Source organism: Triticum aestivum, chromosome 4B (assembly GCF_018294505.1).
Source record: "Triticum aestivum cultivar Chinese Spring chromosome 4B, IWGSC CS RefSeq v2.1, whole genome shotgun sequence".
NCBI lineage: Eukaryota > Viridiplantae > Streptophyta > Magnoliopsida > Poales > Poaceae > Triticum > Triticum aestivum.
Window position 1 is genome coordinate 68,691,719 of NC_057804.1, and position 72,089 is coordinate 68,763,807.

The 72,089-nt window shown below is 47.2% G+C and overlaps 3 protein-coding genes, 1 long non-coding RNA gene and 1 pseudogene across 5 annotated transcripts; all 5 read right to left on the minus strand.

The window, feature by feature from the left end:
• Window positions 1-12,603: 12,603 nt before the first annotated feature.
• Window positions 12,604-16,494, minus strand: LOC123094445 (uncharacterized). Of its 2 annotated transcripts, XR_006445826.1 has the most exons (4): window positions 16,353-16,494; window positions 16,010-16,254; window positions 15,489-15,647; window positions 12,604-15,399 (listed from the first exon to the last, which is right to left on the minus strand). It is a non-coding gene; the product is annotated as an uncharacterized lncRNA (long non-coding RNA). The 2 variants fall into 2 exon arrangements; XR_006445825.1 differs by having other exon boundaries at window positions 15,489-16,254.
• A 1,219-nt stretch (window positions 16,495-17,713) lies between these two features.
• On the minus strand, window positions 17,714-19,075 carry LOC123089969 (probable CCR4-associated factor 1 homolog 11; annotated as a pseudogene).
• A 20,818-nt stretch (window positions 19,076-39,893) lies between these two features.
• On the minus strand, window positions 39,894-41,378 carry LOC123094446 (probable CCR4-associated factor 1 homolog 11). The gene has a single exon (XM_044516452.1). The coding sequence runs from the start codon at window positions 41,371-41,373 to the stop codon at window positions 40,468-40,470; it is 906 nt and encodes a 301-aa protein (XP_044372387.1). The 5' UTR covers window positions 41,374-41,378; the 3' UTR covers window positions 39,894-40,467.
• Window positions 41,379-56,402: 15,024 nt separating this feature from the next.
• On the minus strand, window positions 56,403-57,576 carry LOC123094447 (probable CCR4-associated factor 1 homolog 11). The gene has a single exon (XM_044516453.1). It carries the CDS (start codon window positions 57,537-57,539, stop codon window positions 56,628-56,630), a length of 912 nt encoding a protein of 303 aa, XP_044372388.1. The 5' UTR covers window positions 57,540-57,576; the 3' UTR covers window positions 56,403-56,627.
• A 4,420-nt stretch (window positions 57,577-61,996) lies between these two features.
• Window positions 61,997-63,112, minus strand: LOC123094448 (probable CCR4-associated factor 1 homolog 11). Its single transcript, XM_044516454.1, has one exon. The coding sequence runs from the start codon at window positions 63,078-63,080 to the stop codon at window positions 62,175-62,177; it is 906 nt and encodes a 301-aa protein (XP_044372389.1). The 5' UTR covers window positions 63,081-63,112; the 3' UTR covers window positions 61,997-62,174.
• Between the last annotated feature and the right edge of the window lie 8,977 nt (window positions 63,113-72,089).

Consider the following 72,089-nt stretch of genomic DNA (forward strand, 5'->3'; position numbering starts at 1 on the left):
GCTAAAAAGCTGCTCAAACTCTTTGTACTCCTTCTGTTCCTTTTACTTCGCACATTGTGAAAGTGCATACTTTTTGTATAAGATTGGTCAAAGTAGAGATACTTTGACTGCAGACAAAACTTGTATGCAGACTAGAAAGGACTGGAGGGAGTACATGTGAAACTGCTGCAAACGAGGTGATCACCCTAGGAATAATGCTAGTACGTATTGTTTTGCATGTTCATCCAATGCCAGTGATACAGGAATTCGAACTAATCAAAATAAACTCATTCATACATGGTGGGATTTCATATAAACATGCCGGATTTCATTACATTTCATACATTCTTCAACTAAAAAGGGGTGCGCTGGTGGTATAATTAATTAACCGAAGCTACCCACCTGTGTCCCGCTGAGCTGAACAGAAGCTTCAGTGACTTAACTGCAGGTGCAGTTGCGTAACTGACATGTGGCCTGTTGGGCCCATGTGTCAGTCAGCCAACTGCACCAGCAGTTAAGTAGAAGCATCGTTCTTCTCCAGCGCAGCTCTCCGGCTCCACGTCGCCACCAAGAAGCTAACCGGCCGTCAATGGTCAACCCGCCTAGCTTGGCTTCAACCGGAGGGTAGCAGCGGTGGCCTTACTTGGACCCGAGCGGTGGCGACCTACCGTGTTCTACTCTTCCTCATTTTCTGTGTGGCGCGGCCTTGTTGGCAGCGGGGCGGGGCCTCGACGGAGCCGGCGATGTCCTCTGTCTCGTTGCCGGCGGGTGGCGCCTCAGCGGAGCGGTGGAAATCCTCCCCCACGTTGCCGGCAGGGTGGGGCCTCGGCTGAGCCGGCGATGTCCTCTGCCTTGTTGTTGGCGGGGCGGGGCCTCAGCGGAGCCGACGGTGTCCTCTGCCTCATTGTTGGCGCCACGGGGCCTTGGCAGATCAGGGCCTCGTCGACGCCAGCGGAGCGGGGACTCATCGGAGCCGACATTGTCCTCTGCCCCGTCCTCGGTCTCGCCAAACAGCGCCTCGCCCGCTTCATCGCCCTCTTTCCTAGCCTCTTTGTAGGCGGCCGCAGCCTCCGCCACCCACATGCGGTACCGCCAGCGCTCAAGGCTTCCCTTGCGGGCGGAGCGGTATGAGCCGAGAAGCGCCTCCTGCTCCGCCCGCTCCGCGGCAATCTGCTCCTCCGCCTGCAAGTGCTCCTGGAGGAGATGGTGGTTGTAGGCGGCATCGGCCTGCGCCTCCCGAAATTGCTCCTCACGCATCTGCCTCACCGTGTCCATATATTGGGCACGGGCCTCGCCGATGGTCATGGTGCAATGCACTGGCGAGGATGGCGCGGAGGAGGGGGTTGGCGCCGGATCATCGACTACCATGTTCTCCATTGGGACGTCGTCCTCCTCCGGCTGCCTGCCGGCCAGCCGGTCGGCAGCAATGGCTGCCATCTCCTTGTGGTCCGTCGTCCGCCCATCCTAAAGAGCACTGGAGCACGAGGAAGCCATGGTGGGAAGTAGTGGTGTGGACAGGAGAAAGGGAACGGATGCAGATGACTGCGGCTATGGCCTGTGCAGCAGTTTATATAGCAATGGTGGGCGGGCGGAGGGACGGTCGTGTGGCGCCGGAGTAGCCGCCTCGACAACCGCATATCATTAATGTGGGTGGCAGATGGACGGACGGACATCACTTGTGTCGTTTGAAGGCGGATCAATCGCCTGCACCTGGAAGCGGGGCGGGCGGCGCAGACTGTTTCGGGCGGAAAGCGTGCGCGGGCGAGGAGATGACTTTACTTGGAGAGGATGACAATGGGGACCCACCAGGTCCATAGCCTCACGTACGCAAGTGCCTCCTTATTATATATATATATATATATATATATATATATATATATATGGTGGGTCTATTATGATAACACCCCTTAAGAGTATTATTCTGCACACCACTTTCTTATTCTGCTAACAGTATCCAACTGACCCGTAGCTACAAACTAACCACAAAAAGACCCCAGCGAACAGCTCACCTTATCTTCTCGTACCCCCCTAGCCCCTGAATCCTCTCTCTCTCTCTTCCCCACGACCTCCCACTTCCAGCGCCCACTCCCCACCCGTCCGCGCCGCCGACCCATCTGCCTACCTCGCGTCGCCGCCATCTGCCTAGCCCGCGCCGCCCCCTACCTCGCGCCGCCCACTCCCCCCCCCCCCCCCCCCCCCCCCCGCGCTGCCGCCCCACCTGCCTATGCCGCGCCGCCGAGCCGCCTCGTTCCCTGCGCCGCCGCCCCACCAGCTTCCCCCAACCCCGCCATCTTCCTCCGGCGAAGCCGACCGGGCCACTACCCCGCCACCACCCTCCTCCCTGGTTCTTCATTCCTCGCTGGATCAGCCCAGCACGACTCCCTCGCGGCTTCCCCTGCCACCGGATCCGATGCGCGCCAACGAGAAATCACTAGATCCCGTGCCCGTGAGCTGGATGAGCTGCCTCTCCCGCAGCTCCTTGAAGAAGTACGCACCCCAATCCCGGCAAGAAAGCAGATGGTGGCGCCATCGCGAGCTCTCGGGTGAAGGTGCAGGGTCGACCACAGGCTCCCTCCCTGCACCCACCTCTCGCATAGTCGCCCGACCTCTTGAGGCGATGCCTTGTCCCGCGCCTTCTCGAAGCTCAATCGCCATAGATCTGTGCTGCTGCAAGCTTTTGACGGCCGACCCAGCCCGAATTCCTCCCGTGCTGCTGGCCAGCCCTACCACAACGACACTCCCTTCCTGGGTGAAGGTGCATGCGTCCCCGAACATGCAGTTCGTGGGCACGCGATGTGGTTCGACGCGTGTGGCTGTGCAGTGCAGTTGACGCCCCGTGTGCAGCTCCCTGACGTGGTCTGATAAAAAAAATTCGGTTTTGTGTGGTTCTAGTGCAGTGCGCATCATCTAGTTCCACCTTTTCCTCACTTATCGTCGGCGAATATGACCCCAGGTGGTGCTTTCCATTGACCGTGAGGACACTGACTTCGCCCCTGTACTCCCCCTTTACCCCTCGCCGTGCACAGGGCACATGGCCCATCGCCGTCGACCCTCAGCTGTCCAATATAATCTTGCAGTGAAAATGTTTGTGTTCTTTTTTACAATGTACTAGGTGCAGTTCGTTGTAAATCTTTTCACTTTGTGAAAAAGAGAGAGAAAATAATTACATCGACATTGTAGTGTGATTTTGGTTGCGTGGCGGTGCATTTTCAGTGGTTATGCAGTGCGCACACATGCAGTCCGGTAAACATCACCTTTCTTGAGAACACACCTCAATTGTATGTCAGTGTGCCCCTTAGTGGTTCACTTTGTAAAAGAAAAGAAAAGAAATCTCAATGGTAGGTTCACTTCTTTTTCTGAATCAATTTGTTTTGTTTGTGGGACGATTAAAAAAGATAGTTCGCTACATTTGTGTAGCAGCTCATTACCCCTCTCTGTGAAGTGTAATTTGTTTTTGTGTGTCTCAATATTCAGTCGACTACATCAACACTTGCAGTGCGTTTGGTCTTTGAATGTCGTTCACTTTTGAGAGTGATGTCGTTCACTTGCGCCCAACATGATAAGTGTGAAAATTTTAGCGAAACAACAAGATAGTAATGTGGTTCACTTTGATATATGTCACGGTTCACTTGCGTCATCTCTGCGGTCCACCCTCGTTCATAAAAAATAGTTAGAAAAAAAGACAACAAAAACTTTTGCGAGAAAGTTTATGTCCGACAAAAAGAAATCATGAAATTCACTTGACTGCCTGCTGCAGTGCGGTTTTCCGTTTGAAGCAGTGCGTTCTTCTGTCGGATGAAAGGTTCACTCGCATGGTCAACGCGCGTAAAAAATTAATAAGTATGAAAAAATACAACAAAAACTCATGAGGTTCATTTTTGATAGTGTTGCGGTTCACTCTCGTTCATAAAAAAGTTGAAAAAAAAGACAACAAAAACTTGTGCGAGAAAGTTTACATTTGACAAAAAGAAATGATGCAGTGCACTTGACTGTTTGTTGCAGTGCGGTTTTCAGTTTGAAGCAGTGCGTTCTTCTGTTCCACGACGATTTTGGTGTAGCGAAAAAACAAAGTGTCCGCTTTTCACTAATTTTAAAACTGCTCTTAAACCGTAAACAATTAGAGAGTGTGTTCTACATGAAAAAGTTTTGTCTCATCGATATCTTTCCAATGGCATATCATTTGAATCATTTCGACAAGCGGTTTGTAAAAATTTCGCGAAAAACGGCCGCTGCCTCTCGAAGTCAGCCGCACGATTTTCAAAATTAACTAACAATCTAAGGAATCTCAAAACCATTTCAACATATGAAAGTTTCGCCTTATCCGTAGCTTTCCAACGGCGTATCATATGTCTCGTTTCGACAAACGGTTAGAAAACTGGAGCAAAAACAGTACCGAAAATTTCAAAAAATTTGAAAAACAGAGTTCCGCGATTTAGTAAATTTGAAACTGCTCTTAAACCATAATGAATTAGGGAAATATTTATATATGAAAAAGATGAGCCTCGACGATATTTATCCAACGACGTATCATTTGCTTCGTTCCGACAAGCGGTTTAGAAAAAAAGCGAAAAAACGCTCGCTGCCACTCGTCATCCGCCGCACTATTTTCAAAACTGCTCTTAAACCGTGTGGAATCTCGAAAAGTGTTCAACATGTCGAAGTTGCGCATAATCCATAGCTTTTCAATGGTATATTACACGCCTCATTCCGATAAACGGTTAAAAAATTAGAGCGAAAACAGTACCGAAAAAATAACGCGTGCAGTTTTTTCCGACGAGAAGTTCACTAGTCTCTATTGCAGTGCTCGTCGTCAAAATGATGCAGTGCGCTTCTGCTGAGCGTGCAGTACCGAAGTGGTGTGCAGAATAGTTATTCTGCTAATATTAGCAGAATTGATCGTCTGTATGACAAATGTTTCCTACAAGCAGTGGTAGTTACCACCACTTGCATTTTGTATGTTGTATGTAGTATCTGTCAAAACCGTGAGTATGTACGTGTAGTATGTAGTATGTTACGATTATTTGGTAGTATATATACTAATTTTTATGTAGTATGTATCATATTTTGAGTATGCTCTTTTTTACGTACAAATATGTACGTATTTCACAAATATAACAAATAGTATGGGCTCATATGCAATTTTTTTATATAACTTGCTTTGAAATATCTTAAATATAATATATAAATATATTTAAAATAATAAAATATTATATATAGTACCACATGGTAGTATATGACACATGTGGGGTAACTACCACCGGGTGATAGGATGGATTTTCCCTATATATATATATATATATATATATATATATATATATATATATATATATATATATATATATATATATATATATATTTGCTTCCTCCTGGTTTCCTGACATCATGGTCCCATAGCATTGTCAACCTATGTACTCCCTCCTTTCCAATTTATAGGGCTTATCTCAAAATTTTAGTTTTTCTATTTTATAAGGCTCAATTTGGTTGTTTTCCATCACATGTTCAGATTCCAAGGTGCATTAAATCATTGCATGCAAGTATTAAAAGAAAATTGACCAATGCATGTACTTTATGCATGCATGCATTGCAATCAATGCATTGATAAACATAATTTTTTGAGGATAATGAGAGAATTAATTAGGTGCTTTTGCAAAACTACAAAAAGTATTCCACCACTCGCCATCTACCTTTGGTGAGATTTTTGAATTGAGCACTATAAACTGGAAAGGAGGGAGTAGTCAATAAACGAGAGAATTGCACAAGAAGCGGCCGATAGCTGGGACCAAGCAGCTCGAGCAGTATTTGTGTTTTTGAGGTATGAGCACTGCAGAGTTTTTTGATGTTTAGCCCAGATATTAATTTTTCTCCTCTGAACAACAACGAAAACATCACTGCAGGTATTAACTGGGCGGGCTGTGGCCCGTCTAGCCCAGGCCAAATATCCTGCCCAGATATTAATTTTTTTCAAGCTGAAAATGGCTAGCCCAGCTATACTTTTTTTTAGGAATACCCAGGCAAGGTCAAGTTGTTATTCTCCGCCCCGCTGGGCTACAAATCTTTCCTAGGAAGGATGCATTAGGCTTAACAAGAAAATGGGCTTTAAGAAATAATAAATGAGATGTAATTATAAAAACTGGGCAGTAACTATAAAAAATGCACCAAACACGTGATTACTTTATAAAAAATTATTTTTGGATATTGAAAATTTTAATTTCATTAATTGTTGCAAGTGCAATGTTTCATTGGATTTTTACGTAATATAAATTTATATTGAAATTGTATTTAATCTGACTAGAAATTTCGGGATAAAAATATTTCGGATCCCATCAAAATGTGGGAAATTTTATTGAATTCTGTTTTGAATGGTTGGTTGAAATGGGTTGTACTTTTAACATACTGTAAATGGGCTGTAGTAAATTCCATTAGAATTCAAAAATGGGCTACACATTCTTACAAATCTCAAATGGGCTATAAGTTCTCTGCCACACACTTCTGGCTGTACTAAGTTGACGCGTCCCCTAAAAAACAGAGTTGACGCGTATGCAAGGCTTTGTCAACTTATAGTAAACACACGGTTCTATCAGCAGTGGCCGTTGGATGTCCATCCAACAGATGTCGTGCTTCTTCTTCAATCCCGGATATTCTAGCTTCACCTGCCCAAAAAATGATTCCTCCCTCTGACATTTGGGGCGCACCGTTTCGGAAGCTGACCTATGGGCCTACTAAGTTGACGTACCAAGGGTTTTATCAACTTAGTCAATATAAACAATTCTAACTGCAGTGACCGTACGATGTCCATCTAACGGCCGTCGTGCTTCTTCAACCTCTGGTCTTCTTGCTCCAGCCGTCCAAAGCAGCGCCGGTCGTGCCGCCTGCTCCTGCCTTCCATGGCCAGCTGTGCTACCGCGGAGGCCTCACCACCCCCTACTACTCCCACCGCTGGCCAGGCCATTCCTCCACTCACCCACACCCCATGTTATTCTACGGTGATGGTAGCGCAGCCGAACCAGTGAACCCTCGTACTCCTCTCCGCGTGTGCATCCACTGCCGCGTCTTTCCCGGCTCCGCGTCATCCCCTTCCTAGGCCTCGCCGTCGTCCACCGCCGTGGTGCTCTCGGCGCCGCATGGTCAACGTGGTCAAGGAACGACTTCCATTGGACATGAACTGTACGTGGAGAGGCTGACAGTTGGGTCCACGACAGCCGCAAGGAAGTGCCTCCTTATTACGCGCAAAATAATTATTCCTCCACCTAACAGTGGGGACCCACTGGACGGGCCACCGTATTTCGCGAAAAAAATGATTTGCCCCCTTACTGCTGGGACCCACGAGCAACATCTTTGCACGCAAGGAAGTGCATCCGAAAAAAAATGATTCGCCCCCCTGACTGCTAGGACCCACCAGCTACATCTTCGCACGCAAGGAAGTGCGTCTGAAAAAAAAACGATTCGCCCCCCGACTGCTGGGACCCATCAGCTACACCTTCGCACGCAAGGAAGTGCGTCCGGGCAAAAAAAATGATTCGCCCCCCTGACTGCTGGGATCCACCAGCTATACCTTCGCACGCAAGAAAGTGCATCCGGGCAAAAAAACACAAAATGATTCGCCCCCTGACTGCTGGGACCCACCAGCTACATCTTCGCACGCAAGGAAGTGCCTGACAGTCGGGACCCACCTGGTCCAAGCGTACGTAACATTGTCATTATGGTCGCGAATGTGTACGTACATATATACTGGTCAATGTAGAGGCGCGCACGTGTCGTAGTAGAGGCGCGCACATAGCATGTACACGTACGTACAACGGCCAGGGTGCAAGAAAGAAAATACGACTACGTACGTACATACGGGCAGGGTCTTGAATGCCTACTCACGCATACGTACGGCCAGGGCTCGTGTACATGGCTGGGTCGGAACGGAGAAACAACATCGTCGTCGTGTTCATGGGGAGCCAACCGACTGGCTCGGAATGGAATGCGTGGTCGTGTTCATCGGGAGGGCTTGGACGGAATAGGCGATGGAAACGAGGTCTGGCGTACCGCAGAACGGAGGAAACGACCTTGTGTTCGACCGGCCACGTTCGAAATGGGGATCCTGTTGATCGGGAGGGGTCTGGTGTACCACAAAATGGTGAAACAGACCTCCTACAGTCGAAACGGGGATCCTGTTGATCGGGAGGGGTGTGGCGTATCGCAAAACGGAGGAAACGGACCTCCTACGGTCGAAACGGGGGTCCTCTTGATCGGGAGGGGTGTAGCGTACCGCAAAACGGAAGAAACGGACCTCCTACGGTCGAAACGGGGGTCCTGTTGATCGGGAGGGGTGTGGCATACCGCAAAACGGACGGAACGGACTTGTGTTGGAGCGCTACGATCGAAATGGGGGTCCTGTTCATCGGGAGGGGTGTGTCGTACAGCAAAACAGGACTCGACGAGATACTGTTCATCTCCACCGTCGACCTCCCCCAGCCTCCACGGGCTACCGTCGACCTCCTCCAGCCTCCACGGGCTCCTGTTAATCCAGCCTCCACCGCGCGCTACTCCACCTGCTACTGTTCAACCACCCCTCCACGTGCACCCCTCCACCATCTACTGTTCATCCAGCCCTCCACACCATGGGGTCCTGTTCAACCACCCCTCCAAGGCACCCCTCCACCTTCTACTGTTCATCCAACCCTCCACACCACGGGGTCCTGTTCATCCAGAGGCAACGCCATCGCTCACTGTTCATCCACCCCCCCTGCGCAACACTCACTGTTCATCCAATCGGTCGGCTTCAATTAGCAGCAGTAGCGAAGGAATCGCTCGATCGGTTCAGTTAACAGTCATCGATCGATCGCTCGGGTTTAGTTAGAGCCCAACGCCTCGCTCGGGTTCAGTTAGAGGCAACGCCTCGCACACACGCGTGTACATGTACGAGAGAAATGCGCATCGCTCGGCCCCCGACCTCCCACCGTAATCGGAAACTCCTCGAAATTTTCCTCGCCCTCGGTTCTACCATGGTTTTTTCTGTCATGGACGGCCCAAAGAATGTCATGCAGCTGCGTCTCCGGCCCGCCCAGGATGAAAAGCCCATTTTTTGTCATGATTTTTTGTCATAGAAGTAGGAGCCCACCACATCTATGATGATACCGGGTTTTGTCACAATTATCGTCATAGAAGTGTCATATGTATGACAGAAAAAAAATTCGTTCGGCCCCATATGTCACGGATGTGTCTTTTTTTGTAGTGATAGGTATAACCCTTCATTCACCTATTATCATCGAGACTGACTATGCGTTCGTGGTGTCTTTCCTTCCAAATGAAAATTTTGACAAGTCCCCTCTAGTTGATATAAAAAGGGAAGCACTCAGCATCTCAAAAATGATGCAAAGGGTCAAGCTAGTAAAGATAAGTTGACGGGCTAATGAGGTGGCACACAAGATTGCTAAATTTAGTTTCCTTAATAAATCAGATGGTATTCTCTGCAATAGTGTTTCGCCTGGGGTGGCGATTGTTGTAATGAATGATCGTAAGAACCCTTTTATTAATTAATATATTGGAGTGCTGTTCAAAAAAACAAACTACCGCCGAGGACACCACGAGCATACAGGACGATGCCTTCATGAAGGGAAACGACGCCGAGGCGCCGTCGCCGTCCAATCTGCAAAACCGTACCTAGAGTTTCCCCTGATGCTCGAAGAGGGGCACAGAAAACGACCATGGTAGCGCCTTCAAGAAGGAAACGACACTTGCAGGTGTCGTTGCTGCCAGCATCGAAAGGTTGAGCAGGGATTTCTCACTGGGCAAGTCTGAGCAATCCCAAGCCATCAGAGCAATAGTCGGGGAGGAGGATGTCTGGTTGGAGGCCGGAACCGCCATCGCAGGAAGGGGAGCAACGCCTGCCGTTGAAGGAGGCATCGGGTGCTGCTGGAAGAACGAGCTAGCGAACATGTGGAAGGGCGGACGAAGCATGGAGGTGGGCGGGGTTGGGCAGCCAGGCGGAAAAACAAGTGGGAAGGGGTGTGACGGTGGCCGAAGACCCGAACGAGCCAAGATTCGGAGAGGAGTGCAGATCCGAGCCATCGGGACCGAAGCAGAGGGATGCCCGGCGAGCCGAAGGAGTTGGAAGGGGGTGCAGCTCCAGAGGCACGCTAGAGTCAAGCGCACCGGAGTGGATGTCGGCCAACCACGGATGCTTGCAGGGGGTGCTTGTGGAGCTGCCGAGACACCGACAAGCCGAATGAGTCGGAAGAAGACATAGTTCGGTCGCGGGGGGTGTCGGATCTGGAGTCGCTCCGGCCAACCATGAACTCCGAAAGAGGGCGCAGGTCCATGGCCGCTGGGGCCGGAGCCGCACCTGTAGGGAATGGGGAGCAAAGGGAGGTCGTAGGCATGCCACACACCCGGCCAACGCGCTGCAGGAGGCAGTCGCCTCCCACCCCGGAGCCATGGCCGCAGCCCGCTCGGGGGAAGGGGGAGGAGGGCGCCACCGCGGCATCCCTAGGGCCGATCGGCCCAACCAAGAAGCCCCAGTCCCGTCCTCTCGAGATTCGACGCCAGCAGCAGTAGGGGCGCTGGCGGCCGTCATGGATCTGGCGGGAAGGAGGGGGAGGGGGAGGACGCATCGGCGAGGACTAGGGGCAGCCAGAACCTGACAGGAAGGGGCGGGCGAGGGCGGCGGAGACACGCCGGCGTCGGTGAGCGGCGAACATCGACGGGAAAAAGGGAAAGGTCGCAGCCGAGGCGCCCCGCCGTCACCTTCCTGGGAGTCAGCGCGACTTCGCTGGCCGCTCCTCCGGTGGCGGCAAGGAGGTGGGGTGAGGTGGGGAGGGGGCCGTGGCGGCGCGACTAGGTTTCCCCCGCCACCACTGGGGGAGGCGACGCGGGGGTCGCGGGAGGGTTCGGGACCTGAAAGCAAAATCCAAACACGCTCTAATAAAATGAATAGTTACAGCAAGGATTTCTGTTGTAATAAACCATGGAGAACAAAACCGGCTGCTTATTAGAGAAAGGGCAAAGGAAAAACATGTGCATTTCATCCTCTATATTTCCACACCCGGAGCAATTTTCATTTATGTGTTTAGAGAATTTACTTGCTCTCTTACCCTTAGGAAGCGCTTTCCTGAAAAGCCTCCAAGCAAATATTTGTACCGTAGCGTCATGAGTTTGTCTTGCCAAACTTGGTTTATAAGAGCAATGGTTTGTGGATGAACCTCTTTCGGCCATTGTCTAGCCAACAACTCATGGTGGTTGAAACAATGCTGATATGTACTTTTGAAGGAGAATGTTATTAGTTTCCAAATCAAAGCATTTTCCCAGCAGCTGCAACTATAGGAATCTGAATAATATTATTGGCTATCTCAAGAGTGAACAGAGAGTAACTTAGATCAACATTTCAAGCTTTTTGATTTGGCTACCAAAGATCTTTAACAAGAATTTATTGCATTTTTTGGAATAGGATGATGTTTCCTTGCTCGACAGAGAAGATATAAGATAAGAATGTGTGCATAGCATCTTAATAATGTGTTTTTTTGCAAATGTCTTAGTTCCTTTCAAGAAGACTGAAAAAATCTTACTAGATAGTAAGGTTTATACTTGTGGTAGACTACAAATCCTTATAGTTCGATGAACATATTTATTCAGTGAAGAAAAAATGTGATATTTAATTATGTGCCATATATGCCCAGAATGGTATTCCTTAACTTCTTGGTTAATGGAGGTATATGGTTATATCCTGGAGTAAAACATATCCTTAAATGTTTGTGTCGCATGTTCTTATTGGCTTTGACAACAAAAAGATCATTTTATTAGCACCTAAATTTGTTTGTTGGAAGATTACATGTTTAATAATCAATACAAATTGTAAACTTCCTAGCAATGTTGGCCCCTAGTGTGTCGGGGCTTTGGGTGTTGCTAATGGGCCCACATGTAAGGGAGGGAATAAATGTTGTTGTGTTGTGTTTGGGGTGCACTCAAGTACGTTGATTTATGTATGAACTTAGCATCTTAGTTCATTTCACGCATCAAATTCCGCGTATGAGCGAAAAAACAACCCAATTTAGATGAAACATAAAACAAATCAACCAATTGTAGCAATCCGAATGAGTTTTTAACTCAGGATTGAAGGGCGGCGCGGCAAAGCGCGCGTCACCCTTAGTTACTACTAGCTTAGCCCGCGCGGCGACACGCCGCGCCTGTCATATGTCGCGACTATGTAGACCATGATTCAAACAATAGAACTATAGTAGTTATAAGTTGGTTAAAATATGTACAATAGCTTTATGTGTATCTTTTGCCATAATCAACTAAGAGAAGCACCAATATATATATACTACCTCTCTCTCAGTTTACAAGGCGTGCGCATACCCCTAAGTCATCAATTTGACCAACCTAATATAAGTAATATATTATAAAAAATATATCAATGTAAACTTCAGATGTTCTATTTTCAAAAGATATAATTTTTGTGTTATATAGTTTATATTAGGGTGATCAAATTGGCAACCTAGGTATACGCACGTAGGACTTGTAAACTAAGACGGAGGGAGTAAAAGTTGAAGATATTGAAGAAGTACATTTATTACAATCATGCACAATAGACACCGACAAACAATTGACATTGGCACACCTCTAATAAAAGCTACTTATTAAAACCATGTGTCGTGCACTCTACATAGGGCTGTGTATGGTCATACAACTGTACTACTACAAGAAGATGTCGCAAATATTTTTTACTGAATTAGATCACCCTGGTATAGCCTCCTGCAAGATTAATGTAATAAAGTGATATAAAGCATTTGCAAATTCTTGGACACGTCAGGTGGTTTTGCTCCTGTGTACACAATAATAGGATCTTCGTTGTGTGGATGCTGGGGGTACATCTGAAGTGGCAGCACATCGGAAAAACTGTTGCATATTTTTGCTAAAATCATTGTTTGCATTGTGAATTCTTTCAAAAATAATTACTTGACAACCCTGTTCTCATAAAAAGCACTGAAAGTCAAGAGTATGCACAATATTCCTCAAACAGGATTTTCTTGCTATGAAGATCAATTAATCACAGGAAAAAATGACACGGTGCAAACCTATATATAGAAGTACCTCATTTAGTATCATAAACCGGGAAGGCTCTGCCAATTAGAATGTACTTACATACATGGCTCCAAATTTCAAACGTGACATGAAGAAACTGCATGCACCCAAGACTGAAAACTATAGAAAAAACTTTGAAGAAGCCATGAAGAGACATTTTTCAAGTATGGAGTTTCCTCAAAGAAGAAACGAATGAAAGAATCATACCAAGAGAGAAGCTCCAATGAACATCATTTTGGTTTCTATAGAATGCATTATATATTATAGGGATAAGTATATTTTTCATCCCTCAACTTTTTTGATAGTATACAAATGGTCCTTCGACTGCAAAATCAGCAAATCTTAGTCCCTCAACATTCAAAACCAGATAAGTTTAGTCCCTCAACTTTTAAAACCGGATAAATTTAGTCCCTCATAGCTTCGGGTGGTTTTCTACCCAACGTGCAGTGGTTTTGATTCTGCGCGGTAGCTGTCCGCCATGACGCCATCCCTCCCGGCCGAGGTAGCGCCCAACTGACGGTCATTCTCCTGTACAAAGCTAGCCTCGTACTAGCTCGCTCGTGTATAAAGCAAGCTCTTCCTGAAGCGCTTCTGGCTGTTGAATCATTAGTTAGTCGGTTGATTTTTTCTTGTTTTCTTCCCATTCAGTTAGCAGGGCACGAGCTCACTATTTTGTGTGGAGACCGTGCGCGTCGAGTCCGGCAGCTGCATGCATGTCGCTGCAAGTGTCCAGCCGCGCGTCAAGTTGTTTGCTTGACATGCATCAGTGTGAGTTGAGAGCTAACACTGGCTGGTGCTTTTGTCCCGAGAGGAACCAGCTTAGATCAATTAACGTGCATACGTAAGCTAGTTGTCTACTTTGCTTTTGCTACGTACATGCATCGACATGTAATAGTATCAACTACGAGCGGACCACATCAAGCCAGCGCTGCAAGCTCACTCTCGCCGAAAAGTCGCGTTGCCGCCGTTGAGCAGGCTAGCACACGGACGATCTCGCCATCGGCACAGTCAGACAGGCATATGTCGCAGCCGGCACGGAAGGACGCACACTGCTGCTGCTCTGCTTGTGCGCTCATGAGGAGGCGGCGTAAGTGGCGACCGGGAGCGCGATGGGGGCCGGCAGCGCGCAACCTTCCCTGGCTCTAACAAATTTTTTTCTGTAGTGTATATCATAATACCACACCAAGTCGAAAGAAAACCATCTAAAATAGCATGAGGGACTAAACTTATCTGGTTTTAAAAGTAGAGGGACGAAGTTTTGCTGGTTTTGAAGTTAAGGGATCATTTCTCCACTTTCAAAAGAGTTGAGGGACGAAAAATATACTTTTCCCTATATTATATCACAGATTCAAAAAATAACTATAGAAGATGTAAAACATTGTAGCAGATTACTCCCCTTCCAACCATCCCTCTAGTATGCTCGCTCCTTTGCAGACACAAATACACGTGGGCATGAACAAAAAGTAGCGCATCCGCCGGGATTAGATTGATCAAGCTAATGCTGAAAAAATCAATCAAGCTAGCTCCATTAACAAAAAGTAGAACTTGTCCTCCATTCAATATATTTTGGTGTATAAATAAAATGCACAGAGAGCATCGGAGTTGGGCTGAGCATACAGACCTTGCCACCACTGAAGGCGATGGAGCTGAGCTGCTTTGTGATGCTTGCGCGTCCATTTGCTGCTAGAGCCCGAGAGTGAGAAGGGAGGATAGCACATCCAACAACTGGAGTAGGAAAAACTGATCACCAACAGATAATAAAATTCAGACACTAAAAAAGGTGTATGTATTTTGTGAAGAATGGTATTAGAGCTAGGCAAATACTGAACGACAACTATTCTAATTGGAAGTAAGAAATGGTACTGCACAACGGAAGTCGAACATGCAACTGTCTGCTCTTAGATTTCAACTCATTCTAAACTGCACTTACTCAGCAAAGCATGCAAATAATAGCCTGTACATATAGAGCAACACCACCTCTGTTCTATAACTTCAGTAATAAGGTTCTTCTTTATTCAGAGATGTACATGTGAACTTGTACAATCAACGAAAAAATACATGTGGTAGTAGGTAGAACTACTGCTCTAATAATCTCTCATAGCTATGTGCTCGTGCTATGAAATATATTCTCAGAAACTACTAATTGTCTCTCAAAGCAAGGATATACAACAGCTGGAACGTGCTATGTATAATGGCATGAACCCACTTGCATGCTACTACAGTAGATGTACTTTCTCTGAAATTAGATGCAGAGCACACTAAATTTCTCTCAAACTTCTAATTATCTCTATAAATAAGGATATGCAGCTCCCCGATGTCGATCATGAGCTTGTAGAAGAGCCTCCCATTTCTGTCCTGCAAACACATTAATGGAAAAATTAAATGATATGCATGCTAAATTTGCCTCAGAAGAAGATGCATGCATGGCTCGAGAGGGACCTGACCTGAAGACCCATGAGTATATAGCGTGCGATGCATTCTGCAGCAGCTGCTTCTTCTCACACTCTTGGGGAGGACGACCTGAAGCAGCAGGCCTGACAGAGCCCCGTATGGATTTTCTTTTGCTTTATCCATTGATCTGTTCGAAGATTCCATGGAGAATCCTGGAAAAGAAGTCATAGTAAGTTTAGCAGATGGTTCTACATGAACAATTGTGCCTAACAACCTTGATGCATTAAATATGCTTGTTGTGTAGAGCTCAATTGCCTCATCCATGAAGTTTATACCAAACAAGGGTTAAGGCACAGTCCATTTTACACTGCATCCTATTTCCTATGGAGGGCTTCTTGACAGTAAAGTTATCTTTCAACATATTTCCAAACTGCAATCATCAGTAGCAGGCCGAGCCTCATTGCATAAGCAGACATATCACAAAAGGTGCATGTAAAGAAAAATAATTGTGCTGGGGATGGAACACGCATATAACCTTTGACACGGTTTATGGATAGAACTGATTTTCTTTTACCTACAGCTGTCCAAACATAACGTCGAACACTTGTGGGCGTTGGAACAGTCGACTTGCAGGGTAGTGGGCAGCCGCGTCCAGAACGATGCGCGATGCATGGCGAGTCCCTCCACGTTGAGCTCCAGGGGCAGCAGAGAAAGCCACCGAAAGAGGTGGGAGAGGCATGGTGTCACGGGACTGGCCACCGTACTGTCGAGTCCCATGGCGAGCCGCCGCGCCGTGCAACCAAAGGTTCAACGTCATCTCTGTCGCGAGACCAGCATGGAGCACATCAGGAGAGGGGTGAAAGAGGTTAGGAGGAACATGGGAGGTTGGGGGATCCGCGGTCATGGCAGCTCCTCACCTTTGCACAGTCCAGCCAAGACGGCGTGAGGATCCTCGGGCCGTCAGGGCAGGCGACGCGTGGGGAGCATAGCGACGGCGCGTAGACTACCATGCATGGGTTTCAGGCGCTGCGTCCGAGCCCACGCGGAGAGGAGACGGGGGGGGGGGGGGGAGGAATTATATGAGACCAGGTCTCATATAAATCAGGTGAGACCCGCCCTGATGAATGACATGTGGCATTCACAAATCACAAAGCATCTAATCTCTTCCCCCCCTGATTTCAGGTGGAGGTGGGGTGGATGCTTTGTGATTTGTGGGTGCCACGTGTCATCCATCAGGATGGGTCTCACCTGCTAATTCGTGAGACCTGGTCTCATAGAATTTTTTTCCGGGGGGGGGGGAGGGGGGGGAGGAGCGGGGTTGGATGAAGGGAACAGGAGCTCGGATGTGGGGCGAGAAGAAAGGTGAGGCAGAGACCGCGAGGAAGGAGAAGCTATTTATATAGTCTTGTTCGGCGGTACAGCGGTGGCGACGAGGTCTCTCCCGAAGCGTCTAGGGCCAGCGATTTCAGCGGCGACCGACGAATGAAACAAACCAGTCGGTTGCAATCTAGTCAACAGCCAAAGTTTGACCATCTATCCCCAGCAAAATCGCCAAACGCACCCAGAAGCGCACTCTGCCAGCTCCCCCACAAATTAATGTGTCACTATCCTATTGGCCCGATTTTTACCGATAGGAAAAAGTCAAGAAAACCACATAAACTAAACCTGGCTAGGTTTAGTATATGTAAAATGAAGCTTTACTGGAAGAAAGAAAGTCTAATAATTGAACTTCAAAAGTGCAGTACTCCTACTAATTCTTGAGACTTCAAGAGCTTGATCAGAGCGACTAAAGGATGCAAGTCGGCACCAGTCTTCCTTGCACGAACTTTGAATTATCGACTCAGCATTGTTGGTGTCAGATCGACCAATAGTGGATGGCTTGAATAACACCTCGGTACCTCTCCACGTCACCGCCGAACCCTCAGTACTTCCTTCTATAGTACCTGTTACCTGAACTTTTTTGTTGTTGAGAAAGCTATGAAACTTTACTGAAACAGAAATTTGACTTTACCGAAATCTAGTGCTTGAACTCTTTTTAAAAACTACAGTATATACTACTCCCTCTGTTTCTAAATATTTGTCTTTCTATAGATTTCAACAAATGACTATATACGAAGCAAAATGAGTGAATCTACACTGTAAAATATGTCTACATACATCCGTATGTTGTAGTTCATTTGAAATGTCTAGAAAGACAATTATTTAGGAACGGAGGGGGTATAATACTAGGAGAACTGTAAAACTGTAGTACTCTCTTCGATCCATGTTAATTGCCGCTGGTTTAGTACTCTCTTCGATAGGAAGTACTGTTTTTTTTTTGACTTTTTTTGAAACGGAATCCTTCAGACTTCGGACTTCCAAGGACTTGATCAGATTTCCCATGGACTTGATGTCAGCATCAGTCTTCCTTGCACGAGCTTCGAATTCTCGGCTCAGCATTGTTGGTGTGAGATCGACCTAGCTAGTGCAGGCCTTTAAGAAGACCCCGGTATTTTCGCACGTCGCCGCCGAGCTCTCCGTACTTCAGCCGCATGAAGACCTGCAGCGCGCGCACGCCGGCGGCAGCTGCTAGGCGAGGGCTCCCCAGCGGCGGATGGAAGCTGAGGTAATCGGCGATGTGCTCCAACCCCAGTGGCATGGCCGGGCAGCCGGCCGCCATCGTGGCCACATCATAGACCTGGTCGCCGAGGTAACGCCGCACGGCGCCGTTGAACCCGGCCACGTCTCACGGCAGCGCGGCCCCGCCCGTGATGATCTTGAGCAGGTACGCGACGTGGTAGGCCCCGGCGTAGGTGATCCAACTCCGCGACCGCCCATGCCGGGGCCGAGCGCTGATCAGGCCGGATTCAAACAGCTTCCTGCTTAGCATGTCGGCGCTGACGCCGTGGTCGCGCAGCGCGCCGACGTCGAGGCCGCGGCCGGCGAGGTACGCGAGGGAGTTCTCGTCGTGCGGGTCGGCCTGGGGGCGGAAGTCGCAGAGGTTGAACTCCCAGGCGGCGAAGTGCCCGCCGTCGCTGTCGTAGAGGGCGATGCCGAGCTGGAGCGGCTTCAGGCCGTCTACGTTGGCCTTCACGAGAGCGTAGCGCTGCTCGGCGGTGAGGGCGTTGTGGTCCTGGCTGGGGTGGTGGACGACGCCCGGGTAGTGCACGGCGACGGCGACATACTGGGCTCTGCTGGCGACGTGGCGGAGGTTGGCCGATTCGTAATTGAAGTTGGACGCCCACACGGAACGCAGCGGGACCGCGGACTGTTAGGATTTACTTGAGTCGTGTAGGTCCAGGACTTAGCCTAGTTTTTCCTTCTGTTATTTCATGTACGTGACAGCCCTGCGTGGTGTCACAACATGGACGTAGTTTGCTTGGCGTAGAAGTATAGGGCCGGGTCGTGCGGTGAGCACAACGGGCTGGTAGCGATGTGCACGGCCTCGATCCGTTTGACGTGGGATGGCACGTTTATAGCGACGGGAGCGAGCTGTGCGGGCACGATCGTTACGCAAGAAATAAGAAGAGAAAACAGAAAAGGCCGCAAGCCAGTTCGCAGCGCAAAAACCACTTCGTGCCTCTCTGAACTCTAGCTGAATCTCATCACTAGATCGAGCGAGCGAGCGAGAGAGTTGCCCAGTGGCAACGACAATTGGCATCAGAGCCTCGTCAGAGATCCTGTCGACATGGCCGGCGGAAAGAAGCCGGTGCAGACTGAGAAGGGCGACAAATCAGGGTCGAGGTCACCATCGAGGTCACCAGCGCGCTGTTCGCGATCACTGTCTCGCTCCCGCGACGCGGACGGAGCCGCACGATCCGTTGCCGCAAGCTGGCGGCGCCGGTGGTGCAGAAGGTGATCCGTGAGTCTGGATCGGCAAACTGGCCGATGGTGACCAAGACCAACTACAACGACTGGTCGCTCCTGATGAAGGTGAAGCTGGAGGCGCGTGGCTATTGGGACGCCGTCAAGCACGGCGACATCGACTTCCACGAGGACCGTATGGCGCTGGAGGCCATCCTTGGAGCGGTGCCACCTGAGATGGTGGGCACGCTGGCTGTCAAGCCGTCGGCAAAGGCGGCGTGGGACGCGATCGCCACCATGCGCATCGGCGGCGACCGCGTGCGCGCAGCCAAGGCCCAGTCGCTAGCGCGGGACTTCGAGACCATTGAGTTCCGCGACAGGGAGACCGTGGATGATTTCGCGATGCGACTCGGCTCCATGGTCACCAACCTGAACATCCTTGGCGACAAGGTCACCGAGTAGAAGGCGGTAAGAAAGTTCTTGCATGTGGTGCCTCCACGGTACTCGCAGATCGCCCTGTCCATTGAAACACTTGTTGACCTCGATACGTTGAGCATTGAGGATCTAACAGGACGCGTCAAAGCGGCCGAGGAGAGGTTTGATCACGGCGGCTCAGGGCAGGCCGGTGGAAACCTGATGTTCACTGAGGAGCAGTGGCTGGCGCGCTACAGGCAGCGCGAGCAGGGCGAGGGGTCGTTGTCAGGGATATACCCCGCGGTATGGCCCGGCCGGAGTCGTAAACCGGTCGGGACTTGGTAAACCGGCGGATGGTAAACCGGCAGATAGTTAAGACAGATGGCTAAGACAGACGGTAAACCGGCAAGTGTTAAACCGGCAAACAATGTTAAACCGACACACAATGTTAAACCGGCAGACAATGTTAAACCGACACAATGTTAAACCGGCAGACGTTGTTAAACCGGCAGACGTTGAGAAGCCCAGGAAAGGAAGTCAAAATAGTTTAAGTTAAAGTCCGAGTTGGACTCCACATGTAACCCGCCCCTTCAACATATATAAGGAGGGGCAGGGCTCCCCAAAGAGGAACAAGCAAGAAACAATCTCTAGGGCTAGACACAACTAGAGGAGAGCCGGTTTACGGCGACTCCCTCGTGATGATAATGAGATCTAGCCTCAAACAGCATGTAGGGTTATTACCAGATGATGTTTCCGGGGCCCGAAGCTGTCTAAATCTTTGTCTTGTGTTGCGTTCTCTCGATTCCGCTCAACCCCTCTCAAGCTACCACATAAGTGCGTTGGCCTCGCGACTAAGTCCTCACACTAGGACATCTGACGTGTTAATTCCACGACAGTTGGCGCCCACCGTGGGGCCTGCGCACGATGGTGTTGAGTTCTTGAAGGGATTTCTCTTACGGACCGAGAAGCTCGTTGTGGGATAGACGATGGTTTGAGTTTAAGAAATTACGGTTATGCCGGAGGCCCTGCCGCTGCTGCAGGTTGAAGATGTGTTTGAGATCGATCAGTGCACACATCACATCACAGGAACCGACAGGATTGCAAGAGAAATATTGATAGCGTGTTGTGCGATTAAGGAGCAGTCGGATCACAAGTCGCCGATACCGCGGTTTCCTGTCGCAACCCGTCTCATCTGTGCGCCAAATTCCGATGGTGTCTGTCGCTACTGCTAGTACTGTTTCCGAGTTGTAGAGCACCACGTCATCACACAAGATCAACAGGGTCTGTACTTTTCGTGAGTTACATACTGCAGAGGAGGAGGGCGTGGAGTGACCAAGTCAACTACGACCCGGACATGGACGCAAGCGCTGATTCAGCCCTTGCTTTGCGACGCCCTAGCCTCTGCCTGAGAACCGGCCTAGTGGCCATCCGAGCCGCGGCGGTTTTCGCCTCTGCCCAAGCCTCACTCCGCGTCATCCCGCCTCTACCGATATGGCCGCAGGTGTGCCGCAAGTGACAAACTGCCGACCGCCTCGCCACTGCTGCGTTTCCAAAGATCCAACCCACCGGCCGCTGCCGAGCCACCATTCCGGCAGCACTGTTTCAGCTATGCCAAGTCGCCGGATCACCCCCATCTCCGCTAAACCGACGAGCGCCTCGAGCCTCTTCTGCTGCTCCTCGTGAGAGAGCTACAGCGTGCCGAGTTACCCGAGTCCGAGCGCGCCGAGCTTACCCCCAGGCCGCGGTGGTGGCGGAGGTAAGTCGTCGCTGCTGCCCTGCCTTACTATTCTGCTTTGCCAGCGCGGCCTAGTCTCAGACTTCAACCGCCAGGCCGTCATGCCTCGTCGGATTACCTCCTCCGCCGCGGTTTGCCGGCGCATCGACGCCGCCTGTTTCGATTCGGCCACGGTCTCTTCAGATTGTTGTTACTGAGCCGCTCCATTGCCACGGATCCGTTCTTAATTCTTATGCCTCCTCGACCCGCTGTGATCCTCTGCTATCTTCGCGTGATCCGAGCCGTCGAGGTCCTTTGCCTAAACCGCCGTAACCGCGAAAACCGCCGGGGATTCAAGAAGTTCGCTGCTCCATCTCACCGCTGCGCCCTGCCAGGGTCTCCCACGCCTGAGTCGCTTCCGCCTCCGTGGAATTGCCGTTCCAGTGTTGAACCGCCACCGGGTCATACCGCGACGGAGGAGGCAACCGGGTCACACCGCCACCGGGTCATATCGGCGTTGTGTCCCCGTCACCAACCTGAGCGGGAGCCTCGCCTCCCCTCGCGCGGACGCCTGGTCGCGCCCCTTCCGGCGGTGCTCATTCCGATAACCGTCGGCTCGGCCTCGCCCCCCTTTGTGCCCGCTGCAGGCCGCGCGCCTCTCCAGCTCCCGCAGCCGCGAGCGCGCCGGATCCACCAAGTCATCTGGCTCCTCCGTGCCCATGACGGCTTCTCCACGCCCAAAGTACGTGCCCCGCGCCGCTCCGCTTTGACCGGTCCCGACCAAGCCCGTTCCGGCCGCTGGTGCGCCCTTACTACTGTACTCCGGAGCCGTTTCGCTTCTGCTGGCTCGGCCCACCCCGCATCCTGCCTCTGCTTCTGCTAAAGAGCCGTCATCGAGCACCTCCTCAACCGGAGATGCCGAGGGGCGCCGCTCCGCCTCGCTGCTATCCCGGTATTGAATCGCCGCCGGGTCAAGTGGACCCAGCCACCACGTCACAGCAACGGCTTCGGCCTCCACAAACAGTCATTGTGCCTCCGCCATCGCCGGTTCGTACCTGCAACCGCAATGGCCTTGTGTCGTGTCTCCATGGAGCCGCCCGTCGGCATCCCTGCGTACCGAGCTACCCCATCCATGCTAGCTGTGACCCAGGCTGTCGCGCCTTGGCTCACCGCCTCGCCCAAACTGATTGTGTTGTGCCGGTTCGCCGGACCTCTGCGCGTCCGCGCACCCCACGTCACAGCGGCTGCAGCTCTGGGCGCTCCGCATCTCCCGCGAGCTCGCCTCCACCGTGACCCGCCTGTTTCGCTCCGGGTGCCTGTTCAACATGCCGCGGGAGCCTGTAGTTTGAAGACCTTGGAAGCGACAAGAACAGACTCATGGTGCAGATTGAACGGCCTGCGGAGGGATTGCCCCCAAGAGTTCATGGAGGCCGGGCCAACTCTGATTTTTTCTACTGCTCGTTTCCCAAACTAGCCTGAACTGTGCGGACGAACTGCCTCGACCCGCCATGGCCTCGCGCTGCCGGGCAAGTGTGACCCGCCGGTGTGAGCTTGAACTGCTTTCGCTCGCCTCGGCCACAAGCCACCTCCGCCGCGGCAGTGTTTCGCTGCCTGACGTGCGCACCGCTCCGACCACAAGCCGGCCCCGGGTCACCGTCGGTGCAGGCTGCCACTCCAAACCCGACGCGGTAACGGGCGCACCTCGTCGACCAGCCGGAGCAACGTCGATGTGGCCGGTTCATCTCCGCGCCCGAGACGCACCTCCGCACCAACCGGACGGATATCATTTTGAACCGCCAGATGCTGCTGTCGCCATCGCCTTACCATCTTGTGACAAGCGGCCGCTCTATCTTCACTGTGGTGGCGGGTCATGCATTACCGCGGCCTTGAACCGCCGTCACCATTTTTCTCATGATGCCCTGAGTCACTGCGTTGGACGCCAGCCTGTCTCCGCTTCGTGGACCGTCTTGAGCTGCCGCGAGCCTCCCGTGAACCGCTCTGACTTCCGCCGGTTCACCTTTGCTGCTATGGACTCGGCCGATGTGACCCGTCTCTTGGTTGTTGCCACACCGATCTGTGTTGAGCTATGGTATTATTCCGTGGAGGTAACGAGTTCAAATGGCAGGACCTGGTGATTAAAATACAAGGTTGGAGCTGGGATGCCAATAATAAGCTGCGTGTGCATGCCATATCAAAAAGTAAATCATGCCAAAAGGGAGAGGGAGCAAGATCTCACACAGAGAAACAAGCTAAAGGACTCACGGTCTGAACTAAGTATGCTACTGATTGATGGGAACGACCCATTTCAGAATTTGATGGATAAGTGGTTAGTTGATTAGACGTGAAGGCTTTCACTCGGTCAATAGTTACTACCTTCGGAAAAAAAACTGACTCGGTGGGTTTGTTCTGAACCGCTGCAGCCTCTGCATCTCACCACCAGCATATTTGACTGGTTCGACGTTTCACGGAAATACCAGGTCCTATCCACTTTATTTATGTTATCAATGCATGTTGAATTCCTTTGAGAACAATTATTCTCCTTTTAATCTTTTTATACACAGGACAACGGTCCCATGTTCGCAGTGGAGACAACAAGTTTATCTGTCGTTCAAATGTCTCAGGACAGTTGTTCATCGCTAAAGAGGAGTTATACCGTGGATACGGAGTGCATGACATCATCGTTTTGCACTGACATTTATCCATGTTGTTTCGCTCAACAGAAGCGCTTAAAGTCGCTACCCTTGCAGACTGATTTCCATCAATACATCAAGGTTATACCTGGGCACACAAGTTATCAACAAACGTGTGCAAGTTGCCACCCCTCAATCCGGTCTATTTCAACAAATCTGGAGCAGATCATAATATATTATCAGCCTCCAACGAATGGCTCAGTGAATTGGAGTACAAATCGTTGCTACTGTAATTTGGGTAATTCCAACAATCAGCGTGGATGACCCACTGGCCGGGTTACTGACACAATTTCAATGGGATCATTTATAACCCGCCACAGTTGACCTCAAGTTTCCATGGATTCACATCACGTTATCAACGCCAAGAATATACAATGAGTGTTGTAAAGTTCATCAACTCGCCACTTCGCCTCCAGCATCAACACATTTTTGCGTTCCGCTGTTCAACCATATGTCGGTTTATGTCACAGTCAAGAATGGAGAATCTCAAGCCAACCCCTCGAGCCATCTTAAAACTTGGGGGCTACGATGACATGACTCAGCGAATCTTGCCAGTTTCAGCAAATTCAAAAACCCCAGGACGATGAAGGGAAAGATAACCCGGTCCCGGAGGCTACTGTTATATTGATGAAAATTTAAGGGCCGTCAGAGAATTTTCGGCTCAAAAAGTATATAACAAAATCCTGACTCAATGAAGAAGTTCCGGGTCATCAGAAAGGATTCCGGTTCAAAATCCGGCTCAAGGGAGGTCAGTCTCATTGAAGCTCTCCAAATATCCGGTTTACAATCCGGTTCAAAGGAAATTTATCTATCATGAAGCTTTCAAGCTCTCAAATCCGGTTCAAAATTCCGGCTCAAAAAGAATTCATCTCTCGCAAGTTCGAGTTCTCAAAAAAGTTAAAGGTTACCAAAGAGGACTTGTTGCCATGACGCGCGGTTCAAACATGGGTATCCCGCCTTATTGGCTTATCACATTATTGGTTACATGAGGGCTTCAGCTGAGAAAGCGGAGTTCTGTTCATTAATCCGGCTATCATGCCACAACAAAGCTTGGGAGCTTCACACCCAAGGGGCCAAAGAGAGTTTTGTTGCTACGCACAGCTCAAACATAGGCACCTAATGAGCACAGCTCATCATGTGACTTGGGGGCTCCTTGTGTCAAATACACAGGAGTTTGAACAGACCCTTGTAACTGGGCATCGACCCACGGCTTGGAAGCCTGGTATATTTACCTAAAACCCCGGGTTAACCTGCCTTCATCAAGTAAGACACTCCTATCCAGGTCATCCCGGCACGGCCCTCCGAATGTTTGACAGTTACTCTCATTGAGACCCTGCACTTGTCAAAGTTAAAACGGTGATTGGTTAGTTGGAGGTCCATCTTAAAAGGCTTTGTTAAATGGTTCAACTCAGTGGCCTGGCAGCCCACAAAAAGCCTCAAATTTGGGCCTGGCAGCCCTCAAAAAGCCTCGACTACACGGTTTTATTTGCCTTTGTCAAGATTTTTCTCTTTTGATAAATTTTATGTTGAACCGATTTCTTTGACCTGGTATGACTTCTCAGTCATCAAATTAACCCGATGTTCATTAACCCGGCTCGACTTTCAACTACAAGTTGTCAGTACATAATCACTTATAATCCGGTGTTTATTGACCCGGCCTGGCTTTGGACTATAAGTCGCCAGCATATATTTGGATTGCGCCATTGGAATTATGCGCTTATAAATCATTGGGTATATTATTCAAATAGCCAACATGGCTGGATTTCTATTATGGTTATCAATAACCAGTATTATGATTAAGGTTTTCAAAGTCGCTTTAGCGCAATGGATATCATATTATCAATGGATATGATTTTTATTCTACAATTGAAGGAATAGTCCCGAGTTGCTGTAGGCTTACAACCCGACACTTGGGGGCTACATTATTTAAGTTGAGATTACTTCAAATATGCAAGTCTCATATCGCTGCAAGCATGCACCATGACACTTGGGGGCTAATGCAAAGTCATTCTTTGTTCATCTTATTGAAGACCCGACTCATCACATTATAATGAGCCGGCCCTTGGGGGCTACCAATTGCTCCTGTCAACAATTCAAGGTACAAAGCTTTTTTATTCATTATATTGAAGGGTCCACTTCTCAGTTGGTAAAGCATAAGGCTCTTAACCTCGTGGACGTGGATTCAAACCCCATAATGGGGATTACATCATATGATGTTATTTTCATTGAAGTATATATCAAGTCCCAGCTTAATATTATTTTGTCTTAAGCTGTTGCTGTTCAAAGTTTACAAGATTATATTTACAAAGTCCCTGCTCATTATTGCATAATGACTCGGGCCTTGGGGGCTACACTGGTTGAAGTTTTTATGAGCATCAGGAAATTACAAGTCCCAGGTTGTTGCAAGCATGACAACCCGGCACTTGGGGGCTACATATATGGAATACTCAATTCTGATTAGTGATTGAGATGAACAAGCTGGATTTCTTCAAGATTGTGATGTTTATATTGAAGCAAGTCTTAAGCTGCTACCTTCTTAAGACTTGGGGGCTACAAGTGATAGTCATATAAAGAGGTATATTTTCAAGCTGGATGTTAACTACAAGTATGACCCGGTGCTATCAATATTCATAAACCGGTGATCTTGGCAATGATAAACTGCAAATTGATTATGAAGTTGGTCTATTTAACCGGATTTTCTAGAAGTAGGAAGTGGCAAGGACTTAAGGATGATCAGGATCAGTTTAACATGGATAAATCCAAATTAAATTGGGGGCTAATGTCGGGGATATACCCCGTGGTATGGCCCGGCCAGAGTCGTAAACCGGCCGGGACTTGGTAAACCGGCGGATGGTAAACCGGCAGATAGTTAAGACAGATGGCTAAGACAGACGTTAAACCGGCAAGTGTTAAACCGGCAGACAATGTTAAACCGACACACAATGTTAAACCGGCAAACAATGTTAAACCGGCAGACAATATTAAACCGGCACAATGTTAAACCGGCAGACGTTGAGAAGCCCAGGAAAGGAAGTCAAAATAGTTTAAGTTAAAGTCCGAGTTGGACTCCACATGTAACCCGCCCCTTCAACATATATAAGGAGGGGCAGGGCTCCCCAAAGAGGAACAAGCAAGAAACAATCTCTAGGGCTAGACACAACTAGAGGAGAGCCGGTTTACGGTGACTCCCTCGTGATGATAATGAGATCTAGCCTCAAACAGCATGTAGGATTATTACCGGATGATGTTTCCCGGGGCCCGAAGCTGTCTAAATCTTTGTCTTGTGTTGCGTTCTCTCGATTCCGCTCAACCCCTCTCAAGCTACCACATAAGTGCATTGGCCTCGCGACTAAGTCCTCACACTAGGACATCTGACGTGTTAATTCCACGACAGTCGTCGCGCGGCGGTGGTCGGGGCAGCGGCCGCAGTGGCGGTCGCGGACGCGGCAGAGGACGTGGTGGAAAGAGCAAGGACAACGCGCCCGGAGACGGCGCGCCTGGCGGTGGCCGAGGGTCATCGGGCGGCGGCTCCCGCTTCAAGGGGAACTGCCACAACTGCGGGGTCCAGGGCCACATGGCTCGGGACTGCACCAAGCCCAAGCAGCAGCGCAGGGAAGAGGCCAACCTCAACCAAGCCCAGGAGGATCAACCTGCGCTGTTCATGGCGGTGAGCTGCGGACTCGCCCAGATCCACGTCGAGCCGGCACGCGAGCGTGTCTTCCTCAACGAGAAGGCCGTGATCCCGGCGCAGACGGCGAGCAATGTGTGGTACTTGGACACGGGCGCGAGCAACCACATGACAGGCGAACGGGCTGTGTTCTCCGTGCTTGATGAGACGGTGACTGGCATGGTCAGGTTCGGCGATGGCTCGTTTGTTGACATACGTGGACGTGGTACAGTGATGTTTAACTGCATGAACAAGTCGCACCGCGCACTGACGGGGGTGTACTTCATACCCCAGCTGAGAAGCAGCATTGTGAGCATCGGGCAGCTTGACGAGGTGGGCTGCCGGACGGTGATCGAGGACGGTGTGATGAGCATCTTCGACCAGGAGAAGCTGCTGCTCGTGCGCGTGAGGCGCACTAGGAGCCGCCTGTACATGCTGCAGCTCGACGTCACAGGGCCAGTGTGCCTCCTCGCCAAGGCCGATGACACAGCGTGGCACTGGCACGCACACTATGGGCATCTTCACTTCAGGGCGCTGCATGACCTCTCCAGCAAGGGCATGGTTGGCGGCGTGCCGTCGATTGCGCGGGTGGACCAACTCTGCGACGGGTGCGCTCTTGCCAAGATCCCCCTGACGCCGTTCCCACGCGCGTCTTCATATCGCGCGGAGCGCGGCCTGGAGCTGGTACACGGCGACTTGTGCGGGCCGGTGACACCGGCGACACCGAGCGGCAACCGATACTTCCTCCTCATCGTCGACGATTACAGCCGCTATATGTGGGTGGAGATGCTGCGGACAAAGGACGAAGCCTTCAAGTTCTTCCACAACGTCAAGGCACTCCGAGAGCGAGAGCGGCGTGAAGCTTCTGGCATTCAGGACGGACCGGGGCGGCGAGTTCAACTTCATCGTGTTCAAAACGTACTGCGACGGGAATGATGTCAAGAGGTACACGACGGCGCCGTACTCCCCGCAGCAGAACGGTGTCGTGGAACGCCGAAACCAGACGGTGGTCGAGACCGCCCGGAGCATGCTCAAGGCCATGAAAGTACCCGGTGAGTTCTGGGGAGAAGCTGTGAAAACAGCGGTGCACATCCTGAACAGGGCGCCCACGCGTGCTCTGGATGGTGTCACCCCCTACGAGGCATGGCACGGTCGACGCCGGAACATCGCCTACCTGCGCACCTTTGGGTGCACCGCCTACGTGAAGAAAGTTGGACCAGGCGTCACCAAGCTATCAGACCGCGCGGCGCCGATGGTGTTCATAGGGTACGAGGACGGTAGCAAGGCCTACCGCGTCTACGACCCAGCGACCCGCAAGCTGCACGTCACCCACGACGTGGTCTTTGATGAAGATCGTCCGTGGAACTGGGAGGCGGCGCCTGATGCGGCTGTGCCCATGGGCGCACCTGCTACCTTCACTATCGAGTACACCGTCGACAGCACCGAGCCCAGCAGCAACAGCGACCGCGCTCCGGACGCCCCCGGCGACACCGTGTGCTCCGTCGGCATCCAGCGAGCCACGCACGCCAGAGCCATCTCCTGTGCCGTTCGTGACACCTCCTACAGGAGAGACTCATGACACGGAGGGGGTGGCACGCCGGTTTCGCATAATGGAGGAAGTGATCGACCACGCCGAGCCGGTCGAGATCGAGTACAGTGGGTTGTGCCTGCTCGCTGCTGAGGAGCCCGGCAACGTCGACGACGCACTCACTGAAGGGTGCTGGAGAAAAGCCATGGAGGAGGAAATGCGCGCCATCCGCGACAACGAGACATGGGAGCTGACGGAGCTCCCTGCTGGACACCGGGCCATTGGGCTGAAATGGGTGTTCAAGATAAAGGAAGATCCTCAAGGTAATGTGATCAAGCATAAAGCTCGTGGTTGCTAAGGGATATGCATAGAGAGAGGGCATGGACTTTGAGGAGGTGTTCGCGCCGGTGGCGCGGATGGAGACGGTGCGCGTGCTGGTCGCGCTCACCGCGCACCGCGGCTGGCACGTTCACCATATGGACGTGAAGTCGGCATTCTTCAGCGAAGAACTGGCCGAGGAAGTGTACGTGCGGCAGCCGAAGGGCTTCATCGACACCAACAATGCACAAGCTGTTCTGAAGCTACGCAAGGCGCTGTATGGGCTGGGGCAGGCGCCGCGGGCCTGGAACATCAAGCTAGACAGTGCACTCGCGGCTCTCGGCTTCGAGCGGAGCCCGCTTGAGCATGCTGTGTACAAGCGCGGGAGTGGCGACACCCTCCTGCTTGTGGGGGTGTACGTAGATGATCTTATCATCACGGGCGCCAACGCCGGCGAGATCGCAGAGTTCAAGGCGGAGATGTAGTGCACTTTCAGCATGAGTGATCTCGGCCCCCTGAGTTATTTTCTCGGGATCAAGGTCGAGCAGAAGGGCGGCACCATCACACTTTGCCAGAGCAGCTATGCCCGCAAGATCCTCGAGCAGACGGGGATGACAGGCTGCAAGCCATGCTCAACACCGATGGAAAACCGACTGCGGCTATCGAAGAGCGATGGGAGTCCAGCTGTGGACGCGACCTACTACAGGAGCGTGGTGGGCAGCTTGCGCTATCTGGCAAACACTCGAGCAGACATTGCCTACGCGGTTGGGATTGTCAGCCGCTACATGGAGGCGCTGACAGCGCAGCATATGGCTGCGGTGAGGCATCTTCTGCGCTACATCGGCGGTACACTTCACCACGGATGCAAGTACCAGCGAGGGGGAGGTGATGAACCAGACCTTGTGGGGTACAGTGACAGCAGTCATGGCGGTGATCTTGACGACCGCAAGAGCACAAGCGGGTCAGTGTTCTTCCTTGGACGAAACCTGATCACCTGGGCATCACAGAAATAGAAGCTCATCGCCATGTCCTCCTGTGAGGCGGAGTACGTGGCGGCAGCTGCAGTAGCTATGCAAGCAGTATGGTTGAGCAGGCTGATCGCGGATATTCAAGGCACTGAAGCGAAGAGTGTCAAGCTGCTGGTGGACAACAAGTCTGCAATCGCTTTGAGCAAGAATCCGGTGCACCACGATCGTAGCAAGCATATTGATTTGAGGTATCATTTCATCCGTGACTGTGTTGAGACTAGCAAGATTGACATCGAGTATGTGGGCACTGAAGATCAGCTTGCGGACGTGCTCACCAAGTGCCTGGGCAGAGTTCAGTTCATGGAGCTGAAGAAGAGGATCGGCGTCGAGGAGGTGCAGCTCGGACGACCCAAGTAAGGGGGTGATTTGTTAGGATTTACTTGAATCATGTAGGTCCAGGACTTAGCCTAGTTTTTCCTTCTGTTATTTCATGTACGTGACAGCCCTGCGTGGTGTCACAACATGGACGTAGTTTGCTTGGCGTAGAAGTATAGGGCCGGGTCGTGCGGTGAGCACGACGGGTTGGTAGCGATGTGCACGGCCTCGATCCGTTTGATGTGGGATGGCACGTTTGTAGCGACGGGAGCGAGCTGTGCGGGCACGATCACTAGTAGAAAAGGGGCCAATGGTCCAGGCCGGTCCAGCCCATTAGTCCCGGTTCAATCCAGAACCGGGACCAATGGGGGCATTGGACCCGGTTCGTGAGCCCCAGGGGCCGGCCGGGCCACGTGGGCCATTGGTCCCGGTTCGTCTGGACCTATTGGTCCCGGTTGGTGGGACGAACCGGGACCAATGGCCCTCGCTCCTGGCCCACCACCACTGGTCCCGGTTGGTGGCCTGAACCGAGACCAAAGGACGACCATTAGTCCCGGTCCATTCCACCAACCGGGACTAAAGCGTTGGTCCTTGTTGCGGCCAAAGTTTAGTCCCACCTCGCCAACCGGAGGGGAATCAGACCGGTTTATAAGCCCCTTCCTCTCTGCCTTATTGAGCTCCTCTGAAAATGAAAATAGATGCCCTTATATAGGGAATTTAGGCTAAATTCATACGAATTTCTCTTGAAATTTATTGTGAATTTAATTTGAATTTCCTCTATAAGCGCATCTATGCTCATTTCTGAGTAGCTTTTTATATAGTTTTTTTTCTTTTCTGCTATATTTATTTTTTTCTTTTTATTTCTGAGTTGTAATAAGTCATTAAAAATAAGCATCTATTCTCATTTTTTAGTAAAGTTAATCATAACTATTTTTCTTCTATTTATTTTTGAATTGTAATAAGTCATTAAAAATAAGCATCTATGCTCATATTTTAGTAAAGTTAATCACAACTATTTTTTCTTCTTTTTATTTCTGAGTTGTAATAAGTCATTAAAAATAAGCATCTATACTCCTTTTTTAGTACAGTTAATCACAACTATTTTTGCTTCAATTCATTTCTGAGTATCTTTTTATATAGTTTTTTTCTTTTCTGCTATATTTATTTTTTCTTTTTATTTCTGAGTTGTAATAAGTCATTAAAAATAAGCATCTATGCTCCTTTTTTTAGTACAGTTAATCACAACTATTTTTTGCTTCAATTCATTTCTGAGTAGTTTTTTATATAGTTTTTTTCTTTTCAGCTATATTTATTTTTTTTCTTTTTATTTCTCAGTTGTAATAAGTCATTAAAAATAAGCATCTATGCTCATTTTTTAGTAAAGTTAATCATAACTATTTTTTCTTCTATTTATTTTTGAATTGTAATAAGTCATTAAAAATAAGCATCTATGCTCATATTTTAGTAAAGTTAATCACAACTATTTTCTTTTCTTTTTATTTCTGAGTTGTAATAAGTCATTAAAAATAAGCATCTATGCTCCTTTTTTAGTACAGTTAATCACAACTATTTTATCTTCTTTTTATTTCTGAGTAGTTTTCTATATAGTTTTTTTTCTTTTCAGCTATATTTATTTTTTTTCTTTTTATTTCTCAGTTGCAATAAGTCATTAAAAATAAAAAAGAGGCGCAATGCTTGTTAATTTTCTTCAAGCCTTTCGGAATAGTGTCAACTGTACTGCACATAGCTCTGTGCAGTCTACCGTATTCCTCAAGGCTTGAAGCTAACCAACGTGCATGAGCATTGGGCCTCTTCATCATCGTCTCTGCACTCAGGGCTTATAAACAGCTGCGAGTGCCTCTCGCTTGGCGAGGTGGGACTAAAAAAATAGCTGCAGGAAGAATCAAAATAAAATAAAATAAAAATAAAAAAAGTGCCACCTAAAGGGCTACCACAGCCTGAATACGACTAGAAACCTAACAATGGGCCAGGATTCAGGGCCGCAATAGGCCCAATAGGCCCACATGCACATATAGTGTGTTTAGGCCCGTAAGCCTACATTTGAGAGGAGCTCGAGAGGGCATCGGGACTGGGGCTTATAAACCACTCTCGAGCTCCCTCAGCTAGCGAGGTAGGACTAAACTTTCGTGCCGCGACGCGGGCAGCACATGGTCTTTAGTCCCGATTGGTGGCACCAACCGGAACTAAAGGGGGGGCATTGGTACCGGTTCGTGGCACCAACCGGTACCAAAGGCCTTCGTTTCCTGCCCTTTGGGCTGCTGAAAAGAGGCCTTTGGTCCCGGTTGGTGGCACCAGCCGGGACTAAAGGGGGGTATTGGTCCCGGTTGGTGCCACCAACCGGGACCAAAGCTTCTGCTATATATACAGCACTTAGCGTGACTTCGATCTCTCCTGCTCCACTCCCGTCGCCGCACGTCTCTGCCGCCACCTCGCCATCGCCGCCCCGCCCCGACGCCGTCGCAGCCCCGCCCCGCCACGCCCCGACACCGTCGCCGCCCCGCACCGCCCCACGCCATCGCCGCCCGCGCTGCCCCGATCGACGTCGCCGCCCTGGCCCGCGCCGCCTCGACGCCGTCGCCGCCCCGCTACGCACCTCGGCGTCGCCTTCGCCGTCGCCGTCGCCGGCCGTACGTGAGCACCTCGCCGTCGCCTTCGCCGGCCGTAATTTAGATTTAATTAGATTTTTTTGTTAGATTTAATTAGATTTTTTTGTTAGGTTAGATGTGTAGTAATTTAGATATGTAGTTCATAGATTTTTTTGTTAGATTAGATTTTTTTGTTAGATTAGATGTGTAGTAATTAATTTGTTTATATTATGTTAGATTTTTTTGTTAGATTAATTAGATTTTTTTGTTAGATTAGATGTGTGTAGTAATTTAGATATGTAGTTCATAGATTTTTTTGTTAGATTAGATTTTTTTGTTAGATTAGATGTGTAGTAATTAATTTGTTTATATTATGTTAGATTTTTTTGTTAGATTAATTAGATTTTTTTTGTTAGATTAGATGTGTGTAGTAATTTAGATATGTAGTTCATAGATTTTTTTGTTAGATTAGATTTTTTTGTTAGATTAGATGTGTATTACTTAATTTTGTTCATAGAATTTTAATGATTTTTTTGTTCATAGTATTTAGAAAAAGGAAAAAAATAAGAAGTAGTTTATATATAGTTGAACTAGGTAGTTGATTTAATAAACTAATTTATTTTACTATATATAGAAGTAGTTTGTTTTTAGTAAGTACTACTTATTTATTTATAGTAAGTGCTTAGTAGTTAAACTAGATAGTTGATTTAATTAATAAAACTACTTTTATTTAACTATATATAGAAGTAGTTGCCGCATCGACGTCAGCGATGCCTATCCCGCATCCTCGTCGTCGTCGACTCGGCGGTGGAGGCCTGCTTGATCAGGGCCATGTTCGGGACTGGGCTCCGCCGGCCTGGTATTGGGAGGTGCTACCTTCCGGGGGACGTAGGTTGGTGAGGAGGCAACCCGTTGTTGACCCGATCCTTGTTTGGTGACGGTCGCGTGGGCCAGTGACGGTGGTGAGGCATACGGACACTGCGGAGGTGGTACGTCACCGTGTCAGCGAGGAGGACGAACATGTCCGTCGCTATATGGTTGCATTGGAGGGCAGATTCGACAATACCTAGCAGGTTCTTCAGGGATCTCACTGGAGCTATGATCCTGTGATGGTTCCTTATCTTTGGGTGTCCACCGCCCGCGTCGATACCCGTCGGGCGCTACGGTTCTAGTTGTATTAGTGGTAATATTCGACGATGTACGGACACCAAGAGATGATGTACTTTTGCTTATAATTATTGAATGCATGCTAATTTGAATACTATACTTTATTTTATGATTTGGTTTTGCTTATTGAATGCTCATATTGGATAAGTTCTCCTTCATTCCCGTGTGCTAGACAATTTGATATAATAATGCATTCGGGAATGAAAGGAGGAGCTACGTACATCGATCATCGATAGTCAACCCGTGATTAATAATAATGATCTAGTTTAATATTTGAATTATGAATGTAGGCTGGAAATGTCGTACTCATCGGACGATGAAAACCGCCCGGGGGAGTGCGGCTGGTGCCACGACGACCGAGGTATCTGCGACAGGTTCATTGTGCTGGACGAAGATCGTCGCTTCAGCATTAAGCTCGAGGAGACCTTCGATGTTCATACGGTACGCAACCGACGATAATAGTTTTTTTTCGTAATTACTCATGACTTCAACTATTTTAATCATGACAATATTTTTCATCTTTTCCAATTCGACTAGCTTATCCCATGCTTTGCAAGACGCTGTCTTGGAGAGGATGGGTTTTGAAGACCATGAAAGTTTCGAAACCAAAAAAATTATTCTAAGTACCCATCATGGTGTGAATTTTCAAGTAAAACTGTACAATGCTCAGAGTGTAATCCATTTTGGTTGCAAAAATTGGGAAGCACTTTGCAAGATGTATGGTTTTGATGAGGGTATGCTTGTTACCATGGATCTTCGTGATCCTACAATCGAGCAAGAGAGACCTACGATTTTCGTCCTTGTGGATACACCTCCAATTCTTCCCCCATGTGAGCTTAACATAGTTATTAAGTAATTTATATTATTTATTTCAAAATAGTTGACAACTTATTCTCCATTGACAGCTTATTTTCATTCTTCAAAGAATGTGCGGAAGATGGTAGACAGAACCTACTACACCGAAGGCTCCGAACTAACTTATCAGGAGAAAAATCATCTGGTCGCATTTTGTACTGATCTTGAGAATTACAATGTCTACAATCGAACTCCTCAACATTATGGTCAATACGTGCCACTAGTGCACGTGTTGAACTACGGTAACTACCATGGAGATACCCTGGTAAGATTTTTTACTATTACAACATCCGTGCATCTTTTTGCACATTTCTAAAACTAGTACATCATATCATTGCTAACTATGAAGTTATTACTATGTTTTTCAACAGATAATCCCGAATGATTGTGTGCCTCATCTGATGTATACACACGGTAGCCTTCATGTTTTAAACATACAACCAGGTCGTCCTACGAATCTCAACTGTCCATACCGGGTTTCTAAAAAAAGTGGAGACATAACAATCAAAGAATGGAAAAAAATGTATGGACAGTCGTAAGGAGCTTCTTGGAAGCAACATTCAGCGAAGGGCAAAAGTTAGAGACAGGATGATCGTCATTCTTCATAATGGAGAGTCAGGGTCTATATTGTTTTATGCTATTTTACCTTAAGGGTGTTTAGGTCCTAACTGATACTGATGATCATGTGTTAAGAACAATTATGTAGGGTTGGGTTCGATGACTATGAGGATGATGATCGTATGACTCATTATTAATAACGAGTAGAAGTTGAATGATGATGCATGATTAGTATAGGACGAGTACTTGTTATTATATATGCTGACGTATGCGAGCATGCATGAGTTATTATATCAGCGGGTAAAATAAACATATATAGCAGCAGCGTTGGTAAACCAAGGACGAAGATATAAGAGAGGACACTTCTCTCTATTAGCTAGCTAATATAACAACCTAAAAATAACCCCCATTACCCTCTCCCAGTCATCTAGGCAAGAGAATTGCATCAAGTACAGATTATCTTCTAGTGGTCTGATCTTTACCTCTTGAGCTAGATCCCAGGCCACTCTCATGTTCCTATAGAACCAATATTTGATGTATGTTTTCTCTGTGTGAACCCTAGCCAGTGCCATCCAGCGCGTCGCTTCCTTCAGCAGCGCGGTGTCTTCCACCACAACATCAACCATATCATCTTCTTTCAGGCCAAGTTCCTCCATCATCGCAGCCAGATCGGACGCAGCCGTACTCGATCCAGATGCGGTCGAATCCATCATGCACTTGCTCGAGGTTTGAGTTCCGCGAGCGGTAGGTCCCAAGAAGTCGCCACCTGCCCCACGGGTCGCTGCGGCCCAGGGCCTCAGCGATTGCCGGCAAGGAGTGAACAGCCGGGGAGAAGAGATCCCTACGGTGTCGACGTCGCTGTCGCCCGAGGGGAGATAAACCCTAATGTGAGGGGACTCTAAGCGAAATTTGCACAAGCAGCAGAGTTGAAATTTAGCTACTTCTTGAGTTGACATCCTTTATGTTTGTATGAATGGGCTGGGCTGGGGCTTGAGAGGTTTATTTGATGTATTGGTGGAGTCTTTTCCGTTGGTGTGAACACAATTTTATTGTGCAAGTTCCATGTGCATTTTACTTATGGTGAGCACTACACTGGGAATGCTACAACCTAGAATGTGTTTGGTTTAGAAAAGGTGAATTAGATGTAATGAAATTACACACTTCCAGCACTCTTCCATTTGTAAGTATGATGCAACAAGCCACCTACTGAAAACAACCGAAATCGGAATCAAAATTCAAACCAACGGATGATAATTCAGATTTGGTAGCAATTTCATGAGAACTCAATCGCAAGAATCAGCACTTGCGTGCAGAAAGAAGCAACGATCTGTGGTGGGTGCTTTAGGGGAAGTATCAGGTGATGCAACACTAACATGCTCCCACTTTGAAAAAAAAAATCTAGGCGTGTAAAAAAAATTCAATTTTTTTGTATGGATGTTTACAAGACACGTCTAAACCAATGAAAAATTCGGATCGAAATTCGAAATACAGAAAGAGATACAAAAACGATAAATCTAGCATTTGAAATACTGAAAGGACAAAAATAAAAACTCGGCACTATCCATGCCAGATTTGTCTTTCCATTTCTCTTGGATTTCAAATTTTTACTTGAATATTTAGGAGCTGTACATACATGTCTTTTTTTGACACATTTAAATTTGATATTTTTTTTTGAAATGTGAGCATTCTAGTGCTGGTAACACTAGATATTTTCCCGGGTGCTTCAAGTGCCGCCATGAATTCTCTGGTTTTGAAGCTTGGCTGCCTACTTCCTCACAAGCATGCTTCGTTTTTTTAACCAGACATAACCCCTTTCCATCACTCAACATAACGGAAATACGTCAGTTCCAACAACGTAACAAAGGAAGCATGCTTCGGTTAATTGAGAATATAATTAGAACGTTGATTAATTGCGAAGCGAGGAAGTAATTAGCAATGATATTTCATTTTCCTTTCTCCTGTAGAAGGGTGCAGCTAGCGTGACGTGTCTTGGAAAAATATGATGCATATATTTATAACTTGATTCAGTTATCTGGGCAACATTACTACTCCCTTCGCTCCAAAATAGATGATTTGAATTTATACAAAGTTAGTACAAAGTCGAGTCATCTATTTTAGAATGGAGGGAGTATTTTGTTGCTTCATCTATAAAGCAGGGCGAAAGCCTATTTCAAAGGCACCATTACTATTTTTTTGAGAGTACGACGAGCATATTGCATTTGCATAACAATTTTTCCTGTATAGAAGACAGAAAAAGAGTTTACAAGATATTTCTTCAATAGAACGCTGCCAGGTAGTGTTGCAAAAAATAAAAGAAGGAACTGGGTATCTTTATACTTTTTTTTTGATAAAGGGCAATTTTATTAATTCAAAGTGTAGCATCAAATGGATACAAAATATTATGAGTAACACCCGGCCTCTGTATAACTAGGATGCACACAGCCAAATCCGAAAGTCCGACCAAAAAAATCATCAAATAAAAACCGACAAAACGTCAACAGTAGAGTCCTATAGACCGACACTATGCCTATGCCGAAGGAGGTCGTGGGTCGATCCGAAGGTTATGCTGCCACCCATATCGGGAAAAAACCTCCATACCCACCTGCTTCAATCGCGTACACACCGCCTTGAACATCGATTGGTACTCCTGTCGTTGTAGAATAGATCACGTACGTAGCGAGTGCGTACACCGGAAAATAACCTACAAAGAAGAAGCATTTTTTCATTGAAAATCAAATCATTTCTACATAGCCAAAGCGACCAAATTAAGACATACGCTCCCACCCTTATTAGCATTTTGAAACTATTTGGAATACCGTCCAACCAATGACCAAAAATATTGGCAACACTTGTGGGTGGATGCAAATTTGACGCTGTTTGGATGACTGACCACGTAAAACGTGCAAACTTGCATTGAAAAAAGAGGTGTTTGATTGTCTCGTCATGAGTACAAAAACAACACTTCTTACTCCCTTGCCAGTTGCGTCGTGCGAGGTTGTCTTTAGTTAACACAACTCCCTACAAAGATACCACATGAATATTTTCACTTTTAGTGGAATCTTGGACTTTCAGATTTTCTTGTTATCACTGACAGGTACTTCAGAATGTGTGAGCGCACGGCACATAGAGTCTATAGTGAAAAACCCAAATGTAGTAAGGTTCCAGCGAAACACATCACGGCCTTCTGTCAGGTTAATCGAATCCAACCTGGATAAAAGATTATGCCATGACACAAGCCGGGGGCCAATCAAATCCCGTCTGAACAAAATATTCGGTGGGGATGAATTGAGCACCTGCGCAATAGTATTATAACTTCAACATATTTTTTGCGATTACATAGGCAACATTATTATGAAGCTATACTGAAAAAAACAAAATCTAATACTCCCTCCGTTCCTAAATATAAGTCTTTGGAGAGATTCCATTATGAACCACATACGGATATATATAGATGCATTTTAGAATGTAGATTCATTTATTTTGCTCCATATGTAGTCCATAATAAAATCTCTACAAAGACTTAGGCCTCTTTTGGTTCATAGGATAGGATTATCGTAGGAATAGGAATCTTGTAGGAAATGAGATGACATGTATCTCAAATCCTATGAGTAGGAATAGGAAACAAGATGTCATTTGGTTGACACCAAAGGAATTTTTCCATTGAGTCTAGGCTCATTTTTATTTTCCTATGAAATGTGGAGGATAGGAACCAATCCTATATAGGAATAGGAATCCATTCCTATGAACCAAAGGGCTCTAAAGAAAAAAATCCTATAAGAATCCTATCCTCTAGAATTCCTATGAAATTCCTCCAAACCAAAAGAGGCCTTATATTTAGGAACGGAGGAAGTACTTGAACTTCAAAAGTGGAGTACTAATAATTCTTCAGACTTCAAGAACTTGATCAGAGCTACCAAATGATGCAAGTCGGCATTAGTCTTCCTTGCACGAACTTTGAATTATCGACTCAGCATTGTTGGTATCAGATCGACCTAGTGGATGCCTTGAAGAACACCTCCATGTCGCGCCGAACTCTCCGCACTTCCTTGCTACCTGATACTTGATTTTTTTTAAACTACTGCGAAACTTTACCGGGCTACTATGAAACTCCACTGAAACGGATTTTGTTCAGACTTTACTGAAACTTTAAAACCGTAATAATCCTTTTGGTCCATATTAATTGTCGTTGGTTCAGTACAACTTTGCCAATGTTGTACTAATATAGATCAGAGGGAGTAGTAATTTTTTGGATTTTTTTTCTAACGGAATTCTTCGGACTTGGGACTTCAAAGGACTTATCAGAGTTACCATGGACGCAAGTCAGCATCAGTCTTCCTTGCACGAGCTTCGAATTCTCGGCTCAGCATTGTTTGTGTGAGATCGACCTAGCTAGTGCAGGCCTTTAAGAAGACCCCGGTATTTTCGCACGTCGCCGCCGAGCTCTACGTACTGCAGCCGCATGAAGACCTGCAGCGCGCGCACGCCGGCGGCAGCTGCTAGGCGAGGGCTCCCCAGCGGCGGATGGAAGCCGAGGTAATCGGCGATGTGCTCCAACCTCAGTGGCATGTGCGGGCAGCCGGCCGCCATCGTGGCCACATCATAGACCTGGTCGCCGAGGTAACGCCGCACGGCGCCGTTGAACCCGGCCACGTCTCGCGGCAGCGGGGCACCGCCGGTGACAATTTTGAGCAGGTACGCGACGTGATAAGCCCCAGCGTAGGTGATCCAACTCCGCGACCGCCCACGCTGAGCGCCGACCAAGCCGGATTCAAACAGCTTCTTGCTTAGCATGTCGGCGCTGACGCCGTGGTCGCGTAGCGCGCCGACGTCGAGCCCGCGGCCGGCGAGGTACGCGAGGGAGTTCTCGTCGTGCGGGTCGGCCAGGGGGCGGAAGTCGCAGAGGTTGAACTCCCAGGCGTCGAGGTACCCGCCGTCGCTGTCGTAGAGAGCGATGCCGAGCTGGAGCGGCTTCAGGTCGTCCACGTTGGCCTTCACGAGAGCGTAGCGCTGCTCGGTGGTGAGGGCGTTCTGGTCCTGGTCGGGGTGGTGGACAACGCCCGGGTAGTGCAGGGCGATGGCGACGTACTGGGCGTTCCTGGCGACGTGGCGGAGGTTGGCCGATTCGTACTTGAAGTTGGACGCCCGCACGGAGCGCACAGGGACCGGCGACGACGGCCATACCGGCGACATTGGTGCATGGTAGAAGTACGCCGGGGACTGCATCGGGAACGCGTAGTGGAAAGGTGGCGGCGGCGGCGGCGGAAACATTGGAAACATACCGGCGGCCGAGTTCATGCCGATCGATGCCTCTAATCAACCAGAGAAGCTTGTAGCTCTGCGTTCGCATTATAAGGAAGGAGAGGGAGTGGAGTCGCAGTCGTAGTCGGACGAGGAAGGATATTGCGGTGGTGGGACACGGACCGGCTGCAATTCAGAGAAGCTAAGCAGCGTGGGTCATCAGAATTCGTTACGGTAGTCCTGAAGTGGTACGGTACTTCCGTAAAAAGAATCTCCTGGAGTTGTTTCTGGTAGCACACTGAATAAGAAAAAAGTTTTCCTGATTGAACAAAGATCTGCCTCAAAACATAAGCAGCGAAATAGTACGGGCCTATTTTTGGATTTTCAAAGCTACGCGTGCAAAATAATTGTCACGCTCAATATGCGACCCTATCCAAAAGGAACTCGAAGGTCCCATCAAGGATAGACCCGCATATTGAAACGCTTTTGCAAGGTGGATATCGTTACATCAACATTACATAATAGATGAGGATACATACAAGAGGCATACAATGCCACACGAATACAACATCACAATACATAAGAGTATCATCCGATTACGGATGAATCACAAATAGAAACTTAAACGACATCCACCATGCTAGCCCAGGCTGCCGACCTGGAACCTATCCCATGATCGAAGAAGCAGAAGAAGAACTCAACGCAAGCAAGCATCGCTCTCGCGTCATGATCATCGAATAACATGTACCTGCAACTGTTGTTGTAGTAATCTGTGAGCCACGAGGACTCAGCAATCCCATTACCATGGGTATCAAGACTAGCAAAGCTTAAAGGGAAAGGAAGGGGTAAAGTGGTGAGGCTGCAGCAGCGGCTAAGCATGATATGATGGCTAACATACGCAAATAAGAGCGAGAAGAGAGCAAGCGGAACGGTCGTCAACTAGTAATGATCAAGAAGTGATCCTGAACTCCTACTTACGCCAAACATAACCCAGAAACCGTGTTTCCTTCCCGGACTCCGCCGAAAAGAGACCATCACGGCTACACACGCGGTTGATGCATTTTAAATCGGATCTGGTGTCAAGTTATCTACAACCGGACATTAACAAATTCCCATCTGCCTATAACCGCAGGCACGGCTTTCGAAAGATTATACCCTGCAGGGGTGTCCCAACTTAGCCCATGACAAGCTCTCGCGATCAACGAAGGAATAGACCTTCTCCCAGGAGGACCCGATCAGACTCGGAATCCTGATTTACAAGACATTTCGACAATGGTAAAAAAGACCAGCAAAGCCGCCCGCTGTGCCGACAAATCCCGATAGGAGCTGCACATATCTCGTTCTCAGGGCACACCGGATTGTCCAAACTTCCGGTAGGCCAGCCCAGAGTTGCCCCTGGTGGCCACCGGCGGCTGATAGGTTGGACCAACACTCACAACGAGCACTGGCCCGGGGGGGATAAAATAAAGATGACCCTTGAGAGCGCGACTCCCAAGGGAAAAAGGGCTAGGTGAGGCAAATGGTAAAACCAAGGTTGGGCCTTGCTGGAGGAGTTTTATTCAAAGCGAACTGTCAAGGGGGTCCCATAAATCACCCGACCGCGTAAGGAACGCAAAATCCGGGAACATAACACCGGTATGACGGAAACTAGGGCGGCAAGAGTGGAACGAAACACCAGGCAAGAGGCCGAGTCTTCCACCCTTTACCAAATATATAGATGCATTAATAATATAAGAGATATTGTGATATCCCAACCAAAATTCTGTCCACCATGGAGCAATCTTCAACTTCACCTGCAACTAGCAACGTTATAACAGGGCTGAGCAAAGCGGTAACATAGCCAAACAGTGGTTTGCATAGGAAAGGTGTCAAAGGTTAGAGGTTCTTGGCAATTTGGGAGGCTTGATGAGCATAAGATAGGTAACGCAGCAAAGCGATAGAACGAAGCAACTAGCATAGCAATGATAGTAGTGAGATCCAGGGTAGCGGTCATCTTGCCTAAAATCCCGCAAGGAAGAAGAATGAGCCCATGAAGAAGACGAACGGATGAAGCCGAACCAACCGTAGACAAACGAATTTTCACGATCGCAACGGAATAGGAACTATCGAAAAGAAGCACACAACAAGGTAAACACACCACACATGAACAAGGCATGATGCACAACAAGTATGATGCATGACAAAGCTACATGAAGCTACTCATGGCAAGAGATGAGGCAAACAAGAGCAACACATCAAGGCAAGTTTAAATGAGGCCGGGAACAACATATAACAATTCCGGTAAGTCCTCATATGCAAATTTCGAAGTTGGTCCAGATCTGAATAAACCTTATGTTCAAGTTGTTAAACAGCGAGTTAAGATGCACAAAGATGATCTACACGAGATTCTAGTCAAGTTACATATAAAATTCATTAGATTTGGAGCTACGGTCTAGAAGATATGAGCAAAACAAGTTAAACATGGCATTGATGCAAAATGCACTCAAGCATCAAGCAAACACCTCAAAACAAGGATGCAACATGATAATATGAAACTACATGCAAAATCAAGCAAGTTTCATATAGGGCACACTCAAAACGGAGCAACGGTTCAACACATGCACTATACAAGTTTGAAGGACAAGTTGTCCAAAACAGCAACTAGGCATATTGCAAGCATCAAAATAACATGCTACAGTACCACAATATGAAAATAAAAGGCATGGACATGATGTACAGGTAAAGCATAACAAAACATGAACACTGAGCTATCTCTAGAAATCACTAGAACATGCTCAAACACACATGGTAAGATTGCAAGTTATAACAATTTCAGACTTTGCAGAAAATAACATCACCATGCAATGTTTAGAGCTATCAAACAACATGTTACGGGAACTTATCATGGCAAACAAAGGCATGGAATGAATCTACTAAATGCATAGATCAAAAGTCCCTTACTAACCATAAGCCAAAAAGGATCAGAAAATATGATGGCACCCATATAAACATGGCAAGTTATAATACAGATTCAAACATGGCAGGAACATAATTATGAAGGCATGTAGATGAGCTTGTGCAACTCTCTACAGAGCAATACATGGCATGGAAAGGCAACCAACAGTAATAAGACATATTTTTGAAGCTAAGCATGGCAATAGCAAGTTCATAGGGTGCATGTAACACTAGCAACAATCATGGAAACAACTGAACTTAATGTTAACAGGCTGGCAACAACATTATGAAGCAACTTTAGAGCAAGATTACAACAAGCTACAGCAACCTATAAATGCAACCAGGGGCATGGATGGATAGAGGATGACATGTAGATCAAAACATGTTTATAGAACATCTCCAGATTATGCATAGAATGATTAGTAGCAACATGTTTATATAGCATCATGAAATAACAGATTCAGCCTAGCAAAACAACAACATCATGTACACTACTTAACAAGCTCGATTCACTCACCACAAGTCATTGTATGACAAGATAAGCATAGCATCATCAAGAAGATATGTTTATGAAACAAACCAAGTCAAGAACAAGTTCATGACATGCAAGGATCAACTATAGCAACCTTGACAAAATTGAATAACATGTAAACAATCTGCCAGTAAACATTTTGAAGCAAAAGTAGAGCACGAAAATGACATGCTAGACTACTCCATAATTTCAACCAAGGGCATGAATGGATAGACAATAACCACATGTTCAAAACACCCTTACTTAAGTATCCCCAAATATGCATGAATCTCTCTGTAGCATCAAGTTTACATGGCATCAAAATAACAGCAGAACAGGGACTAAAATCAGCAACATCATGATGCCTAGTTTGCATGCTTGTGCTAGTCACCACATTGATCACAAAAATACATGGTAAGCACCTCTGTAAAGAAGACATGGCATAGTTCAAAACACATGTAGACATCAACCTCATACGATGCACACATCAATCATGGCAAAAATGACAAATAAGCTCGTTCTGTTAACAGACAGCAGAAAACATCATGAAGCACTCTTACAACGATGATTCAGGCATCAAGATGAGCTCAAATGAATATGATGCAATGGAATGAAATGATGTACTCGTTGAGGCGAACAAATTGACATATTACACGCAAGAAACGGAGCTACAGATGCAGAGATATGATGCGTCGAACATGCCATGATAATGTAAAATAACTCGGGACTTAGCAGAATTTTGGACCTCGGGGAAAAGTCAACCGGTCGCGGATGACGAGGTCGGACGGGGATCTCGCCGAAGCTGGACGTGGTGGTGGCCGGAGAGGGGGGGAAGAGCTCGCCGGAGGAGGGGGAGTCGCCGGATCCGGCCCTCCCGCGGCCGGATCTGGCCGGGGGGAAGGCAAGGAGGCGCGGGAGAGGCGGCAGAGAGCCGGGGCGGCGCCGGCGAGCGCGCTCGGGCGACGGCCGGCAACCCGGCGGCGCCGGTCGGGGGCGGCCGGGGCGGAGCGACCCGGCAGCGTGGCGGCGCGAGGCCGCGCCGGAGGCGGGAGAGGCGTAGGCAGGACCGAGGCGCGGGGTCCGCGAGCTGCGGCGGCGGGCGGCCTCGGGGCACGGCGAGCGGAGGTCGCGGGGCGGCGCCGGCGACGAGGCGCGAGGCGGCGGCGCAGGGGAGGCCCGGCGAGGCAGGCGCGGGCCGGCGGCGCGCGGAACGGGCCCGGGGCGGCCCGAGGCGGGCTCCCCGTGGGCTCTGCGGGCCGCGGCGGAGGGAGAGACGGGGCGGACAGGTGGCAGCGCGCGATTCGTCGGGGCTAGCGGGGCGGACGTGTCCGGCCGTCGCGGACACGTCCGGCGGCGGCGAGGGGAAAATTAGGGTTCGGGGAAATGGACTGCGGGAATTTCGGAGGGGATCACATATTTATAGGTAGAGGGAGCTAGGAGTGTCCAAATGACGAGCGATTTTCGCCCACACGATCGTGATCGAACGACCGAGAGCATGGAGGGGAGTTAGATGGGTTTTAGGCCACTTTGGAAGGGGTGTTGGGCTGCAAAGAGAGAGGGGCTTTACGGTTACCCGGTTAACCGTTGGAGTACCAAACGAACTCCAAATGACACGAAACTTGATAGGCGGTCTACTGGTGCTATACCAAGGCCACTTGACAAGACTCGGTCCATTCCGAGAAAGTTTAACACCCACTCACAACAGGAGACAAAAGGGGAACACCGAAGGGCATAGGAGTGCCGGATTGCAAAACGGACAACGGGGAAAATGCTCGGATGCATGAGACGAACACGTATGCAAAATGAAATGCACATGATGACATGATAAAATGCAACACGCAAGCAAATGACATGGCAACGACGACGAATAACTGGCAGACACCTGGCGCATCGGATCCGGGGCGTTACAACACTCCTCCACTAACAAGAGATCTCGTCCCGGGATCTTAGGACCGGGACGGAAGAGAAAAGGGATGAGGTGAAGCAAGAACTAAAGAGAAGAAGCAAAGAATCGAGAGCACTCGAGAATAAGAGGAGAACGACGAGAATGACGAGAATCTAAAACTCACGGAATTAGATAGACAATGAAACCACTCCGGTTAGAACGAGATAACAAGTGAATAAGACTGAAAGAATTTAGGCAGCACTCCGGTTGAAAATGGAAGGAAAAGAACATGAACTAGAGAGGATGGAATGATACTTGATGAAGACATGACACAAAACCTCCGGAAAGAATTGGAAGAGAATTGAATGAAAAGAATTTAGAAGGAAGGATTGAACTGAGTTGTTGAGAAAATTCAACAACGAAAAGAATAAGCTTGTCGTGGACTTATGGATAACATCTCAGAAATTAAGAGGTGATAACCAGCCACAAACGGAAATGATTGAATAGCTGAGAAGAACGAAGGAATGCAAAACTGCACTTCAAAAGAATACAGAGAATTAATTACACTTCGAGACACTAGAAGAAAAGATGCTTGAACTCCACCAACAAGAATCTTGATGAACACTTGAAGAGTGAATTGAAACATGAAGAACCACCGTGAAGAACTTCGGTAAAATAAAGGATGATGAGATAGAATCCAAGGATGGAAAGAATAAGATTAAGGCCTTGCGATGATTTAGATGGAGGTTTCGACGAAATGACCGAGGAAAATTGAACTCCGAAAAAGAAAAGATGAAAACACTTGTAATTAGAATTTATTCATCAAGAACAAACTCTGAAGGAATGGATTACTCACTTGGATGAAATAAGAATAAGATTTATTATATGCTTATCCTTCATCAAATTAAATTGATGACAAGCAATGGATTTTTCATACTACTTATTCTTCTTGAAAAGGATTGAGAAATGACATATCACAAACTTGAGAAGGTCTTCATGAACCACCGGTAGGATTGAAAAGAACGAATGAATTAAAATTATAATCAAGGAAAAGAATCTTGAACGAACCACCGTAATAATTAGAAAAAATGACCGATGAAAGAGAAAGAATCATCGGGAAGAATTAGACGATGAAATATGCCTGAGGGGATTTAGATGCAAAAGGACAAAAAGATCATGAGCTGATTAAAGAACACTTGAATGAAGCACCGGGATAAATAGAGAACAATAATTGGAACGATGGCCTCCGGTGAAAAGAAACGGGAAAACAACTTCTAACAAACTCCGAATGGGTAAGAAAACAATATCTGACAAACTGAAATAATTCGAGAGGATGATATGAAGCTAGAATGATGAATCTTCGAGAGGACGAGAAAGATTTAGAGGAAAAACTCTTCTTCGGTCTTCAAAAGACGACGGGAAACACCACCAATATTATTGAGGTACTCCGGGAGAACGAAAAGCGAAGAGGTTGAGGCAACAAAGGAAAATGATTTGAAATCGATCTTGGAAAAGCATTTGACTGATGAAATTCATTCTTACGTCACACTTGAAAAGAATTTGGAATAGCTCCGGGAAAATTAGAAGAGTCAGGTAAGATCCTGGAAAAAGACCTGTGGGTTAGGGCCCACTGAAGAGAAAACACCGTTGGAAAGGATTGTTGAAGAGATAGATGATGCACTGGAACAATTGGAATATTAGAATGAGGTGTCAATCTCGAATTAATTCGAACATAGACGAATCTCCTGAGATGTCTTGAACTCCGGAATGATTGAATGGCGAGAGGCAAAGGAGCAAGGAGAACACTTGATCCAAAGAAAAGAATACGATCAACACCGAAAAACTTGAATTGAATCCACCGAAGAGGAAAAAGAGATGAAGAATGACGAATGAGACGAGAATTCACCAGTTGAAACAATTGACGAAAGACTGAAGAGGCTCCGCACGAATGAAGTTGATGGTCGAAAGAGATTCAGGCTCCGGGAAGAAGAGGGTGGGAGGGCGGGAAAACAAAATCAACTTGAAAGGGGAAAACGATGAATATCTTGAAGAGAAAAAACACTGGTTGAAATCATTGAGGAAGGAAGGCAAAGACTTCGCACGAGTAGAATGGATACTCGATTACGGACTCAGGTTCCGAGAAGAAGAAAGGTGGGAGGGTGGGAAAAGAAAACAACTGAGGATTGAACTCAAAGATGAAGAGGCTCGAGTCGACTTGACGAGAAATGCACCGAATGAAAAGAGAAGAGAACCAACGAACGAAAAAAACTAACCGCGTGAACCTAAAGAAAATTTGAAGGGGAAGAGGAGTAATTCAAAACACCTACGTCAAGATTCCTGACCAGAGCGACGAAGGGGCTGAGGAGTAAAAAGAATTCCTACTCTTCGATATAACTAGACTCTGAAAATAGTTTTCTTGTAGACTCAACAACGGCCAAACTACACGATCAATCAAGGGGGCTCCTATGGTCGGTCGAGGCTCTGATACCAACTTGTCACGCCCAATATGCGACCCTATCCAAAAGGAACTCGAAGGTCCCACCAAGGATAGATCCGCATATTGAAACGCTTTTGCAAGGTGGATATCATTACATCAACATTACATAATAGATGGGGATACATACAAGAGGCATACAATGCCACACGAATACAACATCACAATACATAAGAGCATCATCCGACTACGGATTAATCACAAACAGAAACTCAAACGACATCCACCCTGCTAGCCCAGGCTGCCGACCTGGAACCTATCCCCTGATCGAAGAAGCAGAAGAAGAACTCAATGCAAGCAAGCATCGCTCTCGCATCATGATCATCGAATAACCTGTACCTGCAACTGTTGTTGTAGTAATCTGTGAGCCACGAGGACTCAGCAATCCCATTACCATGGGTATCAAGACTAGGAAAGCTTAAAGGGAAAGGAAGGGGTAAAGTGGTGAGGCTGTAGCAGCGGCTAAGCATGATATGGTGGCTAACATACGCAAATAAGAGCGAGAAGAGAGCAAGCGGAACGGTCGTCAACTAGTAATGATCAAGAAGTGATCCTGAACTCCTACTTACGCCAAACATAACCCAGAAACCGTGTTTCCTTCCCGGACTCTGCCGAAAAGAGACCATCACGGCTACACACGCGGTTGATGCGTTTTAAATCGGATCTGGTGTCAAGTTATCTACAACCGGACATTAACAAATTCCCATCTGCCTATAACCGCAGGCACGGCTTTCGAAAGATTATACCCTGCAGGGGTGTCCCAACTTAGCCCATGACAAGCTCTCGCGATCAACGAAGGAATAGACCTTCTCCCAGGAGGACCCGATCAGACTCGGAATCCCGGTTTACAAGACATTTCGACAATGGTAAAAAAGACCAGCAAAGCCGCCCGCTGTGCCGACAAATCCCGATAGGAGCTGCACATATCTCGTTCTCAGGGCACACCAGATTGTCCAAACTTCTGGTAGGCCAACCCAGAGTTGCCCCTTGTGGCCACCGGCGGCTGATAGGTTGGACCAACACTCACAACGAGCATTGGCCCGGGGGGGGGGATAAAATAAAGATGACCCTTGAGAGCGCGACTCCCAAGGGAAAAGGGCTAGGTGAGGCAAATGGTAAAACCAAGGTTGGGCCTTGCTGGAGGAGTTTTATTCAAAGCGAACTATCAAGGGGGTCCCATAAATCACCCGACCGCGTAAGGAACGCAAAATCCGGGAACATAACACCGGTATGACGGAAACTAGGGCGGCAAGAGTGGAACGAAACACCAGGCAAAAGGCCGAGTCTTCCACCCTTTACCAAGTATATAGATGCATTAATAATATAAGAGATATTGTGATATCCCAACCAAAATCCTGTCCACCATGGAGCAATCTTCAACTTCACCTGCAACTAGCAACGCTATAAGAGGGCTGAGCAAAGCGGTAACATAGCCAACAATGGTTTGCATAGGAAAGGTGTCAAAGGTTAGAGGTTCATGGCAATTTGGGAGGCTTGATGAGCATAAGATAGGTAACGCAGCAAAGCGATAGAACGAAGCAACTAGCATAGCAATGATAGTAGTGAGATCCAGGGTAGCGGTCATCTTGCCTGAAATCCCGCAAGGAAGAAGAATGAGTCCATGAAGAAGACGAACGGATGAAGCCGAACCAACCGTAGACGAACGAATCCTCACGATCGCAACGGAATAGGAACTATCGAAAAGAAGCACACAACAAGGTAAACACACCACACATGAACAAGGCATGATGCACAACAAGTATGATGCATGACAAAGCTACATGAAGCTACTCATGGCAAGAGATGAGGCAAACAAGAGCAACACATCAAGGCAAGTTTAAATGAGGCCGGGAACAACATATAACAATTCCGGTAAGTCCTCATATGCAAATTTCGAAGTTGGTCCAGATCTGAATAAACCTTATGTTCAAGTTGTTAAACAGCGAGTTAAGATGCACAAAGATGATCTACACGAGATTCTAGTCAAGTTACATATAAAATTCATTAGATTTGGAGCTACGGTCTAGAAGATATGAGCAAAACAAGTTAAACATGGCATTGATGCAAAATGCACTCAAGCATCAAGCAAACACCTCAAAACAAGGATGCAACATGATAATATGAAACTACATGCAAAATCAAGCAAGTTTCATATAGGGCACACTCAAAACGGAGCAACGGTTCAACACATGCACTATACAAGTTTGAAGGACAAGTTGTCCAAAACAGCAACTAGGCATATTGCAAGCATCAAAATAACATGCTACAGTACCACAATATGAAAATAAAAGGCATGGACATGATGTACAGGTAAAGCATAACAAAACATGAACACTGAGCTATCTCTAGAAATCACTAGAACATGCTCAAACACACATGGTAAGATTGCAAGTTATAACAATTTCAGACTTTGCGGAAAATAACATCACCATGCAATGTTTAGAGCTATCAAACAACATGTTACAGGAACTTATCATGGCAAACAAAGGCATGGCATGAATCTACTAAATGCATAGATCAAAAGTCCCTTACTAACCATAAGCCAAAAAGGATCAAAAAATATGATGGCACCCATATAAACATGGCAAGTTATAATACAGATTCAAACATGGCAGGAACATAATTATGAAGGCATGTAGATGAGCTTGTGCAACTCTCTACAGAGCAATACATGGCATGGAAAGGCAACCAACAGTAAGAAGACATATTTGTGAAGCTAAGCATGGCAATAGCAAGTTCATAGGATGCATGTAACACTAGCAACAATCATGGAAACAACTGAACTTAATGTTAACAGGCTGACAACAACATTATGAAGCAACTTTAGAGCAAGATTACAACAAGCTACAACAACCTATAAATGCAACCAGGGGCATGGATGGATAGAGAATGACATGTAGATCAAAACATGTTTATAGAACATCTCCAGATTATGCATAGAATGATTAGTAGCAACATGTTTATATAGCATCATGAAATAACAGATTCAGCCTAGCAAAACAGCAACATCATGTACACTACTTAACAAGCTCGATTCACTCACCACAAGTCATTGCATGATAAGATAAGCATAGCATCATCAAGAAGACATGTTTATGAAACAAACCAAGTCAAGAACAAGTTCATGGCATGCAAGGATCAACTATATCAATCTTGGTAAAATTGAATAACATGTAAACAATCTGCCAGGAAACATTTTGAAGTAAAAGTAGAGCACGAAAATGACATGCTAGACTACTCCATAATTTCAACCAAGGGCATGAATGGATATACAATAACCACATGTTCAAAACACCCTTACTGAAGTATCTCCAAATATGCATGGATCTCTCTGTAGCATCAAGTTTACATGGCATCAAAATAACAGCAGAACAGGGACTAAAATCAGCAACATCACGATGCCTAGTTTGCATGCTTTTGCTAGTCAGCACATTGATCACAAAAATACATGGTAAGCACCTCTGTAAAGAAGACATGGCATAGTTCAAAATACATGTAGACATCAACCTCATAGGATGCACACATCAATCATGGCAAAAATGACAAATGAGCTCGTTCTCTTAAAAGACAGCAGAAAACATCATGATGCACTCTTACAACAATGATTCAGGCATCAAGATGAGTTCAAATGAATATGATGCAATGGAATGAAATGATGTACTCGTTAAGACGAACAAATTGACATATTACACGCATGAAATGGAGCTACAGATGCAGAGATATGATGCGTCAAACATGCCATGATAATGTAAAATAACTCGGGACTTCGCAGAATTTTGGACCTCGGGGAAAAGTCAACCGGCCGCGGATGACGAGGTCGGACGGGGATCTCGCTGGAGCTGGACGTGGTGGTGGGCGGAGAGGGGGGGAAGAGCTCGCCGGAGGAGGGGGAGTCGCCGGATCCGGCCCTCCCGCGGCCGGATCTGGCCGGGGGGAAGGCAAGGAGGCGCGGGAGAGGCGGCCGGGAGCCGGGGCGGAGGCCGGCAACCGCGGCGGCGCCGGTCGGGGGCGGCCGGGGCGGAGCGACCGGCAGCGCGGCAGCGCGAGGCCGCGCCGGAGGCGGGAGAGGCGGAGGCAGGACCGAGGCGCGGGGTCTGCGAGCTGCGGCGGCTGGCGGCCTCGGGGCGCGGCGAGCGGGAGGCCGCGGGGCGGCGCCGGCAACGAGGCGCGAGGTGGCGGCGCAGGGGAGGCCCGGCGAGGCAGGCGCGGGCCGGCGGCGCGCGGAACGGGCCTGGGGCGTCCCGGGGCAGGCTCCCCGTGGGCTCTGCGGGCCGCGGCGGAGGGAGAGACGGGGCAGACAGGTGGCGGCGCGCGATTCGTCGGGGCTAGCGGGGCGGACGTGTCCGGCCGTCGCGGACACGTCCGGCGGCAGCGAGGGGAAAATTAGGGTTCGGGGAAATGGACTGCGGGAATTTCGGAGGGGATCACATATTTATAGGTAGAGGGAGCTAGGAGTGTCCAAATGAGGAGCGGTTTTCGCCCACACGATCGTGATCGAATGACCGAGAGCATGGAGGGGAGTTAGATGGGTTTTGGGCCACTTTGGAAGGGGTGTTGGGCTGCAAAGAGAGAGGGGCTTTACGGTTACCCGGTTAACCGTTGGAGTGCCAAATGAACTCCAAATGGCACGAAACTTGACAGGTGGTCTATCGGTGCTATACCAAGGCCACTTGACAAGACTCGGTCCATTCCGAGAAAGTTTAACACCCACTCACAACAGGAGACAAAAGGGGAACGCCGGAGGGCATAGGAGTGCCGGATTGCAAAACGGACAACGGGGAAAATGCTCGGATGCATGAGACGAACACGTATGCAAAATGAAATGCACATGATGACATGATAAAATGCAACACGCAAGCAAATGACATGGCAACGACGACGAATAACTGGCAGACACCTGGCGCATCGGATCCGGGGCGTTACAATAATGAGCCTTGAGTCCACTGGATACGGGGAAAAAACTATTTTGTATCTGAGCAAGTAATGGCATGTTGTTCCAAGGACAAGGAGCGGAGTGAATGTCCGTCGCTTTTACAAGGCTAGCACTGAACAATCCATGAAAACGTGAGGATCCTGAACATTGAGTATGTCCGCCAACCTGGTTGCAAGCATGAGACCAAAAGTCTCAGCTTGAAGAGAAGAAGAAGCAGGAGGGGACATTGTCGCAAGACTCCAATTCCCGCCTGTTTAGATCAGAGTGAATTTGTTGTATGTGATCGTCATTTTGAACCTGAATGAAGACTCCAATTCCCGCCTGTTTAGAGGTGTTAGCTGGCTATATTTCTCGTGTAGTGTCACCGAAGATTGTGTTGCTTGTAAAAGAGTCCAGATTTTGTATTGCCGGCCGCACCAGTTGGTCATGTAAGCAATGCGCACCATGACCTTCAGCAGGGTCTTCCTAATTTGGTTCCTTCTATAATTACGTTTGCCACTGCATACACCTGAGAGGGCCTACAATATTTTCTAGCAAAGTGAGCATTGTGTCGAGATCCAAAGGCACCACAAAAAAGTACATACATTAGAAACATTAATATCTAGACGTCCTGAGTTAAGAAAAGTTTGGATCATGACAGAAATAAAATGACTAGTTACAGCAAGGATTTCTATTTTAATAAACCATGGAGAGCAAAACCGGGTTGCTTATTAGAGAAAGGAGAAAGGAAAATCATGTGCATTTCATCCTCTGTATTTCCGCACCCGGAGCAATTTTCATTTATGTGTTTAGAGAATTTACTTACTCTCTTACCCTTAGGAAACGATTTCTTGAAAAGCCTCCAAGCAAATGTTTATACCGTAGCGCCATGAGTTTGTCTGGCCAAACTTGGTTTATAAGAGCAATGGTTTGTGGATGAACCTCTTTCGGCTGTTGTCTAGCCGACAACTCAAGGTTGTTGAAACATTGTTTATATGTACTTTTGAAGGAGAATATATTTTTAGTTTCCACATCAAAGCAGCAACTGCAATTATAGGAGTCTGAAGAATATTATTAGCTATCTCAAGAGTGAACAGAGAGTAAATCAGATCAGCATTTCAAGCCTTTTGATTTGGCTACCAAAGATCTTTAACAAGAATTTATTGCATTTTTTTGGAATAGGATGACGTTTCCTTGCTCGACAGAGAACATAAGATAAGAATGTGTGCATAGCATCTTAATAATGCTTTTTTTGCAAATGTCTTTAGTTCCTTTCAAGAAGACTGAAAATATCTTACTAGTCCCTCCGTTCCTAAATATAAGTCTCTTTAGAGATTCCAATGCAGACTATATACGGAGCAGAATGAGTGAATCTAAATTTTAAAATATGTCTATGTACATCCATATGTAGTTTGTATTGGAATCTCTAAAAAGATTTATCTTTAGGAACGAAGGGAGTAGATAGTAAGGTTTATACATGTGGTGGACTGCCAATCCTTATAGTTCGATGAACATATTTATCCATTGAAGAAAAAAAGAAGATATTACTAATTATGTGCCATATATGCATATCCAAGTTGCCACAATGGAATTCCTTAACTTCTGGTTAATGGAGGTATATGGTTATGTTCTGGAGTAAAACATATCCTTAAATGTTTGTGTTGCATGTTGTTATTGGCTTTGACAACAAAAATATCATTTCATTAGCACCTAACTTTGTTGGATGGAAGATTACATGTTTAATAATCAATACAAATTGTAAGCTCCCTAGCAAATGTTGGCTCCTGGTAAGGGAGGGAAAATCTGTTGTGTTGTGTTGTGTGTTTGGGGTCCACTCAAGTATATTGATTTATGTAAAAACATAGGAGATCAGTCCACTGCGCGCATCATATTCCACGTAGCATGAGCAAAAAAACAACCCAATTTAGCTGAAACATAGAACAAAGCAACCGATTGTAGCAGTCCACTTAAAAAGTTGAGTTTTTTACTCAGGATTGTAGGGCGGCGCAGCAAAGCGCGTGTCACCCTCTAGTTACTATGAAGAGTTACTAAAAAAACAAAATCTAATACTTGAACTTCAAAAGCGTAGTACTCCTACTAATTCTCCAGACTTCAAGAACTTGATAAGAGAGCTTCCAAAGGACGCAAGTCGGCATCAGTCTTGCTTGCACGAACTTTGGATTCTCGACTCAGCATTGCTGGTGTCAGATCAACCTAGTGGATGCCTTGAAGAACACCTCGGTACCTCTCCAAGTGGCCGCCGAACTCTCGGTACTTCCTTGCTACCTGATGCATGATTTTTCTTTTTGAAAACTATGAAACTTTACTGAAACGGAATTTTCGGACTTCATTGAAACAGAAAATCCAATACTTGTTTTTTTTTTGAGAAAACTGATATTGGAACTTTAAAACTGTAGTAACCTTCAATCCAATACTTGTTTGAAACGGGATTCTTCGGACTTGGGACTTCAAAGGACTTGATCAGAGCTACCATGGACGCAGCTGGTCAGCAACAATCTTCTTGCACGAGCTTCGAATTCTCGGCTCAGCATTGTTGGTGTGAGATCGACCTTAGCTAGTGTAGGCCTTCAAGAAGACCCCGGTATTTTCGCACGTCGCCGCCGAGCTCTCTGTACTTCAGCCGCCTGAAGACCTGCAGCGCGCGCACGCCGGCGGCAGCTGCGAGGCGAGGGCTCCCCAGCGGCGGATGGAAGCCGAAGTAATCGGCGATGTGCTCCAACCCCAGTGGCATGTCCGGGCAGCCGGCCGCCATCTTGGCCACATCATAGACCTGGTCGCCGAGGTAACGCCGCACGGCGCCGTTGAACCCGGCCACGTCTCGCGGCAGCGCGGCGCCGCCGGTGACAATTTTGAGCAGGTACGCGACGTGATAAGCCCCGGCGTAGGTGATCCAACTCCGCGACCGCCCATGCCGAGGCCGAGCGCTGATCAGGCCGGATTCAAACAGCTTCCTGCTTAGCATGTCGGCGCTGACGCCGTGGTCGCGGAGCGCGCCGACGTCGAGGCCGCGGCCGGCGAGGTACGCGAGGGAATTCTCGTCGTGCGGGTCGGCCAGGGGGCGGAAGTCGCGGAGGTTGAACTCCCAGGCGGCGAGGTACCCGCCGTCGCTGTCGTAGAGGGCGATGCCGAGCTGGAGCGGCTTCAGGTTGTCCACGTTGGCCTTCACGAGAGCGTAGCGCTGCTCGGCGGTGAGGGCGTTATGGTCCTGGTCGGGGTGGTGGACAACGCCCGGGTAGTGCACGGCGATGGCGACGTACTGGGCGTTCCTGGCGACGTGGCGGAGGTTGGCCGATTCGTACTTGAAGTTGGACGCCCACACGGAGCGCACAGGGACCGGCGACGACGGCCATACCGGCGACATTGGTGCATGGTAGAAGTACGGCGGGGGCTGCATCGGGAACGCGTAGTGGAAAGGTGGCGGCGGCGGCGGTGGAAACATTGGAAACATAGCGGCGGCCGGGTTCATGCCGATCGATGCCTCTGATCAACAGGAGAAGCCTGTAGCTCTGCGTTGGTGTTAGCTAGGCGGGTGGTGTGTTGGCATTATAAGGAAGGAGAGGGAGTGGAGTCGTAGTCGTAGTCGGACGAGGAAGGATATTGCGGTGGTGCGACACGGACCGGCTGTAATTCAAAGAAGGGAAACGTTTAAAGCCGGCGCACCGGTTGAAATTTCCGCCGGTCTCCCCGTCAGGCTCGCTCTCTCGCATACAGCAGCCACGTGCAAAGTTGGGGTCACCAAGAGTCCACGTCTTCTTTTTATCCTTATATCACTTCCCAGCTCCATACAGCCACTCGTTTGCATCTCGTCTTTCACCGCACATAACGAACGAGATCTCATCTATTCTTCCCCCTTTCTGCTCGCTGGCTACGGGAAGCCATGCCACTACTGTGCCACCTTGTCTCGTTCAACGCCGGTGATGTAGTCATCGTCACGCTCCTATCCAGCCGCGCCACGGACCACTCGGAGTGGCCGGAGGTGCTGGGGACCCGGGCGCCGTGCTGCAACGAGCAGCGGGAGGTGTTGGACCTCCAGCGGACGAGCTGTGACGGGCTGCTCCGCCGTCTATTGGCAGCTTCGACCCCAGCTGCAACCGTCTGCATCCGGCGCTGGAACCAGCGAGTCCCGGTGCTATCATCGGCTGCAGCGATGCGGGAACCAGCTCGACGACAAGCTGCAACCCGGCTGCGTCGAGTGCTGGAACCAGCAATCTCCGGTGCTACTACCGGCAATGTCGGGTGCTGAAACCAGCTTTATTTTTTGCTGGAACCTGCTACCTTTTTTGCTACATGTCTTTTTTTTTTTTTTTTTGCTTCATGTGATTTGCTGGAACCGGACGTGCCACGCACCGCCGACGTCCTTTTTTTTGCTGGAACTAGCTTTATATTTAGCTGGAACTTGCTACTTTTTTGCTACATCGACTTTTTCATTTTGGTGATGATGGGTGGTGTTTTTGCTACAACCGCGATTACAAAAATTTACAACCGGTGAGCTTTTTTGCTACGATGGCGACAAGATGGCGGCACCGGCGAGCTATTTTTTGCTGGAACCACACACTCTTTTTGCTACTACCGGCAATTTTTTTGCTGCTACTGCAAGTTAGTACTTTTTTCTGCGAGCTTGTTGTCGGCGTGTTACGACCGGCGACCGACGCCACCGGAGCTGCGGCCATCCCCATGGGGACCTGCAACCGCTGACGCACGCTGCTGCATGGACGGCGGCGAGAAACGCAGGAGGCGGCAGCAGCGACGCCAACCTGCTGGGAGGACGACCGCCGGCGGCAAGGGCAGCGACCGGCGGCGGGGCGGCAACAGGCGAGACGCGCCGGGCGGTGCTTCGAGGCCCCGGGCGCGTCGCTAGTCCATGGCGGCGCGGTGGAAGCTTTTTTTTTTCTGAAAAGGAGATGACATCTGATGGAGGGAGGGGAGAGAATCGTGTGGCTACGTGACGTTTGATCGGACGATGCTAGTGCGACTGGCTCAAATTTCGGCCGGCACACCAGCGCCTATCACTCGCCTTCAAAGAAGCTAAGCAGCTTGGGTCATCAAAACTCGTTACAGCAGTCCTGAAGTGGTACGGTACTTCCGTAAAAAGAATCTCCTGGAGTTGTTTCTGGTCACTCGACAATTTAAGGGAAGACCACCTAGCACCAATTATGGACTTTTTACAATATATTTTATTAACTTAAAAGCATTTTACAGAGACAAGCATGAGAGGTAGCACACTGGATAAGAAAAAAGTTTCCCTGATTGAACAAAGACCTGCCTCAAAACATAAGCAGCGAAATAGTATAGGCCTATTTTTGGATTTTCAAAGCTAGGCTTGCAAATGATGAGCCTTGAGTCCACCGGATACTCCGAAAAGAAAAAACTATTTTGTACTTCCTCCGTTTTTATTTAGTTCGCATATTAGTTTTAGTCAAAGTCAAGCTTTATAAATTTTGACCAAGTTTATAAACAAAAATAAGATTTATTGTCGAATGTACTTTCACGTCGTATAGATTTATTATGATAAATGTCTATATTGTCTATATTGATCAAAATTTACTAAGTTTGACTTCAGTCAACCCTAATATACAGAGTAAATAAAAACGGAGGGAGTATTTGAGCAAGTAATGGCATGTTGTTCCAAGGGCAAGGAGCGGAGTGAATGTCCGTCGCTTTTACTGCCAAGGCTAGCACTGAACAATCCATGAAGACGTGAGGATCCTGAACATTGAGTATGTCCGCCAACCTGGTTGCAAGCATGAGACCAAAAGTCTCAGCTTGAAGAGAAGAAGCAGGAGGGGACATTGTCGCAAGACTCCAATTCTTGCCTGTTTAGATCAGAGCGAATTTGTTGTATGTGATCGTCATTTTGAACCTGAATGAAGACTCCAATTCCCGCTTGTTTAGAGGTGTTAGCTGGCTATATTTCTTGTGTAGTGTCACCGAAGATTGTGTTGCTTGTAAAAGAGTCCAGATTTTGTATCGCCGGCCGCACCAGTTGGTCCTGTAAGCAATGCGCACCATGACCTTCAGCAGGGTATTCCTAATTTGGTTCCTTCTATAATTACGTTTGCCACTGCATACACCTGAGAGGGCCTACAATATTTTCTAGCAAAGTGAGCATTGTGTCGAGATCCAAAGGCACCACAAAAAAGTACATACATTAGAAACATTAATATCTAGACGTCCTGAGTTAAGCAAAGTTTGGATCATGACAGAAATAAAATGACTAGTTACAGCAAGGATTTCTATTTTAATAAACCATGGAGAGCAAAACCGGGCTGCTTATTAGAGAAAGGAGAAAGGAAAATCATGTGCATTTCATCCTCTGTATTTCCACACCCGGAGCAATTTTCATTTATGTGTTTAGAGAATTTACTTGCTCTCTTACCCTTAGGAAACGCTTTCTTGAAAAGCCTCCAAGCAAATGTTTATACCGTAGCGCCATGAGTTTGTCTTGCCAAACTTGGTTTATAAGAGCAATGGTTTGTAGATGAACCTCTTTCGGCTATTGTCTAGCCGACAACTCAAGGTTGTTGAAACATTGTTTATATGTACTTTTGAAGGAGAATATATTTTTAGTTTCCACATCAAAGCAGCAACCGCAATTATAGGAGTCTGGAGAATATTATTAGCTATCTCAAGAGTGAACAGAGAGTAAATCAGATCAGCATTTCAAGCCTTTTGATTTGGCTACCAAAGATCTTTAACAAGAATTTATTGCATTTTTTTGGAATCGGATGATGTTTCCTTGCTCGACAGAGAACATATAAGATAATAATGTGTGCATAGCATCTTAATAATGTTTTTTTGCAAATGTCTTTAGTTCCTTTCAAGAAGACTGAAAATATCTTACTAGTCCCTCCGTTTCTAAATATAAGTCTCTTTAGAGATTTCAATGCAGACTATATACGGAGCAAAATGAGTGAATCTAAATTTTAAAATATGTCTATGTACATCCATATGTAGTTTGTATTGGAATCTCTAAAAATATTTATCTTTAGGAATGAAGGGAGTAGATAGTAAGGTTTATACTTGTGGTGGACTGCCAATCCTTATAGTTCGGTGAACATATTTATCCACTGAAGAAAAAAAGATGATATTACTAATTATGTGCCATATATGCATATCCAAGTTGCCACAATGGAATTCCTTAACTTCTGGTTAATGGAGGTATATGGTTATGTTCTGGAGTAAAACATATCCTTAAATGTTTGTGTTGCATGTTGTTATTGGCTTTGACAACAAAAATATCATTTCATTAGCACCTAACTTTGTTGGATGGAAGATTACATGTTTAATAATCAATACAAATTGTAAGCTCCCTAGCAAATGTTGGCTCCTGGTAAGGGAGGGAAAAACTGTTGTGTTGTGTTGTGTGTTTGGGTCCACTCAAGTATATTGATTTATGTAAAAACATAGCAGATCAGTCCACTGCACGCATCAGATTCCACGTAGTATGAGCGAAAAAACAACCCAATTTAGCTGAAACATAAAACAAAGCAACCGATTGTAGCAGTCCACGTAAAAAGTTGAGTTTTTGACTCAGGATTGTAGGGCGGCGCAGCAAAGCGCGCTTCACCCTCTAGTTATTATGAAGAGTTACTAAAAAAACAAAGTCTAATACTTGAACTTCAAAAGCGTAGTACTCCTACTAATTCTTCAGATTTCAATAACTTGATAAGAGAGCTTCATCAGTCTTGCTTGCACAAAATTTGAATTCTCGACTCAGCATTGTTGGTGTCAGATCAACCTAGTGGATGCCTTGAAGAACACCTCGATACCTCTCCACGTGGCCGCCGAACTCTCGGTACTTCCTTGCTACCTGATGCATGATTTTTCTTTTTGAAAACTATGAAACTTTACTGAAACAGAATTTTCGGACTTCATTGAAACAGAAAATCCAATACTTGTTTTTTTTTGTTGAGGAAACTGATATTAGAACTTTAAAACTGTAGTAACCTTCAATCCAATACTTGTTTGAAACGGGATTCTTCGGACTTGGGACTTCAAAGGACTTGATCAGAGCTACCATGGACGCAGCTGGTCAGCAACAATCTTCTTTGCACGAGCTTCGAGTTCTCGGCTCAGCATTGTTGGTGTGAGATCGACCTAGCTAGTGCAGGCCTTTAAGAAGACCCCGGTATCTCCGCACGTCGCCGCCGAGCTCTCCGTACTTCAGTCGCATGAAGACCTGCAGCGTGCGCACGCCGGCGGCAGCTGCGAGGCGAGGGCTCCCCAGCGGCGGATGGAAGCCGAGGTAATCGGCGATGTGCTCCAACCCCAGTGGCATGGCCGGGCAGCCGGCCGCCATCGTGGCCACATCATAGACCTGGTCGCCGAGGTAACGCCGCACGGCGCCGTTGAACCCGGCCACGTCTCGCGGCAGCGGGGCGCCGCCGGTGACAATTTTGAGCAGGTATGCGACATGGTAGGCCCCAGCGTACGTGATCCAACTCCGCGACCGCCCACGCCGAGCGCCGACCAGGCCGGATTCAAACAGCTTCTTGTCTAGCATGTCGGCGCTGACGCCGTGGTCGCGGAGCGCGCCGACGTCGAGGCCGCGGCCCGCGAGGTACGCGAGGGAGTTCTCGTCGTGCGGGTCGGCCTGGGGGCGGAAGTCGCGGAGGTTGAACTCCCAGGCGTCGAGGTACCCGCCGTCGCTGTCGTAGAGCGCGATGCCGACCTGCAGCGGCTTAAGGTCGTCAACGTTGGCCTTCACGAGGGCGTAGCGCTCCTCCACGGTGAGGGCGTTGTGGTCCTGGCTGGGGTGGTGGACGACGCCCGGGTAGTGCACGTTGACGGCGACGTACTGGGCTCTGCTGGCGACGTGGCGGAGGTTGGCCGATTCATGCTTGAAATTGGACGCCCACACGGAGCGCACCGGGACCGCGGACGACGGCCAAACCGGCGACATAGGTGCATGGTAGAAGTACGGCGGGGGCTGCATGGGGAACGCGTAGTGGAAAGGTAGCGGCGGTGGCGGTGGAAACATTGGGAACATACCGGCGGCCGGGTTCATGCCGATGGACGCCTCTAATCAACCAGAGAAGCTTGTAGCTCTGCGTTCGTGTTAGGCGGGCGGTGTGTTGGCATTATAAGGAAGGAGAGGGAGTGGAGTCGCAGTCGTAGTCGGACGAGGAAGGATATTGCGGTGGTGGGACACGGACCGGCTATAATTCAGAGAAGCTAAGCAGCGTAGTACAGTAGAACTCTTTTTCTTTCTTTTTTTCTTTTTTTTGCAAGGGAGTGGGTCATAACTCAGAAGAACTCGGAGGTAAATAGTTACAGTAGTCCTGACGGGGTACGGTACTTATGTGAAAAGAAATTCCTGGAGTTTTTTTTTTTGAAAGGAGCCAGCTCGCAGCTGGTTCTTTATTGATCATAAGCAGGGAGCAGGTGAACAAGCGACAAAGGCGATGATCCGGGGATCAAGGATGAAAGAAGAAGAAAGCGAGAAAAAGAAAGTGCCAAGGGCACAGCCTTAAAACTGATTACTCAGGGCGGATCCCCGAAGGGGCTCTGAATGTATCGGGCACCACATTGCTGCCATAGGCAAAGGTTGCGTCTGATCGCAGCTAGGATCCCTTCTGCATCAGCTTCCTTGTTTCTGAAGGTGCAGTTGTTTCGCGCCTGCCAAACTTCTCAGAGTACAAAACATCCCAAACATAATAAAAATTACATTGAGGTTTATGGACAATCAAACGACCATTGCAGCCGCCGATGTGATGTTGTCACCGCTCCCATACGGGAGCCGGTCTGACCTTATCGATGACAGCTGGGAAGTCTTCGTGCACGTGCCCGTAAGGACCAGCGTTCGGGAGCCGTAGTCGTCGTCATTGAATTCTTGAATCGGTCTGAGGAACCTGACATCAAATCTCGCTATTGCGTACACCCGACAAGAAACTCTAACCTCGGCGCTCCGAGGAGCTGGCAGGAATCTACATCGGAGCTCCATCTAACCCGTCTCGACGAACGAACTTGAGGAGGATCGGAGCCCGAAAGACTTGCTCGAAGAAGAAGTGCTGCTATTCGTCCGAGCACCGCCCTTGCGAGAACCAAAACCCTACCTATCTAAGTTGAGGCACCAGGAATACCCTCTCCACTACCGACCGCCGGAGCGGCAAGCGGAGGGGATGTGAATCCATGGGATCGGCAGCGAAGATCGAAGGGAAGAAGGCATTCCCTAGTCGCCTTGCGAGAGGGGAAAGAAAAAGCTTCACGTTTCAATTATGAATTGTTAGTTATTTCAGTCTAGTAGATAGATAGATAGATCAATGTAAAAGATAATCGACTTCTGCAGACCGTCGGGCACCCTCGGTTCCATGGCGTTGGTCCAATATGTGGACCTCTGGCGTCAGGTGCGGCAAATACATCTATCTGACTCCCCTGATGAGCTAGTTGGCCCGGACTTCCTTTGACCAATACACTGTCAAATCCTGCCACGAGAAGTTATTCATTGGCTCCGTTAATGATAACGATCCTCACTGGCACCTATTCCGAAAGAAATGGGAGTCGCTTCGCAAGTTTTTCCTTTGGCTTGCCCTACTCGATAGGTGTTGGACCGTGGCTAGGCTCATGCGCCACAACCTCCAGCATGACGTCTCGTGCCTCCTCTAGGATTGTCGGTGTCAAAACCGGTGGATCTCGGGTAGAGGGTCCCGAGTTATGGATCTTGGATCAATGGGGAACATGAAACACAGGGAAGATGTTTACCCAGGTTCGGGCACTCTCGAAGAGGTATAACTCTACATCCTGCTTGATTATATTGATGTGTATATACGGTTACAAAGTTGATCTACCACGAGATCGTATGAACTAAACCCTAGGTGAGTGATACGTCTCCAACACATCTATAATTTTTTATTGTTCCATGCTATTATATTATCAATCTTGGAAGTTTATATTCATTTTATAATAATTTTATATCATTTTTTGGGACTAACCTATTGACATAGTGCCCAGTGGCATTTGTTATTTTTTTGCTTGTTTTTTTACTTCGCAGAATATCAATACCAAACGAAATCCAAATGCCATGAAACTTTCTGGAGATTTTTTTCAGGGACAAAACACCTTGGGAGCAAAGGAAGTGCATGAGGGGAGGCCTATGGGGCCCACTAGGCACCAGGGCGCGCCAGAGGTAGTAGGGCCCACATGAGGTTTCACCACTAACTATCAGCTCTATAAATGCTCTGAAATACCAAAAACCCTAGGAGAGTCGAGATATCTGAGTTTCCACTGCCGTAAGTTCCAGAACCACGAGATCCAATCTAGAGGCCTTTTTCGGCACCTTGCCAGAGGGGTCAACGATCACGGACGGGTTCTTCATCATCACCCTTGCCCCTTCGATGATACGTGAGTAGTTTACAACAGACCTACGGGTCCATAGGCAGTAGCTAGATGGTTTCTTCTCTCTTTTTGATCTTCAATATAATGTTCTCCTCCATGTTCTTGGAGATCTATTTGATACAACTCTTTTTTGCGGTGTGTTTGTTTGCATCCGATGAATTGTGAGTTTATGATCAGATCTATCTATGAATATTATTTGAGTCCTTGTTGAACTCTCTTATGCATGATTGTTATAGCCTAGTATTTCTTCTCCAAAACTTTGGTTTGATTTTGCCAACTAGATTGATTTTTCTTGCCATGGGAAGAGGTGCTTTGTGATGGGTACCATCTTGTGGTGCTTAATCTCAGTGACAGAAAGAGACATGACACGCATGTATCATTGCCATGAAGGATAAAAAGATGGGGTCTATTCCTACATGAATAGATCTTGTCTACATAATGTCATCATTCTTATTGCATTACTCTGTTTCTCCATTACCTTAATACACTAGATGCATATTGTATATCAGTCGATGTGTGAAGTAATAATAGTACATGCAGACAGGAGTCAGTCTACTAATCTTGGACGTGATGCCTATATACATAATTATTGCCTTGGATATCGTCATAATTATTTACTCTTCTATCAATTGCCCAACAGTAATTTATTTACCCATCGTATGCTATTTTCTCGAGAGAAGCCTCTAGTGAAATCTACGGCCCCGGGTCTATTTCCTATCATATTAATTTCAGATCTATTAATCCAAAAAATCCAAAAATACATTGCCGCACTTTTTCTTTATTTATTTTATTTTGTGTTTTTGCTAGATCTATTTATCCAATCTCATACAATTTAATCTATCTCAATACTGAGGAGGGATTGACAACACCTCTTACGCGTTGGGTTGCAAGTTTTTGTTATTTGTGTGAAGGTACTGCTAACATAGTTTGGGTAGATCCTCCTACTGGATTGATACCTTGGTTTCATAATTGAGGGAAATACTTATCCTTGCTGTGCTACATCATCCTCTCCTCTTCGGCGAAATACCAACACAAATACGAGCAATCAGGAAGAATTTCTGGCACCGTTGCCCCGGAGGATAAAGTCCAGATCTATCAGGTACCCAATCACAAATCTCATCTCCTTGCAATTTACTTTATTTGCCATTTGCCTCTTGTTTTCATCTCCCCCACTTGTAAAACATTTTTTAGAAAAACACAACAATATTTTCCTTTTTATTTGCCTTCTTTTCGTCTGCCTTTTTCTCGTTTGATATTTTGTTTTGCTTGTGGTCTTGTTTGCTTGGTCACGATGTCTCAAGAAAATACCAAGTTGTGTGATTTTGCCAATACAAATAATAATGATTTTATTAGTACTTCGATTGCTCCTCTCGCCGCTAGTGCGGAGTCTTATGATATTAATGCCGCTTTGTTGAATCTTGTTACGAAGGAGCAATTTTCCGGTACTCCTAATGAGGATGTTGCGTCCCATCTATACACTGTCGTAGAATTGTGTGATATGCAAAAGAAAAAAGACGTGGACAACAATATTGTGAAGTTGAAATTATTTCCTTCCTCATTGAGGGATCGTGCAAAAAATTGGTTTTCATCTTTGCCTCATAATAGTATTGATTCTTGGGATAAGTACAAAGATGCTTTTATTACTAAGTATTTTCTATTTGCAAAATTATTTCCTTAGAAATCAAATCATGAATTTCAAGCAACTTAAGCATGAACATGTTGCACAATCTTAGTAAAGAATGAAATTAATGCTAAGAAATTGTCCTACTCATGGTTTAAACCTATGGATGATTATACAAAAAAAATATGTGGGATTAAATTTTGTTTCTAAAAGTATTTTAGATTCCATCGTGGGAGGTATTTTTCTGGAAATTAATTTGGGTGATGCTACTAAATTGCTTGACAATATTATGGAAAATTATTCACGATGGCATACCGAAAGAGCACCTACTAGTAAAAAAGTCAATCCGGTTGAAGAAATTAGTACTTTGAGTGAAAAAGTTGATGCACTTATGAAATTGGTTGTTAGTAAAAATGCTCCTATTGATCTTAATAATGTGCCTTTGTCTACTTTGATTGAGCAAAGTAGTGACCCCGTAGATGTGAACTTTGTCTAGCGAAACAATTTTAATAACAATGCTTATAGAGGTAATTTTGATCCTAGGCCTTTTTCCTAGAAATTCCTCTAGTAATTATGGCAATTCCTATGGTAATTATTCTTATAATAATAATAGGATGCCCTCTGATCATGAGAGTAATATTAAAGAATTTATCAATGCACAAAAAGTTTTCAACACTACGATAGAAAAAAAGTTGAATAAGATTGATGATATGTCTAGAAGCATTGATAGAATTACACATGATGTAGAAAATCTCAAGATTAAAATTTTTCCACCCAAGGTTAATGTTAATGAATCAATTACAGCTTTCTATGTTTCTATGGATGAAAATAAGAAAAGAACCGCTATGCTTAGAGCTAAAAGAGGATTTTTAGAAAGAGCTTTTTCGACCGATTGTTTTCACCATAATGATGAAGATGTTAAGATGATTGGTGTTTCTTCTATTGACTCCTTATTTAGTAATATTAAAATTTATGATAAGAGGACTGAAGAAGAATAAACTTTAGCTAGAAGGCGTCCTCATAATTTGGAGGGTGAAAATCTTATTTAAAATTTTGATAAAAGTGGGTTTGGAGAGGTCAAAATTTTAACTAGTGATGTGCCCACTCTTTTGGATTACAAAGACTTTAATTATCATAATTGTTGTTTGATTGAGTGTATTTCTTTGTTGCAATCCATGATAAATTCACTCAATGCTTATGAACAAAATAAAGTATTTACTAAACATATTGTGGATGCCATGCTAAAAGCTTTAGAAGAAAAATTGGAGTTAGAGATTTCAATTCCTAAAAAATCATATGATGAATGGGAACCCACCTTTAAATTCAAGATAAAAAATTATGACTGCAATGCTTTATGTGATTTGGGCGCTGGTGTTTCCACAATTCCGAAATCTCTATGTGATGTGCTTGGTTTACCAATATTGAATAATACTCTCTTAATTTGCACTTGGTAGATTCTACTATTAAAAAGCCTTTGGAAAATATTAATGATATTCTTATTCTTGCAAACATGAATTATGTGCCCATAGACTTTATTGTGCTTGATATCAATTGCAATCCGTCTTCTCCTATAATACTTGGTAGATCGTTTTTGTGAACTATAGGTGTTGTGATTGATATGAAAGAAGGGAATATTAAATTTTAGTATCCTCTAAAGAAGAGTATGGAACACTGCCGTAAAACTAAAATTAAGCCACCATATGAGTTAATCATGAGGGCAACCAATGGGACAAAAACTAAAGATGACAATACTTGAATCTATGCATTATGCCCAGCTAAGGGCATAAAACAATAGCGCTTGCTGGGAGGCAACCCAATGAATAAAATTTATTTTCCATTTTTATTTCATTCTTGAGTATTTGCATGATTATGCTACTGTTACGATTGTGTTTTTATGTTTTAATTAGTATTTGTGCCAAGTAAAGCCTTGAGGATCATGTTGGGTGATGGTTGATTTCATCTTGTTGGAAAACAGAAACTTTTGCGTCCAGTAGCAGAATTGTTAAAATTCACAGAAGCGACGAAAACTTCTGATTTTTTACACAAGACTGAAACACAAATTGCCTACGGTTTCCTAAATTTTGGAGTTACAGAAGTATGAGTAAAATTCACGTCTTTACAGACTGTTCTATTTTTGATAGATTCTATTTTTGTTGTATTGTGTGGTTATTTTGATGAATCTATGGATTGTATCGGGGGGGGGGGTATAAGCCATGGTAAAGTTAGAATACAATAGGTATAATGCAATAACAAAATAAGAACGGGTTTGCAACAATACTTAAAGTAAATATTGATTTTCTTATAATAACGGATCTCATGAAGATTTTTGTTAAGTTTTGTGTTATTCAAGTTTTCAAGTTTTGGGTGAGATCACGATAGATGAAGGAATAAGGAGTGTTAAGAGCCTAAGCTTGGGGATGCCCCATGGCACCCCCAAGGTAATATTCACGGAGTACCAAGAAACTAAGCTTGGGGATGCCCGGGAAGGCATCCCCTGTTTCTTCTAATGACCATCGGTAATTTTACTTGGAGCTATTTTTATTTGTCACATATCATGAGTTTGCTTGGAGCGTCTTGTATTATATGAGTCTTTGCTTGTTTTGATTTTTAGTTTGTCACAATCATCCTTTCTGGACACACCTAATTTGAAAGCCATAATTATGCTATAATTTGTTAGAATTGCTCCATGTGCTTCACTTAAATTTTTTGAGCTATGGAATAGCTCTAGTACTTCACTTATATCTTTTAGCACGGTGGTGTTCTAATTTTGAAGAAATATGCTATCATGCTTCACTTAGATTATTTTACGAGTTAATACAATTTTAAAAGAAATATCCTCTCATTGCTTCACTTATATTATTTTGAGAGATGAAAATTATTTTGAATAAATTTGTGCTCATGTTCTTCACTTAGATTTGTTTGAGAGCTTTGTTAGTAGCAATGGTAATATATGAAACTAGTCCCAAAGTGATAGATATTCAAGAGGGATATAACAAAAACTTTCACGAAGATCATTGGATATTAAAAACTTGATTCCTTGCAATAGTTTTGAGATATGATGATTGAAAGGATCAATATAGTTGACTAGAGGGGGGGGGGTGAATAGGCAACTAACAATTTTTAGCTTTTCTTTACCAAATTAAACTTTGCATCAAAGTAGGTTGTCTAGATATGCAACTAGGTGAGCAACCTATATGATGCAACAACAACAAACACACAAGCAAGCAAGGGATACAATACAAATAAGCTTGCACAAGTAAAGGCACGAGATAACCAAGAGTGGAGCCGGTGAAGACGAGGTTGTGTTACCGAAGTTCCTTCCTTTTGAAGGGAAGTACGTCTCCGTTGGAGCGGTGTGGAGGCACAATGCTCCCCAAGAAGCCACTAGGGCCACCATATTCTCCTCACGCCCTCACACAATGCGAGATGCCGTGATTCCACAATTGGTGCCCTTGAAGGCGGCGACCGAACCTTTACAAATAAGGTTGGGGCAATCTCCACAACTTAGTTGGAGGCTCCCAACGACACCATGAAGCTTCACCACAATGGACTATGGCTCCGCGGTGACCTCAACTGTCTAGGGTGCTCAAACACCCAAGAGTAACAAGATCCGCTAGGGATTAGTGGGGGGAATCAAATTTCTCTTGGTGGAAGTGTAGATGAGGGCCTTCTCAACCAATCCCGAGAAAATCAACAAGTTTGATTGGCTAGGGAGAGAGATCGGGCAAACATGGAGCTTGGAGCAACAATGGAGCTTGGGGGGTGGAAGAGGTAGTCAACTAGAGGAAGAAGACACCCCTTATATAGTGGAGAGACAAGTCCAACCATTATCCACTTAACCAGCCCGCGACCTGCGGTACTACCGCCCCAGACAAGCGGTACTACCGCAAGGGCTCACGGTACTACCGCGGCGGACCGCGGTACTACCGTTGCAACGGCAGGAGCTAGCCCAGGCCTGAACCACAAAGGCTGAGGGCGGTACTGCCGCTGACGCGGTACCACCGCTCCCCCTTACAGTACTACCGCAAGGCAGGATTGGACTAGCCTGGGAAGGGTGTGGATGAATAAAAATACATCCGTGCCAACTTCCGTTGAAAATCAAACAATGCAAAAATCCAACATGGTACTACCGCACATGGCATGTGGTACTACCGCGCAGGGAGCGGATGTAAAAAAATTACATCCGCCCCTACTTCCGCTCATGTTGCTATGCCAGACCAGGACTCATGGTACTACCGTGCGCATGGGGTGGTACTACCGCATAGGGCGTGTTAGGTAACATAGTAATTTCAAAAAAATTCCTACGCACATGCAAGGATCATGGTGATGCATCGCAATGAGAGGGGAGAGTATTGTCCACGTACCATCGTAGACTGAAAGCGAAAGCGTTATGACAACGCGGTTGATGTAGTCATACATCTTCACGATCCGACCGATCCAAGTACCGAACGTACGACACCTCCGAGTTCAGCACACGTTCAGCTCGATGACGACCCCCGGACTCTGATCCAGCAGGGTGTCGGGGATGAGTTCCGTCAGCACGACGGCGTGGTGACGACGATGATGTTCTACCGACGCAGGGCTTCGCCTAAGCACCGCAACGATATGACCGAGGTGGAATATGGTGGAGGGGGGCACCGCACACGGCTAAGGAACGATCACGAAGATCAACTTGTGTTTCTAGAGGTTCCCCCTGCCCCCGTATATAAAGGATCCAAGGGGGAGGGGGCGGCCGGCCAAGGAGGGCGCGCCAAGGGGGAGTCCTACTCCCACCGGCAGTAGGACTCCCTTCTTTCCTAGTTGGAGAAGGAGAAGGGGGGAAGGAGAAGGAAGAGGGGAAGGAAAGGGGGGGGGGGCACCGCCCCCCTCTCCTTGTCCTATTTGGACTAGGGAGGGGAGGGGGCGCAGCCCACCTCTTGCCTCCTCTCTTCCTCTCCACTAGGGCCCATGTAGGCCCATTAAGCCCCAGGGGGTTCCGGTAACCTCCCGGTACTCCGGTAAAATCCCGATTTCACCCGAAACGATTCTGATATCCAAATATAGGCTTCCAATATATCAATA

Coding starts and splice junctions, on each gene's coding strand:
- LOC123094446 (XM_044516452.1), bottom strand. CDS start 41,373: ATGAACTCGGCCGCCGGTATGTTTCCAATGTTTCCGCCGCCGCCGCCG.
- LOC123094447 (XM_044516453.1), bottom strand. CDS start 57,539: ATGAACCCGGCCGCCGCTATGTTTCCAATGTTTCCACCGCCGCCGCCG.
- LOC123094448 (XM_044516454.1), bottom strand. CDS start 63,080: ATGAACCCGGCCGCCGGTATGTTCCCAATGTTTCCACCGCCACCGCCG.